Raw genomic sequence first — 72,089 nt, 5'->3', positions numbered from 1 at the left:
GAATATTTTAGCCCATCCTCTAGCTTCTGAATGTATTCTTAATTAGTCGGTGAGAATATATTCTTTTTGTTAAGACCTGTTTCTGTTTGTCCTTGCAGATACCATGGTGGCTATAATGCTTGCATCCATGCCTAAAGGGGTGGCAAAAACCCACCATTGCATTTTGTAATGCTGCAATTTGCTTATTCCCAGCTTGCTTTCACCTTCATTTCATTCCTACCTTACTTTGCTTTCCTCAACTAACTTTAAAGTGTTATTTCTCCAGATCTCACTGTCCTGATTGCCCAGAGAAAGAATGCTAATCTAAACTCCGGGCCCCCAAAAAACTACTCCTTGACCATTCACAATTGCTAAATGCCCTGAATCTCTGCCTAGAATTAGAGGAATGGATGGTGTGTAAAGGTTAGATATTTTCCCCCAAACGTGACACAGATCTGGTCTTTCTGTCCCAAATTCAGTGATGTTGGGATTACTTCATTCTCCTTATGAATAAGAATCTTTAAAGAACTTATGCAAAAATTAGCCAGAGCAACTAAAGTATTAGCAGAAGGAAGATTTGAAAGATAATCTCATGGAGAGATAAGATGAGTTGTGTTTTCAATCTCTCAGGGTGTAACACTGAATAAAGTCAGAGTAGAGAAGTACTTAAATGATAAATGACAGAGAGATTAATTGAGATTTTAGATTATCAGAAATAGTAAGTTAGAAGAATCGACACTAAGAATCTTGGTCACATATATTGTTCACTATATTTAGAAAGTATTATTCCTCCTCACTAAAAATTTTAGTTTGTTCTTAAGAAGTTTTCCAAACAGGGCAAAAACTGCTTGCCACTGTTTCTTAGTATTAAATAAAGTCATAGGAAAACTAAGTATTAGCAGAGTCAACAGTGAAAAATTGTATATTTTTGAGGAGCACTGAAATTCTAAGCACATCCTACTTGTCAAGGAGGATATTGAGAGTCATGTCCTTGGTAAAAAATGATAGCAGACAAATGTTCTTGATGCATGGCTCGGGTTGGAGGTGATTTAAGTGTGTTGAGTGATTAAATGAAAAGGAATAAGGTATATATGCACAGAAGGAAATATACAAGAATGTCTGTAGCAGCATTTTTCACAATAGCACAAACCTGGAAATGACATCAGCATGTATCAATGGGAGAGTGGATAAATAAAACTGTGAAGAGTTACATAACGAAATATATATAGCATTTGAAACAAATGAACTATAAAGCTACACAATATGAACAAATCTTAGTAATATAATAATAAAAAGTATTCCCAAACTATTATGTACAACATACTATACTATAAACTTGAAACAACTAAAATATTTATTTCAGAATTTTCATGGGTTTAATAAAACTATACAAAAACAGAAAGTGACGAAATTATGAACAAGAGATTCAAAATCATAGTTAACTAGACTGGGATAGGACACTTAACTTTAGGGAAAATAAGAGGTGAGACTGTATGGTTACCTATAGATTATTGTCAAGATTCTAGATTTTAATGTGTGGAGGTGGGTTCCTGAATCATTATTACATTATTAAAAATAACTGATTGGCTAACTCAAGAAATAAAAATGATCTACGCATGAACCAATGATAGGAGTGTGTGATGAAGAAAGGATTGGAAAGAACACAATTCTGTGTGAGATTTAATTGAGATGCTTTCAGGGTATGAATTTATCAGCACTCATCCTGTAAGATCTTCCTAGCATAGCAAGCTTCTTTTTGGCTAAAGTTATGAAGCAAAAACAATAGACAGTCTCCCGTGATGGAAGGTGAATAATTTGCACCATTCTTTTTCTACAAAAAGACCAGAAAAAAAGAGGACTTTATAACTTAATTATATCTCCTTCTAGAGTCTTTTCAAAAGGGTCCCAGGTGCTTGGATTTTTATTGGAATTAAATCTGTAGAGGGATTATAACATAGAGATTCCCTTCAGGATAACTGTCCTATTGTGTAGATTTAAAGTCAGGATTATTAATTCAATAATTTTCTCATGTATGGACTGAAAATTCACTGATACCTCAACCCTTACATGAGCTTTTATTCTTCCGGGAAATGAAAACGGTGATCTAGAGCCCCACTATCCAATACAGTAGTCATGAGCCATGTGTGGCTGTCAAGCACTAATATGAAGCAGAATGTGCAGTAAATTTAAAATACAGACCTGATTACACAGTGTGAACAAAAGAAAGTAAACTACTTCATTAATAATTTTTATTATCAACTACATATTAAATGACAATATCTTAGGGATACTGGGTTAAAGAAAATATATTTTTAAAATTAATTTCACCTATTTCTTTTTTTCAAAGTGGCCATTAGAAAATTTTAAATTTCATCTAAAGTTCACATTCTATTTTTTACTGAACATTGCTCATCTAGAAAGATCAGTATTTCCCAGTTACTACTGAGCCTTCTTTAACTGTTAACATTCTACTCCATTGAGGAAGAAAACAAGAAAAATAGGATTTTGCTTTCAAATTCTGAGTTGCCAAAGCAATTCTTTCATGTGAGAAACTGAAAATCATTCCTAGAGGGCTATTTTTAGGGACAGAGAGACCATCTGGTGAGTGAAACTGATCACTCCAGAGAGGATAAAAGGCCTTAATGGAAACAAGCTAGGAGAAAATTCTTCACCCATCTTCTAGGGTTTGTGACAAAGATAATCTCTAATGTTGTTTCAATCTGAAATGAAGTAAAATGTGAAAAGATAATAGATGCATATACAGACACAACAGAAACCTAAATTAAAGATATCATAATCTGATTGTAAAGTGGATGACTAAGTAAGTAATAACTTAATAATGATATAAATAATACTAATACTAGTAATAATAAGGAAAAAAACCCCAAAGAATCAAGCCAAATCCATTGTGTATTCTAAATGGCTAAAAGTAGCTTGATGAATGAGCTGGGCATGTGAAGTGACAAAAATTAATATTTTTTTCAAGAAGGAATTTCAAAAGATCAGGCTCTAACTCTGGGATTTCCATCAGAAGTCCCTAGTGGGAGAATCTAGTTTAGAAAACTCTTAGGTATTAACCCCAAACCACTGTGCACACACACATAAATATACACAAATACATGCAATTCTAGGAGAGATGGAAGCCCCCTAGTTAGGAAAGGTTGAGTCAAAAAATAATCTCCTTAGAGTATCAGCACTTCACAAATCCTTCTACTTAAGCTTTCAGCGGTTTTCTGTTGCCTAAAATTTTAACACAATATTCAGCCTGGCGCTCATCATCTTCCATTATACTTAACATCTTCAACGTTTACTGTTTCCCATATCTTGACAAGAAGCCCAACCTCTTGTCAGTCTGGACCCAGTGCAAACAAACCTGACTCCCTGCCCTCGGGGTCTTTCAGTCACCCCACACCACTCAGAGCAGTACCATGTCTGTTGTAGCTAATCCTCAAATTGCTGTCCGAATGCATCATCCTTCCTAAAGTTTTAAAAATTCTGTTATACACCTACTGTTTCCCTCCTTTGTAATCCTACATGAATTAATTTGTATTTTTAATGGCAGTTAACATTTGTTTTTTATTGTAATTATTTTATGATTCTTTTTTACAAATATTAAACTCCCAGAACTCTATCAGACAACCAAAGATAACTGAATCTTGATATTAGAAGTTGTGCAATAAATATTCATTGAATTAAAAATATTATGCAGCTTAATAGAAAACAATGCAATTTTAAGCTTAACTCTTATACAAACAAATGTGCATGCCTTATTTATTGAAAAAAAAATACAGTTTTGGAAGTAGCTTCATACTTATACATACTTATCTAGCTTATTTATCTGTTATGAATTGATTATAGTCATCAAAAATAATTTACTTCAGAATTGGCAACTTTCACCTTGGAAAGAACTCTTAACTGCATTTGTAATAATTGAACTGCCACTTTAAAAAAAAAAAAAAAAACTCATGCAGCAAATTATTTGAATATGTTTCTTTTCATTTCATAGATGTCCCTCTACTCTTTCACCCAATCCTCCTAGAAAAAAAATGTTCTATGTTCAAGCACTTTAAAACCTTTAGAGAGAAAGGAAAATCTTTTGCTGACTTTATTTCTCCTGTTTCTTTACAAAGTATCAGAAGCTCTCTTACAGTTACAGTTTCCTTTTACAGTTTCCTGTTAGAATAGGAAAATTACAGTTTCCTATTCTAATTCTCTGTCTTGTATATTACATCAGTGGGTTAGTTAATATTAAATCTTATTCTTCTCAAATATTTTATACAATTTCAAATCTCTTTAACTTTCAAGTCAGAAGATATTTATGGTCCTTGGAGAAACTTGATCAAAGTACACTGTTTGTATATTCTCGACTCCCTCCTAATGAAAGAGATTCTCTCACATCAAAGCTTCCACACACTGTTTTGAAGAAAACTGGATGACCAGCAGAGTTACTGTCTTTAGTTTATTAATTACTGTTTGCTCAATTCCATGCACCAGCATCTCAGGCAATCACCAGCAGGACCTGCCAGCAGCAATGTAATTTCTCAGAGACTATTTCTCCAGGGTTTCCCTTTGTACCAACTTTCCACCCCCTTTCCTTTCAAGATTTTTTCTTATTTTTTTTTCTCACAAATAATTTTTACATCCAGTGTTAAACAATATTGCATTTCATGCTCACTTGCTGCTTCAGGTCTAGTAACCACATTTCTTATGAACCGTGTAATAGTAAAAGTCAGATTGGTTATTTGCTTTTTGATGTGAAATGCTTATTGCACATGACTGAGGTGCCACAAATTATTTTGCCTCTGATCATGTCACACATAATAAAACAAGTAGCACTCAGCCTAGAACACAGATTGACTCACAAAGTTTACAGAAGTTTGTCTTTTTATGTGAAATGTACTGCTAATGTAGAAAAATAAGAATTGAGAATTATTTGCTGCCCCAAAAAACCCTAAACTTAAAAAGAAAATTAGAACCAACTTAAATATATATACACACTTGTACACATCACACACATATACATATATCTAGTCTTAACAGTATATTTGCTTAAAAAATAAAGTTTAAAGAAAATCTCAATACTTAGGACAGATATATTGTAAATTATGTATCACTAAGACAGAATAAGATTATAAAGTAGTAATGTATGTAATGAAACATGAACCAATGTTATTTAGTTGATACAGAAAATGAAGAAAGTAAAAACAAAGAGAAAATGGATAGATACACACACATAGATACACACACACACATATACACACACACACACATATACACACACACACAAGCAAAGACATTCTTTTCTTAATTTTGTTCCCTAACAATGATGGCCATTGAAATGTGGCTTTTTTTTTTTTTAACCATGAAGAAGGCATATTTTCTTTCTTTTTTCTGTTATTGAGGATAAAATATATACTACTTCCACAATAGGAGAGTACTTTTTGCAAAACCTAAAAAGATAACTGGCATATCTTTGAAGGATTTGGTAAGATTCAATTCTTTAGAAAGATTAAGAATAGCTCAATTATAGATACACTGAAATGTCTATACACAACTATCCAATAAAAAAGAGACCTATGTATCTGTATATGTCATGGTAGTTTCTTTTTGTGTAATTACCTCCTATTCACTCCGTTGGTGAGGGGGGATTCCCACTCTAGGGTCTGGGATGACTAGAACACAGGACACCTACCACTGGACAGGACACTAAGCTGGACCACAGTTTATTAGCCACGTACACGCATCACCCAGGGGAGGAGAACACGGCACTGCACAGAGGGCCACACGGGGGTTGCGCTGTGGAACAGAGTGCACGCCGAGGACCATGGGGGGCAAGTTTTATAGTCTCAAGAGGGTGAAGTAAGTCAGACAGAGAAAGACAGATATCATGTGATAACGCTTATCTGTGGGATCTAAAACAATGGTACAAATGAACCTACTTACAAAACAGAAGTAGAGTCACAGACGTAGAAAACAAACTTACGGTTATCGGGGGGGAAAGGGGGGGGAGGGATAAACTGGGAGATTGGGATTAACATATATACACTAGTGTATATAAAATAGATAACAAATAAAGACCTACTGTACAGCACAGGGAACTCTACTCAATACTCTGTAATGACCTATATGGGAAAAGAATATAAAAAACAGGGGACATATGTATATGTAAAACTGATTCACTTTGCTGTCCAGCAGAAACTAATACAACATTGTAAAGCAACTATACTCCAGTAAAAATTAATTAAAAAAAAAAAAAAAAGAGGGTGGAGAGTGCCCCAGATTCCTGCAGGAAGATGTGATTGGTTCATTTGAGCAATTCCATGCCACTCATGGATAAGCAGGGATTGGGCCTGGTCTCTTGATAAGAAGGGTTGAGTGCTGAGGGGACATTATCTCAGGAGCATTGTGAGGAAGAAAACTTGACTTAGGCCAGGTGAGGCCTTCCCAATGGCACCCCATGTCAAAACAGCACATAATATTGGGCCTCAAGTGCAGACCTGACATTATACTCTTTTAATAATATACTTGTTTAAAAAAAACATACTGAAACCAAAGTCAGAGACAGTAGGTGAAAAGGTATTATAATTAAATTGGTGTTTGCAGAAACCTCTGTGGGATATGAATAGTAGCAACACAGACTAGGAGAACTACAGCTAAAGCAAATACTCTGTTGTAGAACTTGTTGATTTTTGGTTCAAACGATCAACCAAATTTTGCTTTTGCCTCCTACTACTTTGGATTAGGATGTAATTGCAATATTACTTTTTTAGATACCCTTGTGTTGGGCTCATTATCTTTCTTCTGAGAGATACACCTATGTATTTTATGTCAATGAAACTAGAGTAAACAGAGCAAGATTTACCTGACAAGACGTCTACCCCCTTTATATTAGACACAAAAATTATATTTTCTCTTACTTGAGAAAGTCTCAAAAAGGAAATGTTTTGCTTTAGGAGTTGAAACGGAGAATTGAAAGACCATTTAGTTCAAATTCTTTGTGTATGAATCCTCTACGCTAACTCACTGAAGTAATCATAGACCCCTCCAGAACTCATCAGAAAGAAGAAATGCTCTTCTCACAGGATAAATGTATCTTTTGCCTACTTCCTATTGGCTGCATTTTTTAAATAATTGAGTCTAAGTGTGTCTCCAAAACATATCAGAAGTCAGCTTTTTTTTCCCCAGCTGTGGCATATCTAATGTATTTGACACCCAGAGTGGATCGCTTTTAATGCCCTGTCTTTATATAACAAAATTATACTCAGTAGCAATCAAGTGACAAAAAAGAATAATGGCCAGAAAAGAAATGCAGTTATTGAAAAGTTTATTTTGTTCAATTCATATATGGAATGATATGAAGATTAAAATATTGCAGCATTAAAAAAGAAAAAAAAGTATTTGTCTAATATATTTTAATTACATTAATATGTGTTTCGATTAGAGGGAAATACATATGTAGGTCTGTTGTACCAATGAAAGAAAGCCATACAGCTTTTGTTTTTAGCCTTGACATTGGTCAGTTTGTTACTCTATCTTTAAAGTTGATCTTCTTCACATATTCAGGTACAGTAGACAGTATGGACAAATTTGCAATCTATCATCACTCACAGGGGTAAAATAATACTTTTTATTAATTTCAAGTTTGAAAAGTCCCTTTTGCATGAAGCCTTAAGTGTATGAATACTTAGGAACGGTTTTAAATATAAGGATAATTTGGGCAAGAGATTCTTGGAAATCTAATTTCGTGATAAATTTAGACATTAAAATACTGTCCATGCTTCTGTTCTTCAGGTTTCACGTTAGCAGCTTTCAAATGTCCAAAACTTTTAATGCAAATAGAGACTCTATGTTGTCACGTGGAATGACAGATTTGAAGTAACTCAACTTCTGTTTCCCAGTTTTAAATTAGTGTGCCATCATTGCTTACATAAAATTACTCTTTAAAAGCAAGACTGTGTGTGACATGGTGATTGGAGACACAAGCTGTGTGGGACGCGATATCCAATGATTCTGAATCCTTAAGAAATTATTTTCAAAAAGAGCATTTTTGCTGAGTCTGCACTTTTCAGGAAGATGATAAAACTGGGAATTTTCAAAATTAACTTTGGTGTAGTATACAGAGTTTATTAAAGAATAAGTAATAAAAATAAGAAAATTTGACACATGTATACTATCAAAACTCAGCAAGAATGCCAAGGATGGGTTAGAATTTAGACTAACAAAATTTCTTTGGGGAAGCACATTTTACTATTGATATGTTTGGGCTTGCAAGTGTGTGATGAAAATAAAACTTAAGACCACTTTTTAGTTAGTTTTATTATCGCTTTTAAATCCTCTATCAACTATATATCCTATTATTGCTTGTACTCAATACTGACTGCTCCCACCCATTTCTTTGAATACCTCTGCTGTCAAGTTGCTTTTGGGCAGGCTAAGGATTCTCTTTGGCTTAGGAATTCCCTCTTTCTTTAACCATTCATCATATAATCGTATCCCAAATCTTTTCCATTCTAGTCCTGTATGTCCCTGCCTTTGCAATAAGGCACTCAGTGATCAGATTAGTAATAACTTAAGTTGATGGTGAATTCCTTTTTCTATTATAAGCCAAAAGTTACAATATATTAGATGTGTTCTTCGAGCATGGAATATAACATCTATGAAATTCCATCTGGGCCTCAATATTATCTGTGTCATTACTAATATAAGCAATGCTAGCTACAGTTATTTTATGAACTGAAACCATCTCATGATATTCTTGATCAAGAAATTATCACAGGGAAGTAAAAGGAATCCATACACTTGTGCAATTAACATTCAGCAAATCCATTCTCATGTTCATTATGCCCCATTTCTCTGTTCCATTTCTCATATAAACTGACTTAATTAGTATTTTAGATCTCCTCTCCTTTTGGGCCTAATTTTGTGTCACTTAATTGTGGGTTCCCTGTTGGCATTAGTAAGGTGAAATATGGTAGCTGTGAGAGAGTATTAAAAATTAGTGTCTGATAGACTATAGGCTAATATCCTGGCTTTATCTGCAAAAGCATTTTTAAATGAAATACTGTTTTGTATATTAATCCTAAACTTTAGGGTGAAATTTCAGCAAAGAACATTCTAGGATATTGATACCCAGATCTCTAGAGCTGGACCAAGTCTTCAATGTAATCTAATCAAATTTCCTGAATTTAGAGAAAAATTAAGATCCATAGATGTTAAATGGTTTTGAAATCATCAAGACCTAGCTTTGAGTCCTGAGTTTCACCATTTATTAAATATATGACTAGCAAAAGAGATAATTCCTTGTGCTTTTATTTCCTCAGCTGCAGATACTTAGAAAATAACAATACTTACCTTGTGCAGTTTTTGTGAGGATTAGAGAAGACAATACAATGTTTGGCATCAAGATTCTCTATTGAGAAGAAGCATAACCAGTGAAAGGCTGAATGGAGGGTTCATTGCACATTGATTCTAAAGCCAGAATGTCCAGGTTTGAATCGGTGCCACTGGTTAGTCTCTTGTGCTTCAGTTTTCTCATTTATAAAATGGGACATTGATAATATCTTATAGATTCATTATGAGGGATAAATAAATAAGCTTATATATGAAAAATATGTACAACAATAAACATTATTTGAATGCTAGTTGTATGTATATTTATGTATATATATGCATACAGATATGTATGATAACCACTATTAATATAATTCTCTTAAATACGACCTCCTTTAAAACTGCCTCATGCTGTGAATGAGTGAAACACCAAAATTTTCCTATTTAAAGCTAGGAAAAATATTACTATTGAGTGATTTCCTATATACAGAGGACTGAATTCTGAGCTTTCTCAGGGCAAGTGTAGATGGATGAGTGTCACTGCTGAGGTCCACACAGGTCTGAATAACATAGCTTAGGAGGAGGAGAGAGACAAAAATATATTTTCTCTTTCTCTCTATGCCTACTTTTCCGAGGTAGATAACAATGGCAACTAAAACAGAATAGTGAATTATTTCTGTCTCTTTTAATAACTACATGGAAATGCAGAAGCTGGCTACACAAAGCCCCAGGTTAGGAAGAGATTACCTGTGTTCTGCAAATGTCTACGGCCCTCTAAAATATCTCAATTGCAGTCAAGAAGAACCTCGGGCATAGGCAGAACGGAGCACATTTTAATAAAGACAATGAAAGGATCTCTTTAGGGCTCTGGAACCATTGTTCTCTATCCCCAAGGGACATCTGACGATGTCTGAAGACATTTTTGGTCGTCACAACGTGGCGGGTACTATGGCATCTGGTGGGTGGAGACGAGGGATGCTGTTAAACAATGCTCGGGACAGCTGCCCCCTACACCAAAGCACTATCTGATCCAAAATGTTGATCCTGCTGAGGTTAGAAAGAGCCCTGCTGTGGAGGGACAGCCTGAAGTTAACAGACTTCATTTCAGGTAATTTCTTAATTTCAGGTAATTTCAATATAACCTTACTACACGCATAAATGTGCTTGTTTAAATTGTTTTGCCATCATTTCTAATACTAGTCACTACTGATGAGGAGACATTTCCTGGGATACTGAAAATAGCTGGTTGGCACAGGTAACATGGTTTTTGTACTGTTATTTTTATCAGACCCTAATTGCCAGGAAATGTTCTTTCTGTGGGTTTTCAGCACATAACTGTGCACATTCTCTGTGTGAAAAACTATGCACTTACTTTAAAAATACTCTAAATATTTACTCTAAATATGTATGTCAGCATTTCCAGTACTAGAGCTGTAACCAGGCGGTAAAATCATACTTATCTATAAAATGCAATCCATGTACAGTGTCTGTAAGGTGAGAAATGCTGCTTTTGAGCAGAAGATAATTTTGCAAAGTCAATGTTTTATATTGTAAAATATATAAAAAGAGAGGTGTATTTCATTTTGTTTTTATAACATAATTATACTCTGTACTTCTCCTTCCAATGTGAGTTAGTATTATGATTATAAAAATAATACCTGTTTATGGCCAATGAAAAGAATCACGTGATCTCCCACCCTTCCCACAAGGCATACTCCCCAAAAGTTACTACTTAGGTTATGTTTCCTCTGCTTCATTCTTGCAAACCCACAGGCTATTCCCCTCCCTTGAATGGGAGCACTGACAGAAAATTCTATTATATGCATACAGTCAGCTTCATATCAGAATAAACTGCAAGAAGAAAGCAGGTAGACTTTCCTTCATCACTTCACATTGCAACCCTCAAGCCAAAATAAGAAAGATTTCTCAAAGGCCACAGGACGTGTGCCTTGGCCCTCCTTAGGAAAATTTATGGGGTTTTGTTGTTGTTGTTGTTTTAAGAATAGGGCTTAGCCTGACATTAGCTTAGGAGCAATATCTTGTTGTCAATGGCTTTGCAATCACAGGCCTGTGGAGAATAGTTGGGGCATGAATGACCTTCACATTGGTCTCTTAGAATTCTTGAGGAAATTACTGGTTTCTACTTTCCCCACGTTTGGCCTTAGATGAGCAGATTCCAAGCTTAAAGAGTCTCTACCTGAGAAAGAGTTAAGTCCCACATCTACCTCAGTTTTCTCCTATGCAGAAGATACCTTTTTTTCTGATTCATAGGTAACTTAATTCCAGTTCTTTTTGTTATAAAATACTTGGCCCAGTGGAAGAAACATGTACTATATCCTTATGTCAATAGGATTTTGGAATAAGAAAGGTAAAAATGTGTAATGAATTTCTCATTTTGAAGCAGACTTTTAATATTTAAAGACATTTTTCCAGCTTGCATCTGTTGTATACGCTTATTTTTGCCTCCAAAATTATTTATTCTAAAAAGTTTATGCAATGTTTAAAATATCTTCTTACCCTATATCCAGTAATCTTTTCTTGGAAAGATAAAAAACATGAAAGAGAACTGTCTTCTTAATAGATTTCTAAAATACTACTTTCTTATGACTTTAGAATTATGAATAATGAAAGAGTGATTTAAAATAGCTATCATATATTATTCTCTTTACAACTTTCAAGAATGCCATCAAACTCACAGTTTTTTTAGTTTTGAACCACCATAACCCTTGCAGTAAAATCAAATGGAAAGCAATATGGGAATTCCCTGAGCGCCTCTGAATCTGGGCTATAGTTTCTTACTTTTACATTTTGATTAGTGCATCACGGAAAACCCTGATTCATTGGTTCCAGCGGACTCTTCATTTATAATTTATAATTGCTCCTAAAATATAAATATGTAAAATAGCATTAGATCTAATACACAATACAGTTTGTGTTATTTTTGATCTGAAAAGAAACTCCATGGGAACGTTAAAGTTATTTCACATGTCTATATAGAGGGAATCGACAAAGAAGATACCATTGGGCTTCTCTGGTGGTGCAGCGGTTGAGAATCCGCCTGCCAATGCAGGGGACACGGGTTCGAGCCCTGGTCTGGGAAGATCCCACATGCCGCGGAGCAACTGGGCCCGTGAGCCACAACTACTGAGCCTGCGCGTCTGGAGCCTGTGCTCCGCAACAAGAGAGGCCGCGATAGTGAGAGGCCCGCGCACCGCGATGAAGAGTGGCCCCCACTTGCCGCAACTAGAGAAAGCCCTCGCACAGAAACGAAGACCCAACACAGCCAAAAATAAATAAACAAATTTAATTAAAAAAAGAGGTTTCTTTAAAAAAAAAAAAGATACCATTGTTCTAAGCATCATCACTTACTGATCAAAATGGATTAACTTAAAGAATGTATGACAGCTTTGTAATTTACATTTAGAAAAAACATTCTTTCTTTACAGGAAAGGCATATTTTATCACTAAAGAACTACAAAGTAGAAATAAAAATGAAAATCATAAAATATTTATTGAAAAATGTTTAATGCATGAGGAGAAAATAAATCTACAAATGTATTTCAATTATTTTACTTCTTATTTTCAATAACAAGCTTTTCTAAAGAACAGGATAAATATAGAATATAAAATTGGGTTAAATATGCAATACAATTTGGGTCCTATGTTTTGGAAGGAAGCTCCATCTTAGGAACAAAAAAGTTATGTCACATGTTAGATTTATAGGAAATTCAACAAGGAAGGTATTATTTCTAAACATCATCACCTATTGATCAAAACAGTGTAATGCTATATTGTCAGTCTTTTTTTCCAGGATAGTCTCAATAGGTTTAGTCATTTATATAATTTATAAAAGAGTTTTCATTTCAATGAAATAAATAAAAATTAGGTAGTGACTTGGTTATTCTGATATATTTGGTGAAATCAGATGAGATATGTCAGCAGAACTGTCAAAAGTTGTTTCCTTCCTTAGAAGTTTACAATATTGGTGCACATGAATATGTTCTGACAGTTGAAAGAAATTTAATGACTAGCAGTAACCACTGCCTGGAGAATTATCTTCTGTTGTCGAGTCCACATTCTTTGTCTTATAAATTTACTGTGATAACTGGTTTACTAGGAAGTCATCTATGAATAAGGAAAATCAAAACGTCATAATTAATTTTAGAAATATGTCTCAGTATTTGAATTTATACCCTCATACATGTTTTATCTCTTCTATTCAATAGAAATATCAGCAATTACATGATAATTGAGCCTTTTTGTATGTGGGCAATTATCAACCATGCACCCAGTGATTAAAATAAAACAATACAAATTGCCCTAAACACATACACACACTCACATTCACAATGGCTTTAATGACTCTTGGGAGAATGAATGGATTTCCAGGGTGTCAACTTAGTATTATCTATTGCTAACTATTAATCACATAGAATTGCTTCTATTCCACTGCTATTATATACAACCATTTCAATCGTGTGTACATGTGTAAACAGATACCTATACATGTATATATGTATTTTGTTTCTATATCTTTAACTTTGACCTACCTTATACTTTTTCCCTGAAGAGCATTATAATGTGAGGGAAGAAAATTGGGCTGGGATTTAGAAGATATAGTGCTAGTCCTTCCTCTATCACTGGAAGCCTTAAAAATGTCTATATGAACTCTAAGGTCCCTATCATTTCTCACATTGTGTAACGTTATGTACAATTTCAACAAAACACAAATATCCCCTCTGAGTTTTTCTAAATTTTAATAGAGCTATTACAGAAAGCTCTTATTTATTTATTTATTTTTTTCAGTTTTAACCTACGTTCTATTAAACTTTTAGATTCTTTCCAGGAATTTATTTTCTTGTCCTAAAAGCATGTGAAACAACAATGAAAAAAAAAAACAACTTATAAAGTCTCAGTATCATAAATATAACATTATTATTTTAAGATTATATATAGTATAGCCATAAAATAATATATTTTATCTTATGTCATATTTTTATGCTTTGTGATTTTTTAAAATCATAGTCTTTATTTCTTTTTTTTTTTTTACTCTCTTTTTCTATGTAGACTAAGTATTTCATTTATTTTTTATTTATAATTTTCTTATGGTGGCAGACTTAGCAGTGGCTCCACTTAGGGAGTTTGTATGAGGATTCTGCTGTTGCTGAGAAAATTCAATTATACTCAGAAACGGGGATAATAATATCAAGATAGTTTGGAGTCTCATTGGACTTATATGTGAGTCAGATTATGGTCAGAACCCTGTTTATTTTCTGACCTTATCTGTGTCTGAGGAGCATTTCAAGTCCTGACAAACCAAGGTTAGCACAGAGCCATTTCCACTAACCCCTCATAATGTGGATATTTAACTTTCCACACCAAAGCAGCTCATTTATTCAATGAGCTGTTTACTGAAATGCACTCAAAGAATGTATATGAATAAAACAAGTTATTCATAAAAAATATGGTAGAAACTTTTCTTAAAGTTCAAGCATTTGATAAAACTTGCAGCATAATTGAATTTAAAATTCAATTCAATGTAGTTTAGGATAATTCTATGATTGTTCCTGATGTACTGCAACAATAATGAGCTAAATGGCATCATTATACCTTGGAAGAACTAGTGCTATTATTGGGCATCTAGTAAATTAGACACAGTGACAGACTCTCTGCACATATTAGAGTGTGACATTTTGCTTCATTTAGGAAATTATCTGAGAAATTCAGGTCTATATCTCTTTTGACTGAAATATCAAATAATTGAAGGCGGTATACTGGCTGGAATGATCTCGGTTTTTGCTTTGCATCTATTCTTTTTCCTTTTTGCCACAGATAAGCATAGGTTACAGCAGTATAAAATTCTTGACTCATAACAACATACTAAACTAAAAAATGCAAAAAAATGTATAGAACATACATGAAGGGGGTCTAGAAATTGTGAATCAAATATAACTTATCAAAGTTGGGGCTGAAAGCTATGTACAAATTGCTTGGTATATGGGTCTTTTTATTAATAGTAAATTAGAGGAAATTAGAATAATGTTTTCTACCAAAAACATGAAGTGAACCATGAAAAATTATGAAAGAAGCAGGGTATAAAAGTCTTAAAACTCTTTTTGGAATTTACAAACTAATTATCAGATGAAGAGGGATTCATTTGATAATTAATAATGGGAGAAATATGGTGAAAAACAGATATGCTGTAAAATTTTGGATTATCTGTAAATATATGAAGGATATAGGAGAGAGACCAACTAGAAAGAAGTTAAGTGAAGACTGAAATAGTGTATGTCAGCAGAGTTAAAATACATAATCTGCTTGCAAAGTTTAAAACAATGAAGTCTTCCATATCCTTTAAACTCAAATTCAAGTCACATGTCTTCCAAGCCTCTGGCCTATATTGCCAGTCAAAAATAATCTTTTCTTCCCTTGTTCTGCCTTTGCAATTTGTCTGTAATTCTATTTTGATTCTTATCATAGCATGTGTTGGGTTATATTTCTTTATGTCTGTTTTTGTTTTTCAAACCCTACTGAGAGCTGCCAAAAGGTAGGATCCTTTCTACTCTTCACAGCAACAGTTGGTTAAACAGGATTAACGGACTTGATGAGAATGTAAGTGTGATCTAGCTTGGACGACTGTCACTCCATTTCCTTCCAGGGTTGATTAAGCTGATCTGGCAGCCTAGGCAGGAATCCTGTGGCTTCCACATAACTCTTTGTTGTACACACTTAAATGAATAGGCATATTTTTCAGAGAGAAAAAAAGTATACACTTCCATAAAGTATATTTTATTTGAATAATAATGATGCCACAACCTATAATTAACTTGAATGTGAGCTATATTGAATGTGTATCCTGCAAGGTACTAAGAATTATGGGCATGATATGAAGACACAGCACAACCAAAAGCAATGCAGAAACCGGCTCATTTCTTGTGTGCCTGTGTATACACACATGTATACATTTTATGTAAAATACTTAAATACATGCAAATTATATTTAATACCTTCACATATGCAAATATGGTTTCTAATAAATAAATTTTATGCATATGATTCAAAATGCTACATTAGTATGCACCATCTAGATGAGTAATTGAGGGAATATGATGGATTCAAGGTATGGAATTATGATCTTATGCCAATCAATTGAAGCAATTTAAATTGTACTATGACTATTGTGAACCAAATCACAAGGGTTTTTTGGAATCCTGAATTCAAGAGTAATATCTTAAGCCTATTTCAAATGAAATAATATTTTTCAATGTCTATATTCAGTATGTGATTCATTGGTAATCTATATTGTTTAAGTGGTTTTAAGAGCCATTTTCAAATCATACCATCAAAAATTAAAAAAAAAAAAAATTGAACAAGCTTAGTTCTTCAACTTCCTCTGCTTCAATTTGTTGGTCTTCTCAGTTTTCCAGCTACTAATGGACTGGACTAGTTCAATTCTTAAGAAAGAATATCTGATTTGCCAAGCTAATCATCATAATCTTTGCTTGGATAGATCGTTAAGTACCAGACAGCTTATAGATCCTTAGTAATACTCTATGTTATCTGTCATTGGGTCAGCTGTCCACAGCAGACCTACTACATCTGGCTCTTGGGGTGGATTATGAGGTACTGACCAGGGCCACTCCATGGCTTTCCTCAGCCAGTGGTGGAGATGGAGCAGTTTCCTATAGAGAAACAACAATATGGCAGAAACCAAGATTGATCTGCCCAGTAAATTTATTTTCTTATGCACATATTCAAACGTGGCCAAACTATGCACATGCCAAACTGGAAAATCATCTCCGAATCTGCAAAACATATGAAAATCTGAAAGCTAAGTACCCAGTGGAATTTAAGGAGAAAATTATACGTCCCCATTAAAAAAGCTATTTTTCTTAATTGGCAATATTTCCTAGTGTGTTTCTTTTTATCCTTTCCAACAAAGCATAAGTAAAGCAATTGACACCTGGAACGTTTGGCAAATGCATTAGCCATGGCACACAGAGAGATGAATAGTTGGCAGACACGTGCTGAGGTCTGGCATATCACCAAACCAAGAGATGATTTGATGCCTGAGATATTACTGCCTTCCTTTTTACCTAAATTGGGCTTTGTATTTAGTTGCATTTACATAAGAACAACAAAGTTATAATTTTAGGAAGCTGCAGAAGTGTAGAATTCAGCATTAGCTGAAGCATTCTCCAATAATAAATAAATACATTACGTTATTGAGAAAGACCATCCTCAATTAAAAAGGGTGCCCCAGTTTCAGTGGGAGAGTAGATGAGCCATGAGTACTTAACATGAAGAGAAAGTAAGCAACCAGAAGGATGTCACCCTCTCCCTAAATCAGCCAGGAATTAGCAGAGGAAATGGATACTAACTCCAGATATAACAAGGAAAGTAAGTATATAGAAATACATTAAAAGGTTCTGGAGGATCAGAGGCTGAGATAACCATTAGATTATTGAGTTAAAGGCCACAGAACCCTATTTGCAATTCAGTGTTCAGCTCGCTGCTGCTGCTGTCACTACAACTGAGACCACAATTGCCCCTCACACCATGCTTCTGGTGACAACATTAGCTGCAGCGGCCAGTCGGCCACAGTCCAGGGTCTCTGTGAGCTGGCTGCCACAAGATGGCCTCTGTCCCACTTTCATCTGCCAAGTTCTTGCACAAGTGAATGTAATTTACATCCAGAACTTTATCCCTAAGGCCATTTGGAAGATGTGCTTGCTAGAAGACACATCGAGTGGAGAGGAGAAAACAGCGTTTCTAACACACAGCACAATTTCTTCCTCTAATACTTTCATCTCGCATTTTTGTGTTTACATTTTTCTTCCACCTCTTATTTTTCACTTTTACGCACTATCCTTTCCTATCAATTATCTACAAAATATCTGCAAAAAAAAAAAAAAAAAAAAAAAACCTTGATTTTGTAATAGTTCATCATTTGAAAGGTAAGAGGAGATGCCTGGCATAATCCACCATTTACTTTTTCAGTACAAGAGCGCTAAATCTTTTTTATAAAGGAGGAAAATAATAGTTATTAAAAAGAACTTTAGAGTAGTCATAAACATATTTTAAGTTTTAGTGATATTGTTATGTAATAACCTACTATTGTCAAAATACAAGCCTCATATTCGCAGAGATGCTATTTTTACTCCTGACAACAAAATGTCTGATTGTGTTTAATACTATGAAATATTGTTAGTAGAACTATCATATCAGAGTTTATAACAGTGATGAATTTTCAATATATGAAATGATTTTTACTTATGATATGTTTAAAAAATTATTGAATCTTGCTATGATTCTTAAAAGGCTCGTTGGTGACTCTCCTCTCTTTGATATTCATAATTACTATTCAATAAGATGAATAACGTCTTTTCTCATTCAACACTCTAAATCCTTGTTTTATAAGAAGAATCCTTAAGGCAGTGGCAGAAAAAGACTTGATTTTTCAGACAAATAACATGTGTACATGCTAAAATGATGAAAGGCATTATATAATATTTTATTTTTATTTACAACATAAATGTAAGTTCTGGAAAGCAATTATATTCTGGATGACATTGACTAATAGTATACATTTTAATAAAATTAAACGTAAAATGCAGAATCATTGATAATAATTTACAATAATAAACATAATAAATATACTGGCTAAAATATAGTATTAAATCTGTTAAGTTTTGGGGGACTATTTTGGCTTTCTAAATACATCACATCAATTAAAAATATTAGTTTGTTTCTTTATCTATACCCATTTATTTTGTATCTTTTTTGTGCCTATTGTTATGTTTGCTGAAACCTAAAGTACTCCGTTGAATAAAATTGGGGGTAGTGGGCACACATATTTCTGACTTTAAAGACAATGCTTTAAATGTTTTATCAATTCAATTGAGTGTTATATTTGCTTTAGGTTTCCAGTAATTATCCTTTATAAGTTCAAGAAGTTTCCCTTTTATTTGTAATCTTATATCAACTCTCTGTGATGAATAGGCATTGAAATTTATCCATGCTTTTGCTGAATCTACTGAAATAAGCACATGATTTTTTTTTCTCCTTAATATGCTGATGTGGAAAGTTATACTAGTAATCAAAGTACTTGGTTAAAAGAAACTGGTTAAGAGAACTTGGTATGGTTTTGCTGTCAGGGTTTTACCAACTTGTTTAATAAATTTGAAAAATATACCCTTTCTTTGTTTTCTTTCTACTTCTTTCTTAATATTTTGACAGACTCTTCAAAAATATTCTTAATATTTTGACAGACCCAGACAGGCTGTTTCTGTTTTGCTTTTGTTTTTCCTCTCATGGCAGAATTTTAAATGAATAATTCAATCGATCCTTTCCCAGGTATAAAAGATCAGGAGGTCAATTTCTTCTTTAGTTTTTTAAGAATGTATGTCTTATAAGTTTCCAAATTTCATGTTATAATTTGTTTGTGTCTTTTCTCATTATCTTTGTAAACACTTTTATATTAAACTCTAGACATTATTAGTATATTAGTTTTCTTAGCTTAGTTTTTTTCCTAAGTAGAAGCCGTGGTAAAATGTTTATTCAGGTAGTTTATTTTGGAAGTCAGCCCAAACAGCAGGGTTGAACAATCCGGGAGACTGATACAGGGATAGCAGAAATGTCAATGTAAGTGGAAATTATCCAAATCACCACGGTAGATTATAGGGGCACTATTCTGCTAGAACCTCCTGAGAACAGTACAGAAAGCCTGTGTGAAGTACCTGCCTAAAAGTGGGACCACACATCAGCTACCGTGTCCTTTAACCAAGGGTTGCGTGAGGAGGCCAAAGCAATCAGATGAGAACCATAGCTTCCATCATTGTGCTCCACAGTTGGCAGTGGTCACCACCTTGAGAACCAACACCTTAAACTCGGCAGTATCTGAGGTCGCAAGGGTTGGAAGCATGAATGCCGCAGGTAAGCTGTTTGGATAAAGGGAAGAAGTATCAATCATATCTTCACCCCTTGGTCCCTGGGTGACATATTACTAGATACATAGCTGTTGGTTTAGTTTCATTTAGCCTGTTCTAAAGGTCAATGCCCAAATGATAGAGGGTCATTCCCAAGATGATGCTGAAGCTCAAAGATCAACAAACTAAATCTGACCCACCACCTGCTTTTGTCAATAAAGTTTTATTGGAGTACAGATACTACAGTTATTTTAAGCGTTGTCTCTAGCTGCTTTCCCACTATAATATCAGAATTAGGTGTAACATGGACCCTGTGGCACGTGAAGCCTAAAGTATTGACTCTGTGACCATTTAGAGAAAACGTTTGTCAATCCCTGTTGTAACTGAACTTTCAGTGGGCCATTACAACACTCTAATTGGTATTTGGCCATACACCCATTGATGTACCTATTTTACTGTGCAATATGTCCTTCCACTGAGGTGATGTTATGAGTTATTGATCACCTGTTAATAAATCAAACTTTTCCTAAACTTTAGATGATACTGCTAGCAGAAGCACTGCAGGCAAGAAAAGAAAATTTATATCTGGAGTGCACATTGCTGCTGCCTTCAGGGTAGAAGGAAGTCCTATTCACATGACTTGTTGCTAAGGAATCACCTGGTCTTCTTGTGAAGTGGTTCCACATCAAGGGCTCAACGTCAATTTTTGCTACTAGCAGGTTAGTTATTCTGAAGTGGCACTAGTTAGATTGGCCTTATTGAGAGAGAACCCATGTGGCTGGACCGTACCTATCCTTCACCTCTATGGCCACTCTGTTCATAGACCCTTTGTGCAAACTCTCAGGGGCTCAGGAACAGAGACTTGCTGACACCCACCAGGTAAGTTACATTTTCCACCTGTTTGTTAAGTGACTTCTCTGCAGTGGTTGCTTTCTGGTGGCACTCACTTGACGCATTTTATGTCCACTCAAGTGGATCTATCTACACACCTCTCCCCAAGACCTCCTTGTCACCAATTTTCCTCCTTTTGGACACAATCAGCCATTCATTTTGCCGGCCTTCAGGAATCCATGTGTACTGATACAAAGCTAATGAGTAAGTGGACTTCTTGAAACTCTACTTATAGAAAGATTTTCCTTCTCTGCTGTCCTTGCTTGTCGAATTGTAATCCACCAACTAGGGGCATCCGCATCAGGAGAGAGCTTCTTAGAGCCTCAGAACTGCAGTCTCCAAGCCAGTTCTACTCCACCAGAATCTGCGTTTTAACATGATCTTGAATTGGTTCTTATATGAACATTAAAGTTTGAGAAACACTGAAATAGTCTATCTTCTATATTATAATGTGATTATATTATAAATTAATCACATTAATAACACTGATCCTGGACATTTTAATTTCTCTTTGAAGTTTTCTCAAATACTTGAAGGCTATTTAATTTGATATACTCAAATTTTGAATTATAATTAACTCTTTTTTTTAAACGTATCATTTTATAATGACTTTGTCTCCTAATAACTTTTTTTTTTTTTTTTTTTTGTCAAAGTCTACCTTTTTTATATTAACACTACTCTTCTCAGCTTTCTTTTTGTGAATATTTTTCTGGTATTTTTGAAAGCATTTATTTTTAACATTTCTATGTCTTCAATTTATTTTCAAAATTCCCATATTTTAAGTGTGCCTCTTGTAAATAGCATATATCTGAATTTTTTACAGAATTTTATATAGATGTTTAAAAGGTATTATCTAATCCTTTTAAAATAGTATATTTACCAATTTAAATTTATTGTGATTATCAATATATTTTGATATATTTCTGATATATTTGGTGCTTTTCCATTTTTCTAATGTTCCCCGACTTATTCCTTGCCTTGATTTGTTATGATTGTTTTGTTAAAGTTCACATTGTCTTACTAGTTTGTAAAATATATACTCTGTGTGTTTTTTCCAGGGGTTAAATTTGAATTTTGCCAAGCATATCTTACAAAGTCTACCATTGAATTTAATACTCATATATTCTCTTCACAAATAACAGATCTTAGGATACTTCAACTGTAAATCCCCGCTGAAAATGTTATGTTTGTCCAGATTTTCATTCATCCTGTATTACTTTAACCTCACAGATTGAACATTATTATTTATTTTTTATTCAGACCAAGTTTGTTACATTATTCTTTATCTACCCATGTCTTTTTTCACCATTTGTTTCTGACTATAGATATTCCTCATGGGATCATTTTCCTTCCTTTGAGACTAGATAATTTATAAGTTTCTTTACCGAGGTTTGGTTCATTGTGAACTCTCTATTTTAGTTTTTGTAAAAAAGTTTTAAATTTGCAATTTCGATTGAAAGACTACTTTTCTGGGATACAAATGTCCAGGTAGATACATTTTTGAAGTCTTTATTTCGTTGTTACTGGTGAGAAAAATTCCAGCAACATGGATTTCATTTATTTTAGGTGATGTGCCCTGTTTTTTTCCAGGCTCTTGTCTCTGCCCTTGACATTCTGTAGTTTCACTATGATGAGCTTAGACATGGATTTCTTTCGGATTATCATTCTTTAGATATCTCACTGTGTTGCATTATCTCTGGGACCAAATTTTTGTTTTTAATTTTGGAAACTTTTCAGCCATTATTTTTGCAAATATTGTCTATTTGCAAATATTGTCTATTTGTCTGTTTGTCTCTTTTCTCCTTCTGTGAGTCCCACTACAGTTATGTAGATAAAAGAAACCTATTTCCTGTACTCATAACACTTCTGACACCAAATGCTTGTTTTGTTTTGTTTTTCCCACACCAACCAATTCTCCAGTTCGCTGAAGATACCAACTGGGTATCCAACGGCTTAATTCAATTCTGACACTAACTACCTGGAGTTAGTGCAGACCCCACAGCTTAAAGGCTGATTCCCACAACACTGCCCCCCTCTTCAGATGCCAGTTCCAAGTAAACAGGTCCCTAGAGTACTCACGCTTCTGTCCAACTTCGCTACAAAGTTGGGGGTTCCCACAACTCCCCCAGTTTAATAATTTGCTGGAATGGCTCACAAGATTCAGAGAATCATTTATTTCCATTTATCAGGTTATTATAAAGAATATTATAAAGGACGCAGATGAACAGCCAGATGAAGAGGTACATAGGGTGAGATCTGGAAGGGTCCCAATTGAAGGAGCTCTGTCCCCTGGAGTTGAGGTGTGCCATCCTTCTAGCATGTGGATGTGTTCACCAACCCAAAGGCTCTCCAAACCCTATTGTTTAGGGTTTTTATGGAGGTTTCATCATTAACGCATGATTACCTAAATCATTGGGTATTGGTGATTAACTCAATCTCCAGCCCTTCTCTCCTCTCTAGAGGTTGCAGGAGGGGCTGAAATCACCAATCTCTAATCACATGGTTAGTCTTCCTGGACCCAATCCTGAAACTATCTAGGGGTCCTCAGCCACCAGTCATTTCATTAGCACACAAAAAGACACTGGATGATTCCAAGGGTCTTAGAAGCTCTTGTGTCAGGAACTGGGGACTAAGACAAAATATTATAACAATTGATGTTTCTGTCACCCTTATCACTCAAGAAATTACAAAGGTTTTAGGAGCTCTGTGCCAGGAACCAGGGACGAAGATCGAATATATAGTTGTTATTATATCACAGTATCTCAGTGGACCTTGTCATTCTATATTCCATGTCTCAACATCTCTTTTATGTTTTCTGTTTCTTTAGTTTTCTGTGTTGAATACTGGGGAATTCCTTCAGCTTTAATTTCCAGGTTATTAATTCTCTCTTCAGCTGTACATCATTTGTCCTTTCTCCCATTCTTTGCAAGATTTTTTTTTTTCCTAGAAATTCTTTTTGACTTATTTTCTATCGTCCCTGGTCATTTTGGTTGTCCCTCTACAGTGCTTATTGACTTCATATTTTATCTCTTTAAATTGCTTCATGTAGATCTACTTTATATCCTGGATCTCATAATTTCACTTTCTCCTAAGGATGGTTTAAATAAGTTTCTTCTTCTTCTATTGATTTTCTCTCATAGTGGTACATTTATAGATATATATATATTTTTTCTGTTCATATGTAATTGATCTAAATTTTAAACATCGAGAATTTAACATGTGGCAATCTCAAGGGACCAAAGCTGAGCACACTTTCCTCAGGCAAATCTTAGGTTTGTTTCTTTCTAGCATCAAGGGACACTGCAAACCTAGAAACACTTCAATAGTATTTCTTGGTTTGGGTTTTCCCAAAATGTGGTGGTGTGTGTGGGGATAATATAAATTAGAGTTCCTGGTCTATCTGGGAGCAGGCCTATGATGACAAAATTTGGAGCATGGCTTCTTTTGGTCTCATTTTGGCAACAGACAGATATTTTCTTGCTCCCCTTTTACTGAAGGTGTAACATTCTTACCCATTCTATCTTTATAGTTATTTACTGATCAGCTTCTCTTTCCCCTGCCAACATCCACATATTTAAGTCCTGGAATCCAAATGTGCATGTGACCATTACTCAATGTCTTTCATCATTTTTACATTCATCATATATAAGTTTGGCCATTTTCATGGGCTTAACTGGGTATCACTTTTACCATCTCCATTCTTCATTTGCCTTGTCATTTCACATTCATTACATTTTCATAACAAATTATCACTTTATGTTTTAAAAGAAAAAATGTATATTCTAAATTGCCAACTACATCATTCTATTAAAACAATTAAAAAGAGAAATTTTTCAAAACAATAGGAAAGATTAACTCTGGTTTCCAAAAGCCAACTGCCTATATAAACACGATTTTATATTTTCTGATACTAAACAGAGACCCTCTTACTACATGGTTTGGGATATTACTAACGTTCTTTAAAGGGAATCATTTTATTATGAAATATTAACAAGCTTTATGACACAAATTTTTTTGAGTATAGAGCAAGCAAATTTCAAATATAAAATTTTTAGAAATTGTATTTCTCTTCAATAAGAATTTTTTTCCTCTTTGTAAAACATTCCTCTTTTCTGTTCTTTCCTGAATATGCATTTCCATACCTTTAAACAATTAAATTCCTTCATTCCAAGGTAATTTTATTAAGAGGCATGATGTATACAAATGTAACTTCATCTGAAAAAAAAACTATTCTGTTATCATCTTAAAACTAGTCTTAATTTTTTTTTTAAACACCTTTATTGAAGTATAATTGCCTTACAATGGTGTGTTAGCTTCTGCTTTATAACAAAGTGAATCAGTTATACATATACAATATGTTCCCATATCTCTTCCCTCTTGCATCTCCCTCCCTCCCACCCTCCCCATCCCACCCCTCTAGGTGGTCACAAAGCACCAAGCTGATCTCCCTGTGCTATGCGGCTGCTTCCCACTAGCTATCTATTTTACATTTGGTAGTGTATATATGTCCATGACACTCTCTCACTCTGTCACATCTCACCCCACCCCCTCCCCATATCCTCAAGTCCATTCTCTAGTAGGTCTGTGTCTTTATTCCCGTCTTGCCACTAGGTTCTTCATGGCCTTTTTTTTTTTTTTCCCTTAGATTCCGTATTTATGTGTTAGCATACTGTATTTGTTTTTCTCTTTCTGACTTACTTCACTCTGTATGACAGACTCTAACTCCATCCACCTCATTACAAATACCTCCATTTCATTTCTTTTTATGGCTGAGTAATATTCCATTGTATATATGTGCCACATCTTCTTTATCCATTCATCTGTCGATGGACATTTAGGTTGCTTCCATGTCCTGGCTATTGTAAATAGAGCTGCAATGAACATTTTGGTACATGGCTCTTTTTGAACTATGGTTTTCTCAGGGTATATGCCCAGTAGTGGGATTGCTGGGTCGTATGGTAGTTCTATTTGTAGCTTTTTTTTTTTTTTTTTTTTAAATCTTTATTGAAGTATAATTGCCTTACAATAGTGTGTTAGCTTCTGCTTTATAACAAAGTGAATCAGTTATACATATACAATATCTTCCCATTTCTCTTCCCTCTTGCATCTCCCTCCCTCCCACCCTCCCCATCCCACCCCTCTAGGTGGTCACAAAGCACCAAGCTGATCTCCCTGTGCTATGCGGCTGCTTCCCACTAGCTATCTATTTTACATTTGGTAGTGTATATATGTCCATGACACTCTCTTACCCTGTCACATCTCACCCCACCCCCTCCCCATATCCTCAAGTCCATTCTCTAGTAGGTCTGTGTCTTTATTCCCGTCTTGCCACTAGGTTCTTCATGGCCTTTTTTTTTTTTTTTTTTTTTTCCTTAGATTCCGTATATATGTGTTAGCATACTGTATTTGTTTTTCTCTTTCTGACTTACTTCACTCTGTATGACAGACTCTAACTCCATCCACCTCATTACAAATACCTCCATTTCATTTCTTTTTATGGCTGAGTAATATTCCATTGTATATATGTGCCACATCTTCTTTATCCATTCGTCTGTCGATGGACATTTAGGTTGCTTCCAGGTCCTGGCTATTGTAAATAGAGCTGCAATGAACATTGTGGTACATGACACTTTTTGACCTATGGTTTTCTCAGGGTATATGCCCAGTAGTGGGATTGCTGGGTCGTATGGTAGTTCTATTTGTAGTTTTTTAAGGAACCTCCATACTGTTCTCCATAGTGGCTGTATCAATTTACATTCCCACCAACAGTGCAAGAGTGTTCCCTTTCCTCCACACCCTCTCCAGCATTTATTGTTTCTAGATTTTTTGATGATGGCCATTCTGACCGGTGTGAGATGATATCTCATTGTAGTTTTGATTTGCATTTCTCTAATGATTAATGATGTTGAGCATTCTTTCATGTGTCTGTTGGCAATCTGTATATCTTCTTTGGAGAAATGTCTGTTTAGGTCTTCTGCCCATTTTTGGATTGGGTTGTTCGTTTTTTTGTTATTGAGCTGCATGAGCTGCTTGTAAATCTTGGAGATTAATCCTTTGTCAGTTGCTTCATTTGCAAATATTTTCTCCCATTCTGATGGTTGTCTTTTGGTCTTGTTTATGGTTTCCTTTGCTGTGCAAAAGCTTTTAAGTTTCATTAGGTCCCATTTGTTTATTTGTGTTCTTATTTCCATTTCTCTGGGAGCTGGGTCAAAAAGAATCTTGCTGTGATGTATGTCATAGAGTGTTCTGCCTATGTTTTCCTCTAAGAGTTTGATAGTGTCTGGTCTTACACTTAGGTCTTTAATCCATTTTGAGTTTATTTTTGTGCATGGTGTCAGGGAGTGTTCTAATTTCATACTTTTACATGTATCTGTCCAATTTTCCCAGCACCACTTATTGAAGAGGCTGTCTTTTCTCCACTGTATATGCTTGCCTCCTTTATCAAAGATAAGGTGACCATATGTGCGTGGGTTTATCTCTGGGCTTTCTATCCTGTTCCATTGATCTATATTTCTGTTTTTGTGCCAGTACCAAACTGTCTTGATTACTGTAGCTCTGTAATATAGTCTGAAGTCAGGGAGCCTGATTCCCCCAGCTCCATTTTTCGTTCTCAAGATTGCTTTGGCTATTCGGGGTCTTTTGTGTTTCCATACAAATTGTGAAATTTTTTGTTCTAGTTCTGTGAAAAATGCCAGTGGTAGTTTGATAGGGATTGCATTGAATCTGTAGATTGCTTTGGATAGTAGAGTCATTTTCACAATGTTGATTCTTCCAATCCAGGAACATGGTATATCTTTCCATCTATTTGTATCATCTTTAATTTCTTTCATCAGTGTCTTATAATTTTCTGCATACAGGTCTTTTGTCTCCTTAGGTAGGTTTATTCCTAGATATTTTATTCTTTTTGTTGCAGTGGTAAACGGGAGTGTTTTCTTAATTTCACTTTCAGATTTTTCGTCATTAGTGTATAGAAATGCAAGAGATTTCTGTGCATTAATTTTGTATCCTGCTACTTTACCAAATTCATTGATTAGCTCTAGGAGTTTTCTGGTAGCATCTTTAGGATTCTCTATGTATAGTATCATGTCATCTGCAAACAGTGACAGCTTTACTTCTTCTTTTCTGATTTGGATTCCTTTTATTTCTTTGTCTTCTCTGATTGCTGTGGCTAACACTTCCAAAACTATGTTGAATAATAGTGGTGAGAGTGGGCAACCTTGTCGTGTTCCTGATCTTAGTGGAAATGGTTTCAGTTTTTCACCATTGAGGACAATGTTGGCTGTGGGTTTGTCATATATGGCCTTTATTATGTTGAGGAAAGTTCCCTCTATGCCTACTTTCTGCAGGGCTTTTATCATAAATCGGTGTTGAATTTTGTCGAAAGCTTTCTCTGCATCTATTGAGATGATCATATGGTTTTTCTCCTTCAATTTGTTAATATGGTGTATCACATTGATTGATTTGCATATATTGAAGAATCCTTGCATTCCTGGGATAAACCCCACTTGATCATGGTGTATGATCCTTTTAATGTGCTGTTGGATTCTGTTTGCTAGTATTTTGTTGAGGATTTTTGCATCTATGTTCATCAGTGATATTGGCCTGTAGTTTTCTTTCTTTGTGACATCTTTGTCTGGTTTTGGTATCAGGGTGATGGTGGCCTCGTAGAATGAGTTTGGGAGTGTTCCTCCCTCTGCAATATTTTGGAAGAGTTTGAGAAGGATAGGTGTTAGCTCTTCTCTAAATGTTTGATAGAATTCACCTGTGAAGCCATCTGGTCCTGGGCTTTTGTTTGTTGGAAGGTTTTTAATCACAGTTTCAATTTCAGTGCTTGTGATTGGTCTGTTCATATTTTCTATTTCTTCCTGGTTCAGTCTCGGCAGTTTGTGCATTTCTAAGAATTTGTCCATTTCTTCCAGGTTGTCCATTTTATTGGCATAGAGTTGCTTGTAGTAATCTCTCATGATCTTTTGTATTTCTGCAGTGTCAGTGGTTACTTCTCCTTTTTCATTTCTAATTCTATTGATTTGAGTCTTCTCCCTTTTTCTCTTGATGAGTCTGGCTAATGGTTTATCAATTTTGTTTATCTTCTCAAAGAACCAGCTTTTAGTTTTATTGATTTTTGCTATTGTTTCCTTCATTTCTTTTTCATTTATTTCTGACCTGATCTTTATGATTTCTTTCCTTCTGCTAGCTTTGGGGTTTTTTTGTTCTTCTTTCTCTAATTGCTTTAGGTGCAAGGTTAGGTTGTTTATTCGAGATGTTTCCTGTTTCTTGAGGTAGGCTTGTATTGCTATAAACTTCCCTCTTAGCACTGCTTTTGCTGCGTCCCATAGGTTTTGGGTCGTCGTATCTCCATTGTCATTTGTTTCTAGGTGTTTTTTGATTTCCCCTTTGATTTCTTCAGTGATCACTTCGTTATTAAGTAGTGTAATTTTTAGCCTCCATGTGTTTGTATTTTTTACACATCTTTTCCTGTAATTGATATCTAGTCTCATAGCGTTGTGGTCGGAAAAGATACTTGATACGATTTCAATTTTCTTAAATTTACCAAGGCTTGATTTGTGACCCAAGATATGATCTATCCTGGAGAATGTTCCATGAGCACTTGAGAAAAATGTGTATTCTGTTGTTTTTGGGTGGAATGTCCTATAAATATCAATTAAGTCCATCTTGTTTAATGTATCATTTAAAGCTTGTGTTTCCTTATTTATTTTCATTTTGGATGATCTGTCCATTGGTGAAAGTGGGGTGTTAAAGTCCCCTACTATGATTGTGTTGCTGTTGATTTCCCCTTTTATGGCTGTTAGTATTTGCCTTATGTATTGAGGTGCTCCTATGTTGGGTGCATAAATATTTACAATTGTTATACCTTCCTCTTGGATCGATCCCTTGATCATTATATAGTGTCCTTCTTTGTCTCTTATAATATTCTTTATTTTAAAGTCTATTTTGTCTGATATGAGAATTGCTACTCCAGCTTTCTTTTGCTTTCCATTTGCATGGAATATCTTTTTCCATCCCCTCACTTTCAGTCTGTATGTGTCTCTAGGTCTGAAGTGGGTCTCTTGTAGACAGCATATATATGGGTCTTGTTTTTGTCCATATAATTATGACAGCTACTCTACATTTTCAAGTTCTCAATCCAAACATATAGGTTAGGACAGGTCACTTTATTGCTGGCAGCATTAATGGAAGGGCCAGTTTCCTCATCAAAAGACAAAATAAATTTGATTGGGAGCCAGGCAGTGCCGTACTCACACATCAGCAGAATTACGGAAGTAAAGGAGCAATCCTTTTTTTTTCCTTTTAGAGTAGCAAAGGAATAACATAAGATTGGCTGACTTGTGAGCGGCCCCACATGAGAGTGCATAGCTCATCAGGATCAAGGGTGGCACCTGTGAACAGTTAGCTTCGTAAGAGCACTCACTGGGTGTTATGTCATCTGCATTACAGATTTCACCCTGGAAAGTATCTGAAAATGCTTTATGCTCTAACGACAGGCTGCAGATAGATGACAGTATGCATTCCTTCTCCTTGAGTACCCAAGTAGAATTCTAAAATGATAAGGGGCTTCTTCAGTCTGAAGGCAGGACTTCCTTGCAGCAGACTGTTTTCAGAATTTCACAAAAATAAATAAAAGCAGCAGCTAATGCTTCTTCAGCTTCTTGGCCTTTCGACGTTTCATTTCTTCTTCTTCACGTCTCATTTCGTCTAAATCTTCTTGCATACCCAGTCTTGAACTCTTTGCTTCTTCCTTCTGCTGCTCTTTCCAACTACTCTCCATGTAACGTAAGGCATAATCGCTTTCATCTTTGTATTTTGTTCGGTCATAGCCAAAGATCTCTCGAATGTGCTTGGATATTTCTTCCTGAGGTTCTCCTTCATCTTCAATAAAATCTTCCATTTCAGAGTCATATTCATCATCATCTTCCTCCTCTTCATATTCTCGCTGCCTTTTGTAACTACCAGGGGAGGGAAGCCTTTGAGGACCTTGGGCAGATCTGTAGCCAGATAAGGAAGGCTTCATTCCATTCATCTGTCCATTGCTGGATCGGCTGATTATATTCTTGGAAGAAATCGTTTCTGAGACAACAGTGCATTTGGGCTTCAGAGAGGGACCTGAGGTACTAACTGTCCGCCCAGGTGCAAAGCTGCTCACTGGTCTACCAGGGCCTGAACTGCTGACAGTTCGTCCAGCTGGAACTACTGATCGGCCAGGGCCATTGACTGACCGCCTAGGGGCCCCTGAGCCACTCACTGGTCGTCGAAGGTCATGTGGACTGCTCACAGGCCGTCCAGGGCCACCAGAGCTGCCCATAGGCCGCCCAAGGCCACCAGAGCTACCCACAGGCCGCCCAGGGCCACCAGAGCTGCCCATAGGCTGCCCAAGGCCACCAGAGCTACCCACAGGCCGCCCAGAACCACCGGAGCCACTGGTAGGTCGCTCAGAGCAACCTGAGCTGCCTGCAGGTCGACCAAGGCCACTTGTACCACTGACTGTCCGTCCTGGGGGATTTAAGTCACTGGTTGGCTTCCTGGTCCCACTGACTGATCGCTCGGGTCCTGAGTTGGAGCTGCCATTCTGGCACCTGGGCACGGGGCCAGAACTAACCGTGGGCCGAGCAGTCCCTGTGCTAGGCCTCCCAGGGGCTGAGCTGGAGCTGCTGCCTGGCTGCCTGACACCTGGACTCTTGGCCTTATCGTGTGGGGTGACCATGGGTCCAGGCCTGGAACGGCTAGGATGAGGAGATTTTTTGGCTTTGTGCTCAGTAGCAGATTTTGGAGTCCCTTTAGCAGAAGTCTTTGGGATACTTGGTGAACAGGTGCTGGAGTGGGGCTTTCCAGCCCCATTGAAAACAGGTCTGTCACGGCCCTCACAAGGCAAGGGTTGGGCGCAACTGCCAGATACTACTTTGGTCCTTTCTCCTGGCATGGATTTGGATGAGGATAAATGCAAGTGTTTCTCATTAGCTGTGCTGGGTCTGGATTTCTTCTCAGCATAAGGAAGGGGAGTACCCTTGGAAGAAGGATGCATGTCTCCAGAACCTTTGCTAAGTTTTGTGCCCACACTTTCTTTCTGAGAGGGTACTTTTCTGGTTGGTGGTAATCTTGCATCTGTCTCAGGTTTCCTTTTCCTCTGCTTTTGTTCAAGGAATTCTCGCTCCCTAAGTTCTTCTGCAGTCATAGGCCGCTCTTCTGTCTTCTTCACTACCTTTATCTCCACCGGTTCGTACTGCTTTTTCTCGGCCAGCCTGAGTAGATCATTGAAGTTCATGAGTGGTGGGGCACTTTTAAGGGGGACCTTTGGCTTGCTTTCAGCTTTGGGAGGTTCTTGCTCTTCCTCATACTCTTGCTCTGACTCTGCTTGATTGTATTCTAAGAATTCATCCTCTTCCTCCATCTCAAACTCTTGGTCTGTTCCCTGGCTAGTGTGGGTTTGCATTGCCTGCCTCTTCTTTGACTTCTCCTCAACAGGAATCCCATTGTAACCATGGAAATTATCCTTTGTCCTCGTGGCCATAGCTCTTGCTTTCTTGTCATGTTTTAGCTCAATTCGCTTTTTCACTAATTCTTCTTTTCTCCTTTTCTCTTCCAAAGCTTTTCGTCTGAGCTCTTCTTCTTTTCTTCTGAGAAAAGTCTGAACAGCTGCCGACTGGACACCCTTAACTTTTGGGTCTTTTTTGGGAGGACCCACTGCCAAACTGTATCTTTTATCCTCTGTAGCTTGATGCACTCAAAAGCAGATACCAGGAGAGTATAAAAATATTCTCTTAGGCAAAGTTTAGATCAAAACCTAGAAATCGGCACGTTGTTGATACCTTGTGCTTTGGAAGCTATCAGGAGAACTTCCCTGAAGTCCATTCTGGCCGAGGCGGAGGACTGGGCCAGCCTCTCGGAGAAGAGTGAACCTCCGCCTTAGCGAGGCGACCAGCAACAGCCGAATCTTGCTGCTGTTCTTGATAGTCAATCCATTCTAATTTTTCCATGAAGAAAATCATTGAAATGATATTCTTTGATTAATCACCTAGACACTAGAGAGTGAATTATGTTATTTAAGGATTAACTTGTCTCTCTAAAAGTTTTGTATGTTCCACATTCTTAGAAGCAGGTCTCTTTAAGCATTCAATTTCTATTAACTTCCTTGGGAAAACTTAATAGATTTTTATTATTTCCTTAAAATTAATCTATTAAACTTGGATTAAAATACATAGCGGGTCTTCTTTTCTTTCTTCTCTTTTTCCTTCACCTCTTTCTTCCTCTATTTTTCTCTTGATTTTTGAAATCCTCAAAGAAGAAAAAACAAGAAAGAAAACTAAAATGTAATTTCTTCTGCAGTATTTTGTGTTGACACTGAAAATTTGGCCAGAAACAATTCTGCTTTAAACATTCAAGAGTGTGTGTCTGTTTTCAATATGAACTGAAACGTTAGGGAAAACATTTTAGACTTACACAGCCTTAAATGGTATTGCCTGCCAGGAACACCAAGCAGCTGCAAAACTCACTAATGAAAACTGGGACTGCACTTAACAGAAAAGGCTATCAAATATCTTTACAAATAGAAAATAGAGGTGAGCATAATTAACAAACTATATCATGAAATAATGCATATTTTTGTGACTTTCTCTCATTCTTTCCATCTACACTGACAAAGCGAAAGTGAGTTAATTTTGCAACCTTCACAATGATGGGTGGCAGAGATCAGTCACCTCTCACTCATGTCACTCACACTCAAACCTATTCCAGTTTAGAACTGGCAAGAGACTGAAGGAGATTTTAAAGTCAGGATATCCAAATCTGAGAAAGCAATTTTTTCTTGGGATTACACAGAACTGATCAAAGAGTTGGAAATTACATTACATTGCAGTACATCGCAGTGCTGTGCATTTGAGGCTAGGAAAGGGTTTGAGGTGAACACCTACTTGGTCTCCTACCAATGTGTACATAACTCCACGTCTGTAACTAGAAAAATGTGTTAACAAAGGACAATAATAATAGTTCATCTTTTGGAGGAATTGTGTATATTCATCAGAGTGGAGGCTGAAGGGCAAGGGTGAAATTGAACATAATAAAAATAAAAGAGGTGATAACACACATTTCTCCCAGTTAGTGCCTTTCCACAACGCTCTAGTGGTACAACTGTCTTACCTAATTACTGAAGGCTAACAAACAATAAATTTAAGACCACTTTTATCTAAGATTCCTGATATTCTTCACAACTATTATCTCATAATACTTCAGCACAATATAGTGTAGAAATGCTTGAAAGGTAATTTATGTTTTTCCAACCTCCCATATGAAAAAAATGAAAGCCAAATAATGTAGGAAATATTTACAAGCTAGGTAGTATGGTAACATTGTGAAGGCAGTTAAGTTATAAGACTTAAGCCAAAATTAAATGATGTATCTCCAAGAAATGACTTAGGTCCAACAATTTTGTCTAAAATCGACTTTCCTAATCAAGTTTTTAAATTATCCCAACCAGATTTATTCTTTCTTACTACTACCACTATGATCTACATCATCACTTCGCACGCTTAATGTTCATTCTGATCTCCAGAGGATCTTGTTAAAAGCAAAGTCTAATTCAGTCTCTCCGAGTTGAGACCTGAGATTCTGCATTTGTAATAAGCCCCCAGATGACTCTCACACTGCTGGCATCTCTATACTTTAGATAAAAGGATCTCCAAATCCTTGAATGATTTCACAATGAGATTGACAAGGAAAATATTAGGAAATTAGGTAGCAGAGTTTGTGTTTATTTGTAAGATCAAATATGAATTTTTTATTCAAGAAAATAAACTATTTTGAGTTTTCTTAAAACAAATTAATTCATATTTTTATATCTTCTTCATTGGAAGAAAAATGCCTCCTCAAATCACATAAAAATATGTAGTTATGTTTGTTATCTGTGTTTCTATGTTTGGAGTAAGCTATAAATAGTTGTATCTCTATTTTGAAAGGATACTCTGTTAGAACATTTACATGGCTCTGGATGTGAGGGTGTTTCTGGAGAAGGATTGGTTATAAGATATCTTCCTAAAACCAAGAACCCACAAAGGCATTTCTTTGCTATTAAATGACAATTTAAAAAGTAGATAATCCTTAAGAGTGACAGTTTGGGACTTTCCTGACATGAAATACTTTGAAAATAGAAACATAGTATTTTGTTAATTTTTGGCTGCTTATTTAGAATCTCCTTCCATGGAGAAATTATTTATATATATTTTTTCTTACCATGGAAATAGTGCCTTTAGCAACTTTTTATAGACTCCATTGCCATTCTTTTAAATAAAAATAAAGTTGTAGTTGTAATATTTACCTGAAAACTGTGGTGTTCCTTTATTTCCCCTAGGTAGACCATCCAACACAACCTCAGCCTCCTGGGGTAGGCTTTCATTTCCTTCAAGCCATAGTTATGTGCCCTTCTTTGCACATGAAGTACCACAACTTGCACCAAAGTAGCAAGACTTTATAAATATTTATTGGAATTTTTTTGTTTTAGAAATTTAAGCAGTGGCAAGACTTATTTGTGTCTTCAGGAGGAAGGTAATTAGTTGAATTTTAGACATTTTATATGTGTCCTCGTTAGTTGAACACGCAGGACAGCACGCCAAATGTAGGATTTAAGCTAATGATGTTGAACTGTTGTATCAGGGCTGTGGGAAGAGGTGTAGTTACTGAGGTGGATGGCAAAAGGACTGGACCTGAGCCTAGGGCCACAGTGAGAAGCCTAGGGGGCAGAGCTGAAGAAAACAAGAAACCTATTGGTACATTCATGTCTCTATTTTTCAAGCCTCTGTTTCACTTACATTGGATGAAATGTTAATCTCTGGACCAAGTGATACATTTCAAATGCAAGTGCTACTTATTGGAATTTTTAAAAGACATGTAACTATACTATAAATTTTGGCAAATAACCTCCTTAAAGTGAAATACCTTATTTTTGTGCAATAATTATTTAAAATGAGCTGGTTTCTGATAATAGTTTTCTTAATATTCTATCAAAGGGTGATATTTAATTAATATCCAACACTAATAACTTGTTTCAAGAATAGAGGTTTAAAATCTTGGCAATGAAAAGAAAATGAAAATTCAAAATTGTTAGCATTTATTAAACTTTACTGAATGTGTTGTATTTAATTATAAGAAACACGTTCCTAAGTAACTAAATTGTTTTATTATGACTACTGTAAAATATCCAAAGACTAATTCTGTAAAATTATCCGAAGACTACTCAGTCAATGTATACAGCGAATGTCCCTCCAAAAATGTTGCATTTTAATCAGAAATGTTAGTGGTTTCATTAATTTACAATAGAGAAATAAGTGATCAAAGTTATATTTTTTTTGAATTTTTTATTTTTATTTTACTTATTTTTTTATACAGCAGGTTCTTACTAGTTATCCATTTTATACATATTAGTGTATATATGTCAATCCCAATCTCCCAATTCATCACACCAGCCCCCCCCCCCCAACTGATGAAATTGGGTCATTTGTAGAGACTTGGATGAATCTAGAGACTGTCATACAGAGTGAAGTAAGTCAGAAAGAGAAAAACAAATATCGTATATTAATGCATATATGTGGAACCTAGAAAAATGGTACAGATGAACCAGTTTGCAGGGCAGAAATTGAGACAGAGATGTAGAGAACCAACCTATGGACACCAAGGGGGGGAAGCAAAGTTATATTTTAATAGCTCAAGTAACTATTAATAAATGAACATAGCAAGATAATCCTATTAGAATGATAAAATATTGTGTAAGAAGTAAAAAATTTCTAATATAAGTATAAAAAGATACAAATTATACTAGAATATGGAATTCTGTGTTATTTTCTAAAATCTTTGTTTTATTTTTTCCTTTTCTTTGTTTTCACATCCATTCCTAAAATTCCTTATAGAAATACTAGCTCTGTCCAGGCACAAGTATATCACTCTAGAAGAGAGAAGACGATCAGACGCTTCCTTCAGACTGAGTGCAGAAACGTGGTGGTGTCACGTTTGTCAAAACAAAGTGCTGTTGTTTGATGGTAAGGAAAATGCTTTCCTGGCATCATTTCCAGGAGGTAGACTGTGCATATCAGTGTAATGTTAACTGTTGTTAGATATAAGTTTGTCAGTACGATTTTTGCTGAATCCAATATAGATTCCCTCTATTCATGCCATAATCTTGTGTTCAATTATATTTGTTTTTTCCTTGCAAATCGCCCCCCTACTCTAAGCCTTATATTCAATTCTAAAGCTATCTCTAGTTCAACAAGATTAATTAATCAATAACTCAAATATCTCAACTCTCATCTTTTCTCATTCTACTTTCTTTCTAGACTTCAACATCAACTTTAGTCAAAATAAATTATTTTTGGAAAGGGAAGAGTATAATTAATATCTCAAGATTAACAAATAAAATAATAGATATCTTGCATAAATACATTTGGAGGAAATTCAGAGAAAGCATTGTGCCCTTGTAAATTATGTGCTTTGTAAATGAAGCCTTCAAAAATTTTCTCTAGTTTTCTTGTCTTATTTGAAGAAGTGACTCTAATGTTAAGAATTTCAAGTTAAGTTAAGGAAAAAGTCAATTATATAATGGGATAATGGATAAAGAATTTTGTGGGAATGGCTGGTTTTAATTACCTCAAATTGCAATGTGATTGTCAATGCTGTTTTTAGATTGAAGTTTGGTATAAGTTTATTATACCAAAAAACTCAAATTTCTACTCCAAACGATAACTACACCTCTCTCCTTTGCAAGACTCAGAAAGATAGACTATCCACTGCTGAATTTAAACTTCAATACATTCTGAATTTTACTTGTAATCTCCAATGATCAAAATTGTTCTTATAATAACTTCAAAATTTTCTCATCAGTTTTTCATCTAAATAGCACCAAGTATTCAGGTTCTGACATACTTAATTTCTCAATATCTTATTCAGTAATCTCATTTTATTAACCTTTATTGTATTTTTTTCTGATAAAAATTATTGAATAATCATCTGTTTTCTCCCTGTCACATTATCCTGATCTCGAACTTGAGCATATATTTTTTATTTCCCAACTCCAGTTAAACTACTTTTATTGAAGCCACTATACTCTTCTGTTCAAACCCAACGCCTCTCTTTTAATGCTTTACAGTCACTTTCCTGTCTTTAGGCTCTTCATTATATTCCTCCTAGTACACCTTTTGCCTGATATCTGTCTTATAATTCCTTGGACATTAGGTACACCGCTGATTTTTCTTGACTTTTGAAACTCATCTTCATTCTCCCAGACATTAACTATGTGTTTCAAGGTAACTGCACCCTGCTTTGGACAATTCAATGGATGCAAAGCCATATCAAATATGGTTCCTATTCTCAGGTTATTACAGTTTAATAAGTGTAAAGTGAAAGTGAAAAACCATGTGTGAAAATATAAATACTAATACAAGGCAGCAAATAAAGTCTAAGTGAATGGGTCAATTCTGTGGTTCTAAAATACTTTTCTCTATTTAAAAAAATTTTCTAGTGGAGTACAGTTGATTTACTACGTGGTGTTAGTTTCAGACATACAGCAAAGTGAATCAGTTATACATATACCTATATCCACCCTTTTTTAGATTCTTTTCCCACATAAGTCATTGCAGAGTATTGATTAGAGTTACCTGTGCTATACCGTAGGTCCTTATTAGTTATCTATTTTATATATAGTAGTGTGTACATGTCAATCCCAATCTCCCAATTATCCCTCCCTCCCCACTCCCTACCCCCTGTAACCATGTTTGTTTTCTACATCTGTGACTCTATTTCTGTTTTGTAAATAAGCTCATTTGTATCATTTTTTTAGATTCCACATATAAGCAATATCATATATTTGTCTTTCTCTCCATGTTTTTATATTAAGGAACTCTTTAAAGGCAGTTTTCTGCCCTGTTCCAGTTTAGTAAAATATGTTCACTCTCTACATTTTCCTATTATTAAATCTTTCCATGGAGTCTTGTAAAAAAGGACCTAACTGAAATATCCAGGTAAGTTCAGCTTACAGAACAGCAATCACCCTGAAACTATGAAAGGATTAGCATGATTCCTGTAACTATGGACCTTTGCCACCAAACATTGTTTGTGATCAGGGCATCTGTGTGATTGAGCCGAGGCCATTAAGTCCCCAAAGTGTTATTGCAGCTTCCTGAATGACATAGTACCAGCTTTCTTAGTGCTATTTTAAAAATAATTTCCTAAGGTGATCTAGAGTAGGGCAGACCCACAATTACTTGAGTTATAAATTATTGTAATAGCATATTTTTTATTCTATAAAAGGAAAGACTTTCTTTCTCCCTTAGAAATATTATTCCCGGAGAACGTTCTCCTCCTGCGTCATTTTTCTCCTATGAAGCAACTCTTTTCCACAAAATCAAAAAAATAAATTAGGATTTCAGAATTGAAACTCACCAGAAAGGTAATTTAATTGGAATATGTACTGATACAACATAAAAACAAGAACATAAAATAGGATATTTGAAAATATGACTGTTAAAAATATAAGAGAAAAGATTGCTTTATAAGCAGGACTTGGATAGTCACAGGCTAGCTGCAGATCAGGAGAGAGAAGATCAGGCAGAGTCCTGGCAACAGGCAGAGGGAGGTTTTGAACCAAAGCACACATGAATTGAATAGTAAATCTGAGGAAACACTTCCAAACAGTGTTCCAAGTGTTAGACTTAGAAGATGATCATAGGGGCCAAAAAGTGAGTGTGTGTGTTCAGGGATGGGTGGACAAATAATTCTGGTATTTCTGGGTTAAAATGTTTGAGTGTTGTTTTCTATTAGGACTTCTCAGAGACTTTAATATACTTGCTTGGAAATGTAAATAAATAGATATATGGTGTACCGACCAACACTTTTTTTTTCTTCCTCCAAAGCAAATTTTAAAATCTACTGCAAGGAAAAGCAAAGCTCGAGAGAGGTTTTATTCATGACACAGAACAAAATTTTTTTAGAAACGTTTTCCCCAGTCCCTCTCACATAGCCCAGCAGGCTGGTTGGCCCCAATTCCTGTCATCTTTCCCAGACTCTACAATTCTCTGCCTTGAATCCACTGGCTACTGCTGGCTCTAGTTTTTCCTACCCTTCTCTCCCAGCTTTTCCAATCTTTTCCCGGGGTAAGCCCTGACTTTTAACCATTAAATCAATCAAATCGCTTTTGGATGCTTTCAATGCTCCCAATCCCATTGTGTCAACCCTCACAATATTCAGAATTTTTTTTTTTAAATATAAAGTCTGACTTCCTTTTAGCTAATTAGAAAAAGAGAGACAAGAACTTAATTTATGTATTTATTAATTTAAACTTTATTATATATATGATATATATATATATATCATATATATTCATTTATATTGGAGCCTGGTGATTGCTAAGAGTCAATAAGCAACAACTGTTACTACTACTAACTAGAGAGGCACAGCATGGAAGGTGGAGAGACTGCACCAATCCATTTTGGGAAAAAGCCCAGAAGTTAATATTCTGAGCATGGAAATCTGAACTAAACAGTCCCTTAAAAAATAAAAATAAACTTTTATTATTGAAAATGTATACAGACATAAGTAGAGAGAATTATATAATTAAACCAATGTACTCATCATCCCAGATTCAACAATTATCAAATATTACCAGTCTTGTTTGAGTTATACCAACACCTGTTAGTTTATTTTAAAAGGATCTCAGGGATTATATCTTTTCAGCAGTAAGTACAGTACTTCAATATGCATCTCTAAAAGATACAGATACTTTACATAAAACTGCAAATACTCTTATTACATCTCAGTGATATTTGTTATTCATTAATACCATTAATTACCCTATGTGTGTTCTAATTTCTCCCAACATCTCCTAAATGTTTTTGGCAGATTTTGTTTTTGTTATTATTACTGTTTTTAAAATTGAACTATAACTTACAGTAAGGTACACAAATCTTAAATACACAGATTGATGTATTTTATACAAGAATTTACCTGTCTAAACACGATCCAGATCAAGATATAAATATTTCCATCATCCAAGCAGGTTCCATGTGCTCCTTTCCCATTAGTGTACCTCCAAATTAACCATTCTTCTCATCTCTGTCATAGCTTTTGTGTGTGTGTAGTAGGGGGAGTATAGCCAACATCCTACAATAAATATAAACGACATATAACCTTCAAAAATTGTGAATCACCACATCACACACCTGAAACCCATGTAATATTGTACATCAACTGTAGCTCAACAACAAAAACATTTTTGAAGATAAAAACACACAAACTATAGGCTTCATGCTTGCCCCAAAGGCAGGCAGATCTTATACTAGCACTCACATGGCTTTCTACAGCCCAAACTCTGGAGCTTGTTTGAAAGACTCTTGAGGTAAATCACCAACTTCTTGGATCATCTTAATCTCATCTTCCACTCTACATAGCCACAAAGCAGTCTCTGATGAGCTTTCTGTGACTTTCCTGCATCCTCCAAACTCACAAGGCCCCTTGACTCCCATTCTGTATCTCAAGTATCAAGATTTGAGGTTCAGGCCCCAGAAACTTCATATTTGACTCTTTGCAATGCCATTAAAGGAAAACGTGTGCAGCCCAAATGCAGTGATACTCAGGGGCAGAAATGAATGAATGCAACTCCTTATGGGCAGCTGGTGTATATTCCTTCTAAAGTCAACGTTCCTTTTCCCAAGAGCATGCATAGTCCTCCACTGAGGAACAGCTGAAGAGCTTCCACTTCATCTTTCAACCTAAAGCACTTTTAATACAATGGAATCTCTCTGCTTACCTGTAGTGGATATGTCTTATCGTTGTCCCCAAGGGACCAACTGCTTTTGCAGAAAATACGTGTGTTTGTGTGTGTGTGAGTGTGTGTGTGTGTGTGTGTACTAATCTTTGAAGAGGGACTTAGACTTACTTGAAGGACTGAGAGGAAAATAACATTCATTGTCTGTCCCAGCAGCCCAGGAGTGCTGAGCCTCCAAAGCTTCATCCTCTCAACCACAGATACACATGGGACTCCCTAGATATGGACGATATGACCCTATGTTATTCATCAAACCTGGAAAAGACACTACCATTTACTGATGATCTGGCAATTCCATCAGCCCAATATAGTTTTCTGAACTTAAATGGCATTCATTGACAAGTACCACTATTATGGGCTGAATTGTGTTCCCTCCAAATCCATATGTTAAAGTCATAGCCTCCAGTACCTCAGAATGTGACTGTATTTGGAGCTAGGGTCTTCAAAGAGGAAATTAAGTTAAAATGAAGTCATTAGGGAGGGCCCTAATCCAATATAACTGGTTTCCTTATAAGAAGAGGAAATTTGGACACAGAAACAGAGAGAGGACCATGTGAAAACACAGGGAGAAGGCCATCTGCAAGCCAAGAAGGGACCTCAGAAGAAACCAGTCCTGCTGACACCTTGGTCTCAGACTTCCAGCCTCCAGAATTGTGAGGAAAAAATGTCTGTGGTACTTTGTTGTGACAATCTTTGTCATGCTTTTGCATGTTTCTGAACTTCATGTAAAAACATTGAACATATACCTAGTACATGACTAGCCATTCCATTTCTAAGTATTTAGCAAAAAGAAATGAAAGCACATGTCCATATAAAGAATTGTACCTTAATGTTTTTGAAGGCTTAATGTGTAATAGACTCAAATTAGGAAAAAAATCCAACTATCCATCTATAGGTGAATCGGATAAATAAATTGTGGTATGTAATGCAGTAAAATACTGTTCAGCAATAAAGAGGAACGGATATTGAATCATGGAACAATTTAGATTTATCTCAAAATAAATATGCTTGAGCCAGTACAAAAAAGTATATAATATATATTTTTGTTTATATGAAATTCTAGAAGTGAAAACTCATCTACAGTAATAAAAAGAAGATCAGTGACTGTCTGGGTATTGGCAAGTGGGCAAGAAGAAAGGATCACAGGGGAGCAAGAGGGAGTTTTGGACACAGTGGATAAGCTCATTATCTCAATTGTGGTAATAGTTTCATGGGTGCATGCATACATACGTAAAAACTTATCAAATTGCACACTTAAACAGGTGTTACTTATTATATATAAAATATTCCTCAATAAAGTTCCCCCCCAAGTAAAAAAAGACTGATGGTTGGTATGATCCTTTTTCTTCTTCCTTTCTGAAATTCATCTGGAATACATGAAGGTGTACTAGCTATCTTTCCATTAGTAAAATAAAAATAATATTTAAAAAATAGAAATCAGGGATGCCATTTTTAGAGAAATACTAGAAGAATTGTGTAAGAATATATACAAAAAAACCCAACCTAGAATTTTTAAAACTTGATTAATCTAAAAATGCATGAAAAAAAAGAAATGAATACATGGGATAATAACAATATGTTCATTAAACACAGATATATCAGGAATTGTGATACACATAAATTGACTAAAATCCCATTAAAAGGCCACATTTGTCTAACTGGATAAAGATATCAAAACCAGTTCGATGTTTACTAGAGATACCCTTGAGTATAAAGATAAAGAGAGAATCAAAAGGATGAAAAAAATATATATTATGCATACACAAACCAAAAGATAGCTATTACATGTTTATTAATATTAGGCAAAGAAGACTTAAGACAAGGTGTACTACTAGAGAAAAAGACATTTCAAAATGATAAAAGAACTAATTCTACAGAAAGATACAAGAATCCAAAATCAGTGTGTATACAATAATAGCGCTTTGAAATACATACAGTACATATGACAGATTTAAAGGAGAAAAAGAAGTGTCGAAAATCTTATCTGAAAATCTCAACAACTTGTAGAAGATTTGAACAACTGTTAACCAATTTAACCTCACTGACGTACAAAGAACACTTCAGTCAACAATTAAAAACGAACACCCACTCTTTTCAAGTACTTCCTTTATTTCTTCGATGGTAATTGATGTGTGTAGCCCATCTTCTCCTCCTCTCCCACAGCCCTTTGGTAGAGAGAGAAAAGTATCCAAGTTTTCATTTTTTTTTAATTAATTTGCATTATTGTACAAAGTAAGTCTCTTAATTATTATTCTTACAATTTCCTCAGTTTTGATGATAATTTTACCCTTGTTATTTCTAACTTTGTGCATTGTGCTTTGTCTCCCCCACCTCAATTCCCTCACTGCCACCACTTTTAATTGAGTTAGCTAGCTATTTTTCAATAGTGTTCTTTTTCAAAAATTTTTCTTCTAAAACATCATGATTAGATTTATTTATTTATGTTTTCTCACATATTTAATTTGGCTTGTATGACTAGTATTGCTGAATTATCAGTGTACAAATATTAATATATTCTATATCTTCATTTTGAATTTTAATCTATGGCCTTATGAAGTGTCCATTTGTGTTCTTCTTTTAGTGGTTTTTGGTCTAAATTCTACCTGTCAGATGTCTACCTGCTTTCTTTTTATCTGCATTTGCCTGGTATAATATTGCTTGTTCTTTACTTTTTACCCATTCAGAATATTTGTTTCAGATCTGTTTTGTGAATGTAGCACAGAGTATTGAATTTTCCTTTTTAGGCAATTTGAACTTCTTTTTTTCTATCAATACATAATTTAAGCTGTTACACAACTGTCAACATGAATAATAACTTTGGTCTTTGTTCTTTTATATTATTGTATGTTATACACACCCACATCAAATTTCATTACATAACTAGTTTTATATATTCTCTTTCTCTGTGTGTGTTTATCAGTATACCTTTTGGCATTTATAAAGGTTGGTATTTTTTCTAAATGGTTACAGTATTTGCTGTATTTCTACTGTTATGCTGGATTAAAAAAACAAAACAAAAAACACCCCGAACTCAATGTTTAGAGCAATAAGCATCAACCCGGTTCATAAGTGTATGGGTCAGTGATTTCAGCTGGGTGGTGGCTCTGGTTTAAGCTAGATTTACTTTCATTTCTGGGACTATGCTGGCTAGTGACTGGGACAATTTAGCTCTGTATCTTACATTCTTCTTACATTCCTCCAGCAGGCAAGACTAGACTTCTTATGGCAAAGGCAGAGTTGCAAAAGCCTAAGAAGCAACACGCAAGTACTTTTTCAAACCTCTGTTTGAATTATATTCATTAACTTCTCATGGGCCAAAGTAAATAATATGATGAAGCCCAGAATCATAGAGGAGGGCAAATGAGAGGAATGAAGAACAGGAGGTCATTTTTGTGATCTAACACAGTTACAATTATTCTAATATCTTTATATAATATCCTTAGACATCCCCTTTTTTCGGGGATATTGACTTTATCTTTTCATTTTTCTATTTATGATAAGTAGTGAAATTAGCTCGTAACTTCTTTTTCCTCCCCTCCTCTTTCTTCTCTTAGAATCTAATTTGAAATAATGTCATTTTGCTCTCATTTAATTCTTATAAGGCAATCAGTGAGATCTGGAATTAGGCTAATTGAATTATACTCATTTGGAAAGAAACATCAGGAATAGGAAAAACATATTGCTTCCAAGAGTGGTAAAAAATATAAAGATATCCAATTAGCATTGTTGCATGTCTTTATTCCCAGAACATTCAAAAGCTTGAATTAAGTTGTGGATTTAAGGAGGATTGGAGTTTTGCAAAGGGAGAGAGGGGCAAGAGAGAAGAGGACAGATGCTATAGAGCAGTTGTAGAAAGAGAGTAAAGAGATGAAGGTCATGATGGACAGGGAGAGATGGTGGGAAAATCAATTGGGAGGTCTCTACCAAGTCAACAAATTACTGGAAAAAGTAAATTTGATGATTAAGAGGTAGTAGATGGAAAGCAGATGTTGGAAATTGAGGTTTTGGAGGAGATATAGATTAGAGAATGATGATGGGAGTATACAGGTATGTCAGGATGGAGGACAAGATCTTGTGAGTGAGGAGCAAAAAATATTTAGACACAAGGTTTATGTCCCTTTGTACTGCAATAAAGCATGGGCCATCTAAGGTCAAAGGAAATCCATTAATTCAAAAATATTTAATTAATGCTTATGCCTAGTTTTGTTCTATGTACTAAGGATATGGGAGTGGTGAATGGTACAGAACAGATACAGCTCTCATGGGGGTGACATTCTAGTAGAAGATTAGTCTAGAAGGGAGTTGACTTAAGCTTTCTCTGAAAATTGAATCAGTCAAGCTTGTGACAGAAACCAATATGTATCCAATTCAGTATTGAACTCTCTGGCAAGGTCCTAGATAAACTGAAAAGAGATCCATATTATATATATTATATGTATGCAGTCAGTAAAAATCATATAATTTTTAGTTATCTGAAAAATTAGTTATATATGGGAGATCATCTCATATTCACATAGAAGTAGGTTGTATGTGTCTACTGGATCTTCCTAATATGTGGAACAAATAAATTTACGTTAATATAAATAACTTTTTTATTTCACCGGATCCACTTGGTCCTGATAGAGTACCCATGGTATCTTCATCTACAGAGGTTCCATATGAAGAATCTCCATTTAGCCACAGTCATTCCAAAGCACTCATTATGTTTTCCCTCTCTCGTACCAATTTCACAACTACTGCCCACAAAACAAACTTCTACATTGATACTGCTAACAATGTCTCTTAAGAGAACATCAGGATTAAAGACCTAAGTGTAAGGCCAGACACTATCAAACTCTTAGAGGAAAACATAGGCAGAACACTCTATGACATACATAACAGCAAGATTCTTTTTGACCCAGCTCCCAGAGAAATGGAAATAAGAACACAAATAAACAAATGGGACCTAATGAAACTTAACAGCTTTTGCACAGCAAAGGAAACCATAAACAAGACCAAAAGACAACCCTCAGAATGGGAGAAAATATTTGCAAATGAAGCAACTGACAAAGGATTAATCTCCAAGATTTACAAGCAGCTCATGCAGCTCAATAACAAAAAAACAAACAACCCAATCCAAAAATGGGCAGAAGACCTAAATAGACATTTCTCCAAAGAAGATATACAGGTTGCCAACAGACACATGAAAGAATGCTCAACATCATTAATCATTAGAGAAATGCAAATCAAAACTACAATGAGATATCATCTCACACCGGTCAGAATGGCCATCATCAAAAAATCTAGAAACAATAAATGCTGGAGAGGGTGTGGAGGAAAGGGAACACTCTTGCACTGTTGGTGGGAATGTAAATTGATACAGCCACTATGGAGAACAGTATGGAGGTTCCTTAAAAAACTACAAATAGAACTACCATACGACCCAGCAATCCCACTACTGGGCATATACCCTGAGAAAACCATAGGTCAAAAAGAGCCATGTACCAAAATGTTCATTGCAGCTCTATTTACAATAGCCAGGACCTGGAAGCAACCTAAATGTCCATCGACAGACGAATGGATAAAGAAGATGTGGCACATATGTACAATGGAATATTACTCAGCCATAAAAAGAAATGAAATGGAGGTATTTGTAATGAGGTGGATGGAGTTAGAGTCTGTCATACAGAGTGAAGTAAGTCAGAAAGAGAAAAACAAATACAGTATGCTAACACATATATACGGAATCTAAGGAAAAAAAAAAAAAAAAAAAAAAGGCCATGAAGAACCTAGTGGCAAGACGGGAATAAAGACACAGACCTACTAGAGAATGGACTTGAGGATATGGGGAGGGGGTAGGGTGAGATGTGACAGGGTGAGAGAGTGTCATGGACATATATACACTACCAAATGTAAAATAGATAGCTAGTGGGAAGCAGCCGCATAGCACAGGGAGATCAGCTTTGTGCTTTGTGACCACCTAGAGGGGTGGGATGGGGAGGGTGGGAGGGAGGGAGATGCAAGAGGGAAGAGATATGGGAACATATTTTATATGTATAACTGATTCACTTTGTTATAAAGCAGAAGCTAACACAGCATTGTAAGGCAATTATACTTCAATAAAGATGTTTAAAAAAAAAAAAAAAAAGAGAACATCAGTATCTGTGCCAGATTATTGTCTCCAGATGCCCAGAACTATTACTGGCAATTCATCAAAGTTCTAGAGGAGGTATGAGCTCCATATAGATGTTGGGGGTTGGGCAGTAGAAGAGATAGATTTCTATGTAATTTCATGCCATAGCTGCCCTGGGCTAGTAAGCATCCCTCTTGTGTACAGAGTTCCCAAACATCTCCCAGACCAGCTTCTCTAACTAGCTATTGGCTCTTGTTGAATCCAATGACATATGTCACAGTGATTAGGAGTTTGGACCGTGGAGTCACATAGAACACATTCCCTTCACAATCCCTAATATTGCAGACTTTAAGAGGCATCTATTTATAATGAATAAATTTAAAATATGCTTATTAATGGATGATTAACTTCCAGACTGTAAATAGATGTATATCCAGGGAAAGTCATATTTTAAGATATATTCTACACTTTTAGTGTAAATATGTAAAAACTATCCATTAAACTATTTTTAATACATCAGCATATTGCTAGGAAATAAATTTTTATATGGGAAGATGAAGTGTGGATAAGGAAGATATTTAGTTTCTTTATCTCTATTTTCAATCATGAAGTCTAGTCATAAAAGTGGGAATCATTCAATGTAATGGACTAGGAAAGAAGTGTTGCAAAAACCAGTAGAGGCAAAGACAAAAATAGATACTTTATCTTTGAAGCCAAGACTACACTTATCTAGACAAGATCTGCACCTCACAACTCAAAACATGTTGGCCAACTATGTTCCTTTGGGAGCCATTCTTTCCTGGACTTCTTTTGGTTTAAGTACCAAAAAAAAAAAAAAAGTTACATAGATGAAGTAGCACTTATTTGTGCTTTTTAAAATTGGTTTCCTCTTTTAAGCTGTGATTGTGCTGATTTAGAAGATCATAGTATGTGAAATTTAATAACAGAATACAGGGCAACAGCCTTACAAAGTTTATGACAGAATCAAAGTATCAGTACTCTCAGAGATCATTGTGATAGTAATCCATTCTGTGTAACTGATCTGGCCTGATTAAAGTGGAATTCAGCGTTTGTTTCTGGGTATGTGAAGAAGTTTTAGTTCACATAAAAAGTGACATTTTTTTCAATTGCTTGATTTGGTTGAATGATCCTTTCAAAGTGATCAAGAAAAGAAAAAGAACATTTTCAACTTGACACTTTTCTGTTCAAAAAAACAAAACATCTCATTTGAACAAAACAATATGGTCAGCAGAATTATTCCTTACAATGTCCTAAGGGAACAAAAAAAATGAATAATCTGGTCTTTTGACTGTGACCTCTTTGGATTTCAACAGATTTTTTTTCCTTTTAAAATGCAGAGTAAAACATCTAAATCTATTGAGAAATGGTCAACACATGAGCCCTAGTCACTCACTCAGTGACTTGATACATACTCTTCTCAGTACAATCATGTGGCATTGGAATGAAACAGCAGCAGCACTTTGATGTTGAAATCTATTGAAATCAAACAAAAAAGAGCCCTTAAGGATTATACTCTGTGTAAAACTTCTGTCCAGAAAACCCTCTTTGGAAACTGAATTCCATAATTACGTGTATCTGAACAAAAACATTCCAAAGGCATTTTTATTACTTGTTTTTATTACTATTTACTTGTTTTTGTTTGTTGTTTTGTATAACTTTTATATCCAAAAGCCATAACACAGCTTTAATTTCCCTGCTAGTATTGAGAATTTGATATTTATTTTTAGCTTTTATTGCAAAAAATTGTGTTACCTGAGAGGGAGCAATTAGGTTAAGTACTCTGTCACACAACCCGATGGGAAGAGAAATTAACTCTGTTTTCCAAATAAGAAAGAATGAGATACATTTTACTCCTTCCCCTTTAAAGAGGGCCAGCGGGGCTTAGCTCCAGGAGGCCTGAGGACACACTTCCTGTGGGAGAGAGTTGAAGCTTATGTTTTCCAAGACCTAGGCTCTTGACAAAGAACTAGATTGCTGGGAGAGGAGGCTGGGCTGGAGCTTCATGAGAAGCAGCTGCTGGGCCTGTTTCAGAAGGCAACTTCCAGAGAGACAGCAGAGACAGGTGTCTGTGAGGTATTGCATGGAAGAGGCACCTCCTACGTGCAGTACCTTGGATGGGAAGGAATGGCTGGATGGTTTTAGTACAGCTCTAGACGTTAGGCCCATTTGAAAGGAGCTACAGTTTCAACTGAGAAACTGAAACTGTGCAAGAGCAGCACTTGTCAGTGTCACGTGCAGCCGCAGAGCGATGAGCCCCTTACAGTGAAGCTCAAGGCCAACATCCTCCCTGCTCTCCCATGAAAACCACAGGAGACTTATCTGCGAAGAAAATTGAAGGGATCTCCTCTCAAGACCTGACAAAGAAGTCCTTCCTCACCAACTCTGGCAGGTCAGCTTTCGTTTGATTAAAGTATCTGAATTCAGTGGAGCAAACTCAGAAAATTTAAATAGATTATTCTGTAGCCAGGCCTGCCATTTTTCAGAAATTGGTTAAATTTTTAGCTCTCTTATCTGTACTTTCCATCTGAAAAGTAAAAGTTTCAGCCCAGTATATAGTCCAAGTTTTCTTTCCTGACTAAAAGGTCTGAGGACAATTTCTTGTTTTATTTACATCAATAATTAAGAAAAAATTTTTGGGTTACTTTATTCCTTTGTGTTCTGCCTCCAATTTCTTGTGTTACTTAGCTTTTATTTTAGAAATGGCTGTCATTAATCAAGGATTTCTGAAGCTGTCTTCTTTCTTCATGTGTACTTTGGGTAAAATTCTAATTTGTTCTTCTGAACTTATTCTCATTTTCTGTGAAATAACTCCTAAAATATGTTGACTTTAGTGATTGTAATCCTTGTTTGTGACTTATGGCAGGAAATAATTAAACTTGCATATTTGAGTAAGTATCCAACGCATCTACGTTAAAACACAAAGGAACAAGATTAGCTAGCATGTTTTTCTATCAGGAGACATTCTCAGAGTTAGAAATCCTCTGCTGGCCATCCCTGTTTCCTTAAATATTAGCCCTCAGCCTGGCAGATAACATCATGTGTGATAAACAACTCATTAAGTACATGAATGAATGAATGAGTGTCCTGAGGCAAGTTCCAACTTTCAATTAAAAAAAACCTTCCTTTGAGAAGATTCACTGAAAAACAAACGACTTAGCCTCTGTTTAAACAGATATTAAGAAGCCAGAAAACTAGTTTAATGTGTGTGTTCATACTAATTAACCGAAGTATTAAATTTTGGAAAACAGAAAGGAGAAGAAAATAGCCTTTCTAGGCACTGGGGGAAAAACTGCTTACAAATATTAAACAAAGACATTTATTTCACAACAGCTTTAAATGTTCTTCCTTCTAACCCCACATCTAGGAAACTACTATAACCCTCTATCTTCAAAGTCTATGTCAATAATTCAATTTTTGGAAAACATACTAGTGGTGCCCTCAATATACTCTTTCCATTCATGGTCCTTCCCAGTTAATGGACACTTAGCCAGAAGTTTTGCATCTTATCCTAGGTTCTAGGTATCCTAGGTTCTAGTCCATAAACCATTACTTATAAATTCATGGGTCATTATGGAAAGTTCTTCAATATATATGAACCGTCTGGACACATGGTAACAATCCTATTTTTTTTTAATGGCTTAGACACATCCTTTGACTATTTCTTTGGCTATTTACCTAATTGATAGCTACCAGCATTTATGGCATGAAAAATTTAAATGAGGGAATATAACACACTGATAAAACCAAAGAATAACTACAGTTCAGATTGGAGAGCTATAAATAACTACTTCTAAAGTCTAGAGAAAGCGCAGCCTGTTAGGAAGGTGGTATCAGCTTAACTTTTCAAATTATCATGGAAATATATTTCAGGATAGTCTTTAACTATTAATATTTCAAATATGTATTTTTGTTTTAAATTATTCATTGCTTGATAATTAAAAACTATCATTTTGAAGAATATGAAAGCATTATTTATTCTTTTTTTTAAAACAACTTTATTGGCATATAATTGCTTTACAATGGTGTGTTAGTTTCTGCTGTATAACAAAATGAATCAGCGATATGTATACATATATCCCCATATCTCCTCCCTCTTGCATCTCCCTCCCACCCTCACTATCCCACCCCTCTAGGTGGACACAAAGCACAGAGCTGATCTCCCTGTGCTATGCAGCTGCTTCCCACTAGCTATCTATTTTACATTTGGTAGTGTATATATGTCCATGTCACTCTCTCACTTCGTCCCAGCTTACCCTTCCCCCTTCTTGTGTCCTCAAGTCCATTCTCTACGTGGGCGTCTTTATTCCTGTCCTGCCCCTAGGTTCTTCAGAACCACTTTTTTTTTTTTTTTTTTTTAGATTCCATATATATGTGTTAGCATATGGTATTTGTTTGTCTCTTCTGACTTACCTCACTCTGTATGACAGACTCAGGTCTATCCACCTCACTACAAATAACTCAATTTCATTTCGTTTTACGGCTGAGTAATATTCCACTGTAAATGTGTGCCACATCTTTTTTATGCATTCATCTGTCGATGGACACTTAGGTTGATTCCATGTCTGGCTATCGTAAATAGAGCTGCAGTGAACATTGTGGTACATGACTCTTTTTGAATTATGGTTTTCTCAGGGTATATGCCCAGTAGTGGGATTGCTGGGTCGTATGGTAGTTCGATTTTTAGTCTTTTAAGGAAGCTTCATACTGTTCTCCATAGTGGCTGTATCAATTTACATTCCCACCAACACTGCAAGAGGGTTCCCTTTTCTCCACACCCTCTCCAGCATTTATTGTTTGTAGATATTTTGATGATGGCCATTCTGACCGGTGTGAGGTGATACCTCGTTGTAGTTTTGATTTGCATTTCTCTAATGATTAGTGATGTTGAGCATCCTTTCATGTGTTTGTTGGCAATCTGTATATCTTCTTTGGAGAAATATCTTTTTAAGTCTTCTGCCCATTTTTGGATTGAACTGTTTGTTTTTCTGATATTGAGCTACATGGGCTGCTTGTATATTTTTGAGATTAATCCTTTGTCAGTTGCTTCATTTGCAAATCTTTTCTCCCATTCTGAGGGCTGTCTTTTGGTCTTGTTTATGGTTTCCTTTGCTGTGCAAAAGCTTTTAAGTTTCATTAGTTCCCATTTGTTTGTTCTTGTTTTTATTTCCATTTCTCTAGGAGGTGGGTCAAAACGTATCTTGCTGTGATTTACGTCATAGAGTGTTCTGCCTATGTTCTCCTCTAAGAGTTTTATAGTGTCTGGCCTTACATTTAGGTCTTTAATCCATTTTGAGTTTATTTCTGTGCATGGTGTTAGGGAGTGTTCTAATTTCATTCTTTTACATGTAGCTGTCCAGTTTTCCCAGCACCACTTATTGAAAAGGTGGTCTTTTCTCAATTGTATATTCTTGCCTCCTTTTTCAAAGAAAGGTGACTATATGTTCATGGGATTATCTCTGGGTTTTCTATGCTGTTCCATTGATCTATATTTTTTGTTTTTGTGTCAGTACCATACTGTCTTGATTACTGTAGCTTTGTAGTATAGTCTGAAGTCCAGGAGCCTGATTCCTCCTGCTCCGTTTTTCTTTCTCAAGATTGCTTTGGCTATTAGGGGTCTTTTGTGTTTCCATACAAATTGTGAAGTTTTTTGTTCTAGTTCTGTGAAAAATGCTATTGGTAGTTTGATAGGGATTGCACTGAATCTGTAGATTGCTTTGGGTAGTAGAGTCATTTTCACAGTGTTGATTTTTCCAATCCAAGCACATGGTATATCTCTCCATCTGTTTGTAACATCTTTAATTTCTTTCATCAGTGTCTTATAGTTTTCTGCATACAGGTCTTTTGTATCCTTAGGTAGGTTTATTCCTAGGTATGTTATTCTTTTTGTTGCCGTGGTAAATGGGAGTAAGTCCTTAATTTCTCTTTCAGATTTTTCATCATTAGTGTATAGGAGTGCAAGAGATTTCTGTGCATTAATTTTGTATCCTGCTACTCTACCAAATTCATTGATTAGCACTAGTAGTTTTCTGGTAGAATCTTTAGGATTATCTATGTATAGTATCATGTCATCTGCAAACAGTGAAAGCTTTAGTTCTTCTTTTCTGACTTGGATTTCTTTTATTTCTTTTTCTTCTCTGATTGCTCTGGCCAAAACTTCGAAAACTATGTTGAATAATAGTGGTGAGAATGGAAAACCTTGTCTTGTTCCTGATCTTGGAGGAAATGGTTTCAGTCTTTCACCATTGAGGACAATGTTGGCTGTGGGTTTGTCATATATGGCCTTTATTATGTTGAGGTAAGTTCCCTCTATGCCTACTTTCTGGAGGGTTTTTATCATAAATGGCTGTTGAATTTTGTCGATAGCTTTTTCTGCATCTATTGAGATAATCATATGGTTTTTATTCTTCAATTTGTTAATATGGTGTATCGCATTGATTGATTTGCGTATATTGAAGAATTCTTGCATTCCTGGGATGAACCCCACTTGATCATGGTGTATGATCCCTTTAATGTGCTGTTGGATTCTGTTTGCTAGTATTTTGTTGAGAATTTTTGCATCTATGTTCATCAGTGATATTGGCCTGTAGTTTTCTTTCTTTGTTATATCTTTGTCTGGTTTTGGTATCAGGGTGACGGTGGCCTCGTAGAATGAGTTTGGGAGTGTTCATCCCTCTGCTATATTGTGGAAGAGCTTGAGAAGGATAGGTGTTAGCTCTTCTCTAAATGTTTGATAGAATTCACCTGTGAAGCCATCTGGTGCTGGGCTTTTGTTTGTTGGAAGTTTTTTAATCACAGTTTCAATTTCAGTGCTTGTGATTGGTCTGTTTATATTATCTATTTCTTCCTGGTTCAGTCTCAGAAGGTTGTGCATTTTTAAGAATATGTTCATGTTTTCCAGGTTGTCCATTTTATTGATATATAGTTGCTTGTAATAATCTCTCACGATCCTTTGTTTTTCTGCAGGGTCAGTTGTTACTTCTCCTTTTTCAATTCTTTTTCTTTGAGTCTTCTTCCTTTTTTTCTTGATGAGTCTGGCTAATGGCTTGTCAATTTTGTTTATCTTCTCAGAGAACCAGCTTTTAGTTTTATTGATCTTTTCTATTGTTTCCTTCATTTCTTTTTCATTTATTTCTGATCTGATCTTTATGATTTCTTTCCTTCTGCCAACTTTGGGGTTATTTCCTTCCTCTTTCTCTAATTGCTTTAGGTGTAAGGTTACGTTTTTTATTTGAGATGTTTCTTGTTTCTTGAGGTAGGATTGTGTTGCTATAAACTTCCCTCTTAGAACTGTTTTTGCTGCATCCCAAAGGTTTTGGGTCACCATGTTTTCATTGTCATTTGTTTCTAGGTATTTTTTGATTTCCTTTTTGATTTCTTCAGTGATCTCTTGGTTATTTAGTAGTGTATTGTTTAGCCTCCATGTGTTTGTATTTTTTACAGATTTTTTCCTGTAATTGATATCTAGTCTCATAGCATTATGGTCAGGAAAGATACTTGATACGATTTCAGTTTTCTTAAATTTACAAAGGATTGATTTGTGACACAAGATATTATCTCTCCTGGGGAATGTACCATAAGCACTTGAGAAGAAAGTGTATTCTGTTGTTTTTGGATGGAATGTCTTATAAATATCAATTAAGTCCATCTTGTTTAATGTGTCACTTAAAGCTTCTTTTTCCTTATTTACTTTCATTTTGGATAATCTGTCCATTGTTGAAAGTATGGTGTTAAAGTCCCCTACTCTTATTGTGTTACTGTTGATTTACCCTTTACAGGTTTTAACATTTGCCTTATGTATTGAGATGCTCCTATGTTGGGTGCATAAATATCTACAATTGTTATATCCTCTGCTTGGATTGATCCCTTGATCATTACGTAGTGTCCTTTGTCTCTTGTAATAGTCTTTATCTTAAAGTCTATTTTGTCTTATATGAGAATTGCTACTCCAGCTTTCTTTTGATTTCCATTTGCATGGAATATGTTTTTCCATCCCCTCACTTTCAGTCCGTATGTGTTCTTAAGTCTGAAGTGGGTCTCTTGTAGACATAATACATATGGGTCTTGTTTTTGTATCCATTCAGCCAGTCTCTGTCTTTTGGTTGAAGCATTGAATCCATTTACATGTAAGGTAATTATGGATATGTATGTTCCTATTATCATTTTCTTAATTGTTTTGGGTTTGTTATTGTAGGTCTTTTCCTTCTCTTGAGTTTCCTTCCTAGAGAATTTCCTTTAGCTTGTAAACCAGCTTGTAAAGCTGGTTTAGTGGTGCTGAATTCTCTCTGCTTTTGCTTGTCTGTAAAGGTTTTAATTTCTCTGTCGAATCTGAATGAGATCCTTGCTGGGTAGAGTAATCTTGGTTGTAGGTTTTTCCCTTGCATCACTTTAAATATGTCCTGCCACACCCTTCTGGCTTGCAGAGTTTCTGCTGAAGGATCAGTTGTTAAACTTATAGGGATCCCCTTGTATGTTATGTGTTGCTTTTCCCCTGCTGCTTTTAATATTTTTTCTTTGTGTTTAATTTTTGATAGCTTAATTAATATGTGTCTTGGGATATTTCTCCCTCGATTTATTCTGTAGGGACTCTGTGCTTCCTGGGCTTGATTGACTCTTTCTTTTCCCATATTAGGGAAGTTTTCAACTATAATCTTATCAAATATTTCCTCAGTCCCTTTCTTTTCTTTTCTTCTTTCTGAGACCCCTATAATTCGAATATAGGTATGTTTAATCTTGTCCCAGAGGTGTCTGAGACTGTCCTCAATTATTTTCATTCTTTTTTCTTTATTCTCCTCTGTAGTAGTTATTTCCACTATTTTATATTCCAGGTCACTTATCCGTTCTTCTGCCTCAGTTATTCTGCTATTGATTCCTTCTAGAGAATTTTTAATTTCATTTATTTTGTTGTTCATCATTGTCTGTTTGCTCTTTAGTTTTTCTAGGTCCTTGTTAAACGTTTCTTGCATTTTCTCCATTCTATTTCCAAGATTTTGGATCATGTTTACTATCATTATTATGAATTCTTTTTCAGGTAGACTGCCTATTTCCTCTTCATTTGTCTGGTCTGGTAGGTTTTTACCTTGCTCCTTCATCTGCTGTGTATTTCTCTGTCTTCTCATTTTGCTTAACTTACTGTGTTTCGGGTCTCCTTTTCACAGGCTGCAACTTCGTAGTTCCCATTGTTTTTTGGTGTCTGCCCTCAGTGGATAAGGTTGGTTCAGTGGGTTGTGTAGGTTTCCTGGTGGAGGAGACTGGTGCCTATGTTCTGGTGGATGAGGTTGGATCTTGTCTTTCTGGTGGGTAGCACCACGTCTGGTGCTGTGTTTTGGGGTGTCTGTGACCTTAGTATGATTTCAGGCATCCTCTCTGCTAATGGGTGGGGTTGTGTTCCTGCCTTGCTAGTTGTTTGGCATGGGGTGTCCAGCACTGGAGCTTGGTGGTCGTTGAGTGGAGCTGGGTCTTAGCGTTGAGATGGAGATCTCTGTGAGAGCTGTCACCGACTGATATTATATGGGGCCAGGAGGTGTCTGGTGGACCAATGTCCTGAACTCGGCTCTCCCACCTCAGAGACTCAGGACTGACACCCAGCCGGAGCACCAAGACCCTGTCAGCCACATGGCTGCTAGTGTTGGAGGGTCTCCTGCAGAGGCAGGGGAGTGGCTGTGGCTCACCACAGGGACAAGGACACTGGCAGCGGAAGTTTGGGAAGTAAGCTTTCAAGCATTATTTATGCTTATTCATCATTTATATTTTGTTGTTCTTTCTAATTTTAAATATTTATATAACTATCCTAATGTACAAGTTTAACAAATGATAAAATCAAATATACACATATGTCCATATATATAATGTCTTTAGCAGTTTCAAACTAAACCCTGTATAATATCACACATTGTTCTATTATTTACATTTCTTTGCCATATTCTAAAATACTTCTTTAAATGTTATCTCGTTCCTTATTAAGAGGCTCTATTTGATGGAAATGGACTCCATTCACAATTTTATTCAGAGTTTAAATATCTTACATCTTGTACCAAGGTTAAAGCTCACAGAACCTTTCTATTTTCAAAATTCAAATCCATGGAGATCACATACTTAACCAAATAAATTATCTTGGGATTAAGTACATAGAGAAGAGTAAGATTAATGAATTAAATAAATATGTTTTTCTGCTGAAGACACAAACCACACTCTTCATCCCCATTTTGCTAAAGGCACAACCACATTCTGTGAACAATCACAGTCTCTTTGGTAGGTAAGTCAGACAATAACCTAAAAAGTATTTTGGAATATATGCACACTAAGAGTGTATATTTATGGCCTATCTCTTTCCAAAGTAAACGGCTGGTGGATTATATGAAGTTATGCACACAGTCATTTAAAACTTAAGAAAAGGAAGAAGAGATCTATCATTCAATTTTCTTCTGTTTCCTTGTCTTCAAGGAACCAGTAGACTCACACACACACACACACAGACTCACACATGCCCACCAACACTTAGCTTTAGCATGAAGGAGCGTTTCAATAGGAACTCCACAGTGGAAAGGCTGTAACAGTGTCCTAAAGGATAGGATTTTAGAGACGGCACTGGCAGAAATTATTGGAAAGTATTGGGTAAGTTAGAACTGGGAATGTCAAAAATGTCTGAAAACAAAGCATGCTGGTCAAATTGAATCCTCTTCTCTGTTATTAGGAACTTTAAAAACCACTGGCCTCCTTGACTCACTCTCATCCCTTTTTTTTTCTATCCTTGCTTCCCTCCCTTCCTCCATTCCTTCCTTCTTCCCTCCTTCTCTCTCTCCCTCCTTCTACTTGCCTCTCTTTCATCTCTCCCTCGTAACATGTGAAAACACTTGCTCACTTGAACCTCTGGAGTATGATTCCAGAGCCCACCTTCTTAGCCCTTAATATATAACTGCTTCAGGATTCCCATTTCTTCCCATCTATGACTTCAAAGAGATGGAGCATAGGTTTTTTACTTTCACATTATATAGTTTTTTTAAATTTAAACAAGCATGTGTTTTGGTGTGTATGTGCAAGTCATTTTTAGAACTTTTATCTAATTATTTTCATATCTGCTTTAATTTATTAACAGTTGATCCTTCTAAAAGAGACTCTTTTCAAAGATCTAATTTAAAATCTCGTTATTATTACAATTTTTTGGAATGCTAATCCTGTGCAGTTTGCTGACTGTCCTCTTAGTGGACTGTGTCAACAGCAGCTGCTATACCAAGGGACCAAAAGCTTACTGATCATATTTTTTCCCAGTTCCAGGCCCTCTTCTCTAGGAGGTGAGGATAAAACAAATCTCTGACTTCTAGGACATTACGCGTAGTGGAAGAGACAGAAAATACATAAACAAACATAAAATCAAACCGTGTGCCAGTTGGCAGCAATTGCTATGAAGGTGAACTCCTAGCACCTCATTACTGTTAGCATGCCCTTACAGGGGACACGCTGGGATTTCCATCAGATCCCCACCCTTTCCTCCCCAAGGCCGCCTTCCTATTTCTCCTCCCCCTCTGCCCTTTGAACCCACTCCCTTCATTCATCAGTGGCCTGGTGAACCTGCCCATAATGCTCCCTGACCTAATATAATGGTAGAGGCTTTAGCCATGGCCTGGGGCAGAGAAGGAGCAAGGAGACATAGCTAGACCAGGAAGCCAAGAGCCTTTGCTTGTCCTTAGCAGAGGCTGTAACCTCCAAGCCCCTGGTGGCCCTCCCTTGGAGTCAGTGTTCTGCCTCATGAGTCTGGCTCTGACAAGGTCCCGCCACCACCCTCTGTCTCACTGCACACCAAGCTGGGCCAGGGCCACCCCAAGGGACCTGTTCCCAGGGATTAACTGAGGCTCAGTCAGGTCTGTTTTATACTGGTTTATATTATGGTCCTAAGTTTTTAAAGTAAAGCTGGGACGTCCCTGGCAGTCCAGTGGTTAGGACTCCTCGCTTCCACTGCAGAGGGTGCAGGCTCGATCCCTGGTGGGGGAGCTAAGATCCTGCATGCCGCGTGGTGCGGCCAAAAATAATTGAATAAATGAAATTTAAAAATAAATAAATAAAGTAAAGCTCACTTTGTATTGATGATGTCTCAAATGTATTACATAATATTATTTAGGGAAAAAAATTGTACACGTTAAATAGTGCAACACGAGGGGAAGAAAAGTGCTACTTAAAAGGAATATCTTCTAACCAGTCTCAAATTTGTGTTATATCCTTGGCTTAGAGATTTCCATGGCACGCATACAGAAAATGTTAATTCAGATTTCATACCACATGTGGCACAGTAGCACTGGGGTTCCAGAGTTTTCATGAAAGATATTTATATAAAAATGTGTATATATTAAATGAGTATATATTCATGTATATATGTGTATATATATAAAAAGCATACATATATAATACATCGATAGAGATTATGCACACACACACACACACACACACACATATATGTATATTTTTTTCTTCTCCAAGGAATTGGCTCACTTTTTTTTTAAATTCTCCTGGGATGGTGGCAGGCCCCAGCTTTATGTAATGATCTCAATCTGGCTTTCACTCCTGAGACAATGTCTTCTGTTCTAGAATGGGCATTACCATCTCAGGCCCTACCACTTAGGTCCCATCTCTGCTCTGATATCCTTACAACCATCAGGGTATCAGTTTAAGAGCATATTGCAAGCTTATTGCAAGTTTATGGTTCTAATTTTAAGTTTCCTCTTCATCTTTGGCTTCTGGGGACTTCTGAGATTTTGTGTTTGTTAAAAATGCAAACTTCTAGGTATTTGTACTTGGGTGCAGCAGTTTGTATTAGCTCAGTCCATTATGCTGTTGGCTGCTGTAGTACTAAACCCACCTGAATTTTCTGTCATTTAAGTCTTCTTCCCGTGGATTCTTCAAATTTTAGTTTTTATTTAGGATTTTAGTGTTTCTTAAAATCTAATATTGAAGAAAGAATTTCTTTGAGAGTAGGCAACTAGCTCTTCTATGCTTGGAGCAGAAACAGTAAAAATACAAGAATTACTGCTCCAATAATGCAGTGTTGTATGATATTGCTGTTTTATTAAGAAAGTTTTTTTTTTCCCCTCTATTTTCTTTCCCTGCTCCTCTCTCTTCTTAAATTGAAATGCTAAAGCATTTAGCACTCTTTTACTTAAAGAGTTAAAGAGGAAAGTAACACTATTAAAGGGAAAAGTGGGACTCTCCCCAACTCTAGAGCTCCAAACGGTAAAATCCTTAAGGGAAGACAGAGTGCACACAACCTGGAAAAAGACATGAAAGAAAACATGATGAATTCGACCAAGGCTTCCCTGTCTCACCACTTAACCTAGGACAGAGGACAGGTGCCCAAAGCTGGAATTGGTAAAGGAGGGGGAAAGTTGGAAGAGAAATTTTAATTAAGTAGATAAAGGTGGGTCTCAAGGAGGGAGAGACCCTGTACCTGAGTGCTTAAATGAAGCCCTTAGAAAATAGCAAAATGCATAGTTTTGTGGGTACTGAGAGTAGAGGGGAATACTGAATCATTCTCAGACAGAGGTGTTTAAATGTTGTCTCTAGACAGATACAGCCTTAGTTGACATCACAACAGAGAGATGTTGGAAAAACAGATCCACTTCTAGGTTTCCACAATGCCAAGAAGTATAATGGGTAGAAGTGGGCAGACCTAGAAGCTATACAACTGGAAATTGGGACATTTCTACAGCGTGGATCACGAAGTGAATTCCAGAATGTTCTATAGCTATCTCGACAGATTCCAAAGACGACAAATGACACTGACGACAACGTGTCACTACTAATGCCTTATTATGTCATAAGCCTCCTTAATATTGTGTGCTTCTTAAGAAAAAGACTTGATCACAGATTGATTGACATTCATTTCCAGCACCACGAAAGAATGGAGGACAGAAAAAGAAAATGAGTGATAGAAACTACAAACAGGTAGCATTACTTGTAGGAACTGAATTTAAACCTGTGCCAGAAACAGAAACAATGCTTTCCTTAATCCAAACTTCTCTTTCAAGTTTGTTCATTTGTTTGATTTGAAATGCTTCACCCTAAAACATGCAATGTTTTTCTTTTAGTAGCGAAAACATGTAATACTTGGTATGTATGTTTTCTAAGGCACTGATTTCAAACTAATATCTAAGGCCAGATTCAAATACACTATGTTTTTCATCTCACAGTGGGACGTTGGAGACTGCTCAGACTTGCTCCCAGGAACCAAGTACACACTTTTCTTCCCATGTTTACTGGTGTTTACTCCATGTTTACTCATGTCATCCAGGTAGCTCAAAGTTGGCCCTAGTGGGAGTATTTAGCCCAAAGAAAGCAGCAAATGCTCTACTGCAGGGCTTTCCCCTCCCCTGAGAGCCGCTGTTAAATGTTTAGCAATTCACCACTGGTCCTACATCTCTAGCACTGGAGAACCATTTTTAAACTTCCCATGTTTCTGCTACAACTGAATTTATTTTTAGTTTTTGAGCAGAGAATACCCAGTCACATATGACATTTTTTATGAATCCTGGGTGTTCCAGATTTCTAATTTAGTAAAAAGTCATGTTTTATGTTTAACAAATTTGAATTATTGGACTTATGGAATTTCTGTGGGACTGGGATCCAATTGCGTGATCCCTCCACCCCGTAGTGCCCGCCCAGTACTTTGCATCTGTCGGGCACACGTACAGCCCCAGCAGCAGCCTCGGAAGCAACAGCTGCTCTTCTAATGACCCAGGGGGCCGAGTTTATATTAGCCCTTTCATGGAAAATAGAGTAGTAGGAAATCATGTCATGAGATGTTCTGTGGGTAGATACATAATTATAATGCTGTTTTTATTCTTTTTTATAGTACTGACCAATGTCAAACTTTTGAAGAAATTGATGATGAGAATATTAAAGGAAGGAAATGAAATGGACTGCAGTGGTATGTATAGTTTATCTAGCCTCAGAGAATTCAGAGATAAAGGATGAAAGACTTCTTCCAGAAGCAAAGGGTGGGAGTTTCTTTTATCAAGTGAAATGAGTATAAGTGAATTAAAAGATCACTCAGAAATGACTTCGTTTATTATCCAGATCTCCTGGTGTTTTATCTTTTGCAGAAAATAACAGTTTGTGAATGCTCTGCTTAGTGCCCTATATGACAAGAGGGAAGGCAGTGGTGTGGGCAGTGAGGCTAAAGACAGGAAAACATAAAGTTAAGAAAAAATAGCCTGAGGGTTGCCTGGAGGGGAGAAAAGGGAGGAGGGGTAAGGCTTACAGAAAAGTGGGCAATTTCCAGACCGCACACAGACTTCCTTCAACAACAGGGAAAAAGCCTCAGGATTTCCTAGTCCCAAAGATTTAGATGGCATGATACAGCAGAATAATGACTGCTGGCTCAGACGTCAAACCAGTCGTCTGGACTCTCTGTAGTTGGTAACAGTTACTACATTAGCTCCGGATGCCAAACAATTATAAAAACGAGACATTTCCCTAAATCACAATCCATTTTGATTTGCAAGGGATCTATCTTGTAATATTTTTCTCTCAGACTGATATATTTATACAGTGCTCAAAGCTATTTCTTCCTCCAACATTTTTAATCAGTCCAGTCATACAAAAACCATACTAAGACATATGTGAATGTTCAAAATAAAGTAAAATTTTAACATTCTTATATACTTTATAACTTATTAGCTGAGTAATTTACATGATGCTACAAAATGCCTTTTTTATACTGAAACAAATAGCTACTAATTGATATGTATTGGCTGGAAATTTTTTTAGTTGAAACACATTAACTTTTTTTGTTTTTTAAGAAAAATACAGAATGCAGTATTGTACAATAGAAACACTCATTTGAGTAAATCATATCAGTGCATTGGAAATTGAGATCTGAGCCACTTTCCTTCAAGAATGTATAAAATAATTCAAATAGAACTTTATTTAGTAGTGAGTCATATTAATAGTAATTCAGTTTAAGAACAAATGCTGCTGAGCACAGGATGAGGTATTTTAAGGCAACAATAATACAGTGAGAGAAAAACAAAAAGTCCCAGGTGGCAGGGTCTCTTCCTTACACTCAGTTAAATGCACTAATTATTTCAGGTTAAGGATTTTTTTTTTTTTATTAATTAATTTATTTTTATTTTTGGCTGTTTTGGGTCTTCGTTTCTGTGCGAGGGCTTTCTCCAGTTGCGGCGAGCGGGGGCCACTCTTCATCGCGGTGCGCGGGCCTCTCACTATCGCGGCTTCTCTTGTTGCGGAGCACAGGCTCCAGACGCGCAGGCTCAGTAGCTGTGGCTCACGGGCCTAGTTGCTCCGCGGCACGTGGGATCTTCCCAGACCAGGGCTCGAACCCGTGTCCCCTGCATTGGCAGGCAGATTCTCAACCACTGCGCCACCAGGGAAGCCCCAGGTTAAGGATTTTGTTCACTCATTCAATAAATATTCGTTGGAGCCTAATATGTGTCAGGTACTCTTTCACGCACTGGAGATACAAGAGGGGAAAATAGACACCCCCCCAAAAAAGAGATAATATTGGATCATTTCCCTCAGTGTCCGACCTACTAGGAAGAAACTAGTACCTAAAGGAAAGTAGAGGTCCCTGACTGCATTTGGTACAGTGGTGCATTAATTACCACATGCGGAACACGAGGAAACTGGCGTGGCCTCTCCTCTGTCCTTGCTGATTTCCTGGTGAGGAACTGGCTACAACTAGTTAACGAAGGTCTGTTTTCATTTTCTCCCTCAATGTGCAAAGCAGAAACCTTTTAAAAGCCCAAAGTGTGGAGTCAGGGATAGTTTCTCTCCTCTCTCTCCAGAATTCTGATATTAGCTGCTGGCTTGATATTTGCCTGAAAAGAAGTTTTATCAAACCTCTAAAATGAGAAAGTTGGAAATTATTTCCACTCTCCTTAATAAAGTTCCATATGAACAATTTTACTTCTGTTATCTTCCTTAAAAAGTAGCTTCAACTTCACACATGATCTAGGTACAAGCTAAAGATATTAATCCTTGCATGCTTTAACCATTTGTAATTTAGAACTGGAATATTGCCAGCTCTTGAATTATCTTCAGATTGGCAAACAATTTATCTAATATCTTATTTTTTTGTTTTTTGTGGTTTTTTTTAACGTCTTTATTGGAGTATAATTGCTTTACAATGGTGTGTTAGTTTCTGCTTTATAACAAAGTGAATCAGTTATACATATACATATGTCCCCATATCTCTTCCCTCTTGCGTCTCCCTCCCTCCCACCCTCCCTATCCCACCCCTCTAGGTGGTCACAAAGCACCAAGCTGATCTCCCTGTGCTATGCGACTGCTTCCCACTAGCTGTCTATTTTACATTTGGTAGTGTATATATGTCCATGCCACTCTCTCACTTTATCACAGCTTACCCTTCCCCCTCCCCGTATCCTCAAGTTCATTCTCTAGTAGGTCTGTGTCTTTATTCCCATCTTGCCCCTAGGTTCTTCATGACCATTTTTTTTTTTTCTTTTTTTTTTAGATTCCATATATATGTGTTAGCATATGGTATTTGTTTTTCTCCTTCTGACTTACTTCAGTTTGTATGACAGATTCTAGGTCCATCCACCTCACTACAAATAACTCAATTTCGTTTCTTTTTATGGCTGAGTAATATTCCATTGTATATATGTGCCACATCTTCTTTATCCATTCATCTGTTGATGGACACTTAGGTTGCTTCCATGTCCTGGCTATTGTAAATAGAGCTGCAATGAACATTTTGGTACATGACTCTTATTGAAGTATGGTTTTCTCAGGGTATATGCCCAGTAGTGGGATTGCTGGGTCGTATGGTAGTTCTATTTTTAGTTTTTTAAGGAACCTCCATACTGTTCTCCATAGTGGCTGTATCAATTTACATTTCCACCAACAGTGAAAGAGGGTTCCCTTTTCTCCGCACCCTCTCCAGCATTTATTGTTTGTAGATTTTTTGATGATGGCCATTCTGACCGGTGTGAGATGATATCTCATTGTAGTTTTGATTTGCATTTCTCTAATGATTAATGATGTTGAGCATTCTTTCATGTGTTTGTTGACAATCTGTATATCTTCTTTGGAGAAATGTCTATTTAGGTCTTCTGCCCATTTTTGGATTGGGTTTTTTGTTTTTTTGATATTGAGCTGCATGAGCTCCTTGTAAATTTTGGAGATTAATCCTTTGTCAGTTGCTTCATTTGCAAATATTTTCTCCCATTCTGAGGGTTGTCTTTTCGTCTTGTTTATGATTTCCTTTGCTGTGCAAAAGCTGTTAAGTTTCATTAGTTCCCATTTGTTTATTTTTGTTTTTATTTCCATTTCTCTAGGAGGTGAGTCAAAAAGGATCTTGCTGTGACTTATGTCATAGAGTGTTCTGCCTATGTTTTCCTCTAAGAGTTTGACAGTGTCTGACCCTATCAAACTCTTAGAGGAAAACACTATCAAACTCTTACAGATAATATCTTATTTTAAAGTTAAAATTTTTTTTTTTTTACTTTATCAAATTTAGATGAGACAAGACCAAAGTCATCAATTTTACATTCTCCTCAGACTGGAGAGACTGGCTTCATTTCTGCTCTTGGCATCATGAAATGCCAACTGAAATTTGTGCCTTGACTGTTTTAATGATCAAATCTGTTGCATTTGGAGCTTTGTAATAAAATCTATTTTCAGAACTTTAGCCATGCTGGTCTCCTTTTTTGTCTCTCAATTATGCTATTCTCAACCCAGCTACAAAGCTGTTTCTGTGCTGAGAGAATTTCTTCTCCCAAAGCCCAGAATGCTTTTTCACCTAGTTAACTCCAGTTCATCCTTCACATCAAGCTTTCCTTCAGCATCACCATCCCCTTCAGGTTAGATTTGATTTGTTTTGTCATATATTTGGAGAGAACCATGTAACGTTCCTGTCTAGCATTTAACCACATATAACTTTTAACTTTTCAGTATGGAAACTTGTAGAGAGGATAGTATGTTTCAGCCCTCTGTACCCATCACCACCAGCTTCAACAACAACAACCCATGGGTAATATTTTTCTCCTAACAATTAAATCAGTTATAATATACATATTATAATACTTAGCCATTTTAAATTTAAATTTTGATTGCTTTTATCTAAGGCATATACTTTTGTAGCCATCTCCATAACTGTGATGTAGAACATGTCCATCACCCTAAAATGTTTCTCTAGCCCCTTTGATGTCAACATTACACCAACTTTTTGTCAAGTTGTTTCATGTCTTCTTAAGTTGTAAAAATCCTTTATATATTCTGGGTACAACTACTTAGTTATATTTTGCAAATATTCTTTTCCCAGACTCCAGATTGTCTTCTCATTTTTTAAAACAGCATCTTTGGAGGATTAAAAGGTTTTAATATATATCAAGTCCAATTTATCAATTTTTTTAGGTTTTATGATTTTTGTGTGCTTTCCAAGAAATCTATCCAGAACCCAAGATCACAAGAATTTTTCTCGTATATTTTCTTCTAAGAAGTTTTCTAATTTTGGATCTAACCTTTAGGTCTATGATCAATTCTGAGTTAATCTGTGTATATGGTATGATGTAAGAGTCAAGGTTTAATTGGTTTAATTTTGTATGAGGATATTCAATTGTTCCAGCATCGCTTGTTGAAATTAATTTTCCATAGTCAAATACCTTGACATCTTTGTGGAAAATCCATTTACCTTATGTGTGGATCTACTTCTAGAAGCTCAATTTTTTTCCTCTTATGTACAAGTCTATCTTTTACTGAGTGCCATGTTGGCTCAATTACTATAGCATTTTACTAAGTCTTGTAATTAAGTCATGTATATCCTTCAACTTCAACCTTCCTTTTCAAAGTAATTTTGGCTATTCCAGGTTCTTTGCATTTTTATACGAATATTAAAATCAGCTTGTTGATTTCTGACAACAAAAACCCATTGTAATTTTGATTGGGATTGTCTTAAACCTTTCTGATCAATTTTTATAAAGTTGACATTTTAACAGCATTGAATCTTCTAACCCATAGACATATATCTCTATTTGCTTAGTAGCATTATTTTGTAATTGGAAAAGAAACAGATTTTATTAGGTGAGTTGGTGAGAAAGAGACACAATGAGAGGAATGGAGTAACATCTTTCCCGTAGCAGGTCTTCTGAACTCTTTTTGAGATCTCTGTGAGGAGAGGAATTTTAAAAAACTGATGTTGATGGTTTCATTTCAGGACGACTGTGGAACTCTGGATATGAGGGCTGTCCTGGGACTCGGTGACAATGAGTTGTAAAATCCCAGCACAAATCAAGTGACTAGAGGTAGCGTGTGGAAGCATTTTCTAGCAGCAGCATCCTTGACACAATTTTCTTTACTGTAATTGGTCAGTTACTTGGGTGTTTCCTTCCAAACTCTAAACACCCCTCTGGTGACTAAGACTTGACCTGAAGTTTCATGGGGCTGAGGGTATCCAGTGCTATAGGGGGCTTTTGGGTGGGGCGCATCAAAGTCCTGACGTATAAGCTTTCACCTTCCTCAGGAAATTCTATGTAGCCACTATCAAAGAATGCTCTCATTCAAACTGCGAACAAGAGCACACCTGTTGTGGCTTTTCCCCACAGATATCATGATGTACTCGTTTTGGTGGTTGGGGTGGTTTGCTATCACCTCAGTTGGGCAGATTGTATTTTCCAAAAATAGCAATATGTATATAAATTGATGGGACTTGTTCCCTCTCTTGAACCTGGGCGGGTACTTATAATTGCCCTGACTATTGGTGTACTATGGAAGTGATGCTATGTGACTTTCTTTGTTGCTTCTTTAAAAGAATTATTTTCTTGTGATAAGAACTCTTGACATGAGATCTACCCTCAACAAATTCTTAAGTGTAAAATGCAGTATTGCTAACTAATGTACAGCAGATCTCTAGAACTAACTCATCTTGCTTAACTGAAACTTTATGCCTGTTGACTAGTTACCCCCCATTCCCGCTTTCCCTTGACCTCTGGCAACCACTTTTTGAGTCTATGAATTTGACTATTTTAGATACCTCATATAAAGTGGAATTTGTTCTTCTGTGACTGGCTTATTTCACCTGGCATAATGACCTCAAGGTTTACCCATGTTATCACATATGTAGAATTCCCTTCTCTTTTACCGCTGTACAATATTCCATTGTATGTATATACCACGTTTTCTTTAACCATTCATCCATTGATAGACATTTAGATTGTTTCCACATCTTAGCTGTTGTAAGTAGTGCTGTAATGAACATGGGAGTGCTAATATCTCTTCAAAATTCTGGTTTCAGTTATTTTGGATAAATAAAATACCTTTTGCTTGGTGCTCTCATTCTCTTTTTTTCTTTCTTAAGATACTCACCTATGGAACCCAGCTACCATGTTGTAAGGAATACCAGATGACATGGAGAGACGATGTGTATGTATTCCTATTAACAGCCCCAACTAAGGTCTGAGCTGATAGCGAGCATCGACTGCAAGACATGAGTGAAGATGTCTTTAGAAGATGACAGCTTCCAGACTTCAAATCTTGCAATTAAGACCCCAAAAATCACAGAGCAGAGATACCCTATCCAAATTGATGACCTGTAGAAACAATGAGAGGTAACAAATCATCTTTCTTATTTTAATCCATTAAATTGTGGGATGATTTGTTATAAAGCAATAGATACTTGAAATACTTTTCCATGAAACTTTCCAGTGCTGGCTATACGAGGAGCTTGGAAGTCTCTTCATACTGATTTCCCTCCTCTCCACACGGTCCTCCGCAACTATTTGTCTCATTTCATGGCACAGATTTATCCAGGGTTTCTTCTATTATTTCCTCATAGCTGAAGGGCACAGCATGGTAATCTGGCTATCTATTCCTGTTATAATTTACTAAATAGTCAACACTAAATTATTATTACTAAATAATATTTTTTTAAAACCTGAGATACTAGTGGTTTCAGGCGTTCTTTTTAATTCTCAAGATACTATTTTGATATTCAAAACATTTGATTCTTTCTTTCTTATACCTTTTCTGCTATATAAATCTTAATTGTTCTTGATTCAGTGTGGAAGACTGGTGAGTGTGGAAAGAAAAGCACAAAGATGAGTATTTTAAGATATAATTCACTAAATATGTGTGTGACATGTAAGTATGTTCTGTGTTTATCAGTGGAGATAAGAGGTCACTTGCAGTAAGTATTTAAAACATCTATTAACTTCATTCACATTCATTATCCCAGAGAACTTTAGCATTGTTCCTATTCCAGATTTCTAGGACCCCAAACCAGCAGGTCCTCAGTTATGTATCTAGGTACACAGTTCTCACAAATCAGTCATTGTCATTTAAGAATGCCCAGTATGGAGGAAGATTCTAGCAAGGAAACATTTTTCTTAGCTCCCTTCCTACTATATTACTATTTCTTTCTACCAACATAATCTCACACTTTTTTCCAGTTTTTCCATTGAAATGATATAAACCTTCATCCAAACAACAACAGCAAAACAAATGTTCTTGTTCCTGTTAGAAGTTGTTCATCTACTCCCCTTCCCACCCCCCATCCCTACCCCCACTAGCACTGCCTTTATCAAAAGGCACAAAGGCTTTCAACATCTTTTCTTGGCTTATTGTATTTTTATGCAAAACTCACAGATAGAAATATTGGCAGAAAAGGGTAAGTGGAAAGGGAAGCAAATTACTTTTAATGAAGTTTAAGACACATAACCTGAAAATTTAAATATGAAACATAACTTTTTATTAAATACTCAATAATGCATTTTCCTCAATTGTTAATGATTATAACTACATCTCAATATTTCCCTAAAAGTGAAATTTAACAGTATAGTTTAGAATATAAATTGGTATAGCCAGTTATTTCTCATCTTATTCAGATATATCTTTCATCAATAGAACTATTCCATCATTCAAGCTCCCATAATTTATTTGCTAATGAGTGATTACATAACATTTTAAAAGCTGTCAAGGTAGACCCTCCAATTTTTGGTTCTAGATGCACTTTACGAAAATGGTTGTCTTACCAGGAATTACAATTTCTTTCAGTTAACACACATTTAACAAGTTCAGTGTCTCAGAAATTTTCTCATTTCTTTGGATATCACTGTGGCTTGCTCACCTTTTATCTACTAAAGTTATACATAGGTGGCTGGATCAAAAAATTGGGCCAAAAGCCTTGTACATGAGGTAATTTGTTTTCTATTGAAACTAGGATTATTGTAAACAAAGCCCAGGAGAAACGTTAGCTAAAAAAGGTCATTTAAATCTCTTTCTGCCACATGTCAGAGGAGAATTTTTCAGGCAACATAAAGGTGTGTCACAATATACTTAAAGGTCAAAGAAAGTGCAATCATTCAACTTTTGGAACTTGAGGTTATATGATTTCAAGTTTGCCTATTTTCTAATACCATCAGGACTAGATAACTCACTTGGGCTGAATATTTTAAAAAGTTCCTAGTTGTTAGAAGATTGTTGGACCAGGCAACCTAAGGCACATAAAACCAGGGAAACTGAGCACAACATAAAAAATAAAAACAGAAACAAAGATACAAAGAAAGGATAGCTGCATCTTCTTTATGCTCTTTATGCTCTCTTCCAAGAAGTCTTGCAGGGAAATTCAGGACTAATTGTTAACTGAGATTAAAAACAAGGGAGTGAGGATTCCAATGTTTGGCCTTCTTGGATTGCTAGTAGGCACCTAAGACTGTTGTTCAGCTGTCTCACATTACTCCTTCTGGAGGGCGGGTGGGGCAAGGAGGGCTTTCTTTCTATTTATCGATATGCTTTAATTCCTCATGCTTGGAAACAGAAAATGATTCCCAAACAGAATGTTTAGAATACCCAAAAGAAGAAAGAAAGAGAAAAAAATTATCCATAGACTTACTACAACAGACAAATGCTCTTGGTGTTTTAGGGCACCTCTTCCTGTGTTCTTTTAAAGTGTAGTTGTGTTTATATAATATTATTTAAATGAATACTAATTTAAACTTTATATATAAATGTAATTTACTGACATATCCATATTATTATCATTATATTATGTATTATT

The 72,089-nt window shown here is 36.0% G+C and overlaps 1 protein-coding gene and 1 long non-coding RNA gene across 2 annotated transcripts; one reads left to right on the top strand and one right to left on the bottom strand.

Moving 5' to 3' along the window:
- Nucleotides 1–30,703: 30,703 nt before the first annotated feature.
- On the bottom strand, nucleotides 30,704–32,993 carry LOC132366286 (protein SPT2 homolog). The gene is made up of 2 exons (XM_059923855.1): nucleotides 32,951–32,993; nucleotides 30,704–32,864 (listed from the first exon to the last, which is right to left on the bottom strand). Exons 1-2 carry the CDS (start codon nucleotides 32,991–32,993, stop codon nucleotides 30,778–30,780), a joined length of 2,130 nt encoding a protein of 709 aa, XP_059779838.1. The 3' UTR covers nucleotides 30,704–30,777.
- Nucleotides 32,994–50,195: 17,202 nt separating this feature from the next.
- On the top strand, nucleotides 50,196–69,634 carry LOC132366655 (uncharacterized). The gene is made up of 3 exons (XR_009503485.1): nucleotides 50,196–50,462; nucleotides 62,910–62,984; nucleotides 69,393–69,634. It is a non-coding gene; the product is annotated as an uncharacterized LOC132366655 (long non-coding RNA).
- The last annotated feature ends 2,455 nt before the right edge of the window (nucleotides 69,635–72,089 follow it).

The sequence above is a fragment of the Balaenoptera ricei genome, chromosome 5 (assembly GCF_028023285.1).
Source record: "Balaenoptera ricei isolate mBalRic1 chromosome 5, mBalRic1.hap2, whole genome shotgun sequence".
NCBI lineage: Eukaryota > Metazoa > Chordata > Mammalia > Artiodactyla > Balaenopteridae > Balaenoptera > Balaenoptera ricei.
This window is presented reverse-complemented; position numbering and strand designations above follow the sequence as displayed.

Bases quoted from the DNA above. Each gene is read 5' to 3' on its own strand.
- LOC132366286 (XM_059923855.1), bottom strand. From the start codon at position 32,993: ATGGACTTCAGGGAAGTTCTCCTGATAGCTTCCAAAGCACAAG. The intron at 32,865-32,950 runs GTATCAACAACG...TCTGCTTTTGAG, and splicing joins GATAGCTTCCAAAGCACAAG to TGCATCAAGCTACAGAGGAT.